Genomic DNA, 72,089 nt, shown 5'->3' with positions numbered 1-72,089 from the left:
AGCCAAAACAGCACAACATATTGCGGCTTAGCATAACGAGCAACTTAACCAATGACAATGAAACCTAAAATGTTTGTAAAATGAGCATTGCTTCTTTTTCTTTGAAGGGCAATATAAAATATTTTGTAAAAGATAATAAATAATTCACCATCATCACCTCCTGCATTTCCCAGAAAGTGGCTATTCACTTTGGCTTAGTGGCATTAAGCTGTATTTGATATGAGCTTGATTAATTATTTGAAGTCATGGGCAAAATCAACTGGGCAGAGCTGAGAAATTTACAATTTTGCCAGGTTACGCTCATCATGTTCCAATATCAAGGTGCTAAGATACTCATGAAATAGCATAAGCTCATGTAGCTGGGAGTTTTACAACATTTTTAATCAGCTGTCTTATCTGTACTCATTATAAGATAGAGGCTGTGTACATACATTGTGCCAAACCAAAAGATCCTGGTTTACAAACCACAAGGTTAGCTCTGCATAGCACTCAAGTGATAGATTAAACCTAGCCGTCCTCCAAATGCTACCGAGATTAACAATCCCTATAATTTGTGATACACATGAGTATCAATGTACCCACTGCTACTCAACCTGTACAAATCTTTTGAAAGAGGTACCTGCAAAAGGGGCACTTTTTGAATCAAGAAAGCAGTTGTGTCTTTTCCATTCTTATGCAGGTGCTTTGTAAACTGCTCTCAACGATCTCTGTGGGCATGTGAAGTGAGGTGGCTATGCACACACAACCATGCAGAAACAAACAGGCCATGTTTATGAAGTACCCACACAAGTGTAGAAAAAGATGCCACTGCCTGTTTTATCAATGGGAAAAGAAGTGCTTATTTTTAAGAAAGATGTGTTCCAAAAGGCAGACGGTGCAACAGAATATAAGGGGAAGAACCCTGTTTCAAGTGTGTAATCAAAAGATAAGATGAAGCGTGAGAGACAATGATAAATCTGATCAATAAACTGATGTAGCAAAACATGGAAAGACCTAGAGAACACCAGTGTTATAGACTAAGATGCACTGACAAACAGGTGGGAAGTTTGCATAATGCCTGCCTGTGTGATCATTGCCAAAAACCAGTGGGATTGGCTCTTCTACAACTACTTTTTCCTCTGCTCTCCCCAGGGGCAGCACAATTCTCCTGAAAAATTTCTAAGGACCGCAGAAGCTTCTAGGTAATACAGCTAACTTGGTTTCCTTGAGACTCATTAATGTAGCTGGGGAAATATGGGTAGGCTGCCCTTTCAGGAAGATGAAGATTCTCTTTGATTTTCCTCTCAGGATGACCTCTGCTCCCAGCAGAGGAATGAAGATTTCTGGGGAAGGGTGGTGGTGGTGGTGGGGAAATCAACAGCATGCCTTACTTTATCCTCTGAGTATGTATGCACGCACTTGGGAACAATGAAAGAACAGAGTGGAAGCAATCATTACTTGGGGGGGGGGGCATATTCAACAGTAGAGTTTTCTTAACTATGTGATGCAGCTGCAGGCTTTGGCCCCCCTAAATATAATCTGTAACCTCTTGCTGCTACCCCAAGGGAGCAGAGAGAAAAGCTGCACACCACAGTCTAGCTCACATTTCAAGAACATCTCTTTTTGTGGTCTCTACATCTATGCTTCAGAAAATAAAGTCAGCTTCATTTTTTTAACAAAGTAAATTTCTAGCCTTCTGTTGAGAGAAAAACATTGTTACACAGCCTCAGAAATTTGACTGTAACAAACTAAAGATTCTGCTTTCTCAATAGCATCCTCTAGCCTTCAGGGTTTTTTGGTTTTTTTTAAGAAAGCAGTGTCAGATCAAGAATGCGTGATTAAGAAGTATATATCTTTGTCATCTTTCCATGGTCCTTTTTATTTCTTCATTGTCCTTGATCTTTGCTGTTTGCTATATTTTCTGATTTATCTTATATGATAGTATATTCTCTCTCTCATTAACTTTTTCAGGACCAATGTTTCTTTCCAGTTATAGTCTACTCCTTCTTCAGATACGTGAAGACTGTTATCAAAAGTTTTATCATTTTCCTTCCGTTTAATTGGTTTTTATTTTAATTTCCTTGTTTTGATTGTTGTGAGCCACCCAGAGTCATTGGGAGTTGGGGGGGCATACAAATTAACAATAAATAAACAAACAAACAAACAAGCAATGAGGAGGGAAACATTGCTTAAGCCCAAACAGTGACGAAGGTATGCATAAACATCTCACATAGACAGCCCCCTAATTTACATGAGTATAAGAAAGGGAGAAGGTAAAGCATAATCAGACTTGCAAGATTCTGTTACTACAGCCAATCTTAAAAGCAGTTTCATCTTAACGTGGAGCTTATTTCTTCGACTGATCTACATCTGGGGGCTGACAGATAATAACAATGGTCATTTGGGAGATTCTGCAGGTGACTAGAGTCAGCATTCAGTTGTGAGGCAGAGCTTCAAGGAGCAGCTAGGGGAGTTGTTTTGTACCAGTCTCCCTGTTCCACAGCATCACCCCTACCTGAGCTACTTGGCCCTGTCACAGGGTTGGTATTGGAGTTCCCCAGTCTTTCGGTTCTGGAGGACTTCAACTTACCTGCTTGGAGGAGGGGAGAAGAAGCTTATGAGTTCATGGCCACTATGACGATCATGGGCTTGTCCCCGGTGTTTATACCATTGAGGGAATGCTCTCTTCAGAGACTATGGGCTCAGGCCTCCTCAGATGACAGTCCTCCTCTATAGTTTACTCTTGGATATCCAGACCACCCCTTCCTTACTACATTTTTAGAGAACTGTAAAAAGCATTTTCAAAAGGGCATTTGGGGACAAATAAGGTCATGCTACCCCAAATGGTGGCACATCAGATGGATTGGTTAAAATGGTACTAATTTCTGTTTTTTAATCTTCTGATATGAATACTGTAGGCTGCTGAAAGTCTTCAGAAGTGAAACAGCATGTAAGTTGTAGGAATAAACAGATGAATGGACTGGTTGACAGGCAGTCCCATGCAGCTGGAAGGCCCAAGGCTGGAAGAAATTAAACTTAGCCTTTGTTTATAGAAAGGGTTGGATGCATGCAGCCCAGGCCTATACTTATTTACTTTACTCAGCAAAATTCCAGATAAGCATCCACAGGACTCTAGTCTCAGCTTTTAGGCAACTGATCTTGTTTTGCAGCCTTGCATGTTTATAGAGAAAGTCAGAAGAGAGAAACTTGTTTCTTGTTCTCAGGATACTATAGGTAGAATGACTAAAGGTTTTGCAATAGGCTTTTAGTTGGTTCAAAAGACATTATTTAAAGACCAGGTATGTTTTGGAGAAGTATTAGCATGCTTTTGTATTCAAGAGATATATACATATTATGATAGAAAGTAATGTTTGCATCCATAATTTAAATCACTTTCCTTGGTAATATAGTTAATTTTTTGTTTATATGCAGACAATAGTTGAAAGAACCCAGAGTAAGTCTATGACCCTTGTTTGTAATGCCAAGCTTCTAAACTCAATGTTAACAAACTTTCAAAAATTAGAAACTCCCATTTAAGAGAAGGGGTATAATTCACCCTAAATCCAGTCCCTTTTCAGGTCTGCACTACCCACAAGGGAGCTGGCAAGACTCTTAGTTAGGCATGTTTATCAGAAAGCAGGTCTTTTGGGAAGATTCACCCAAATCTCAGCTCAATATTGGATTTTTCCTGCTTTAGGAATTGCCAGAAACTTTGTCAGGATTTGGCTGGTCTTGTCCTCTGCTCATGAAGATGAACACCTCAAAAAACAACACCATGCAATGTGTTTCTTCAGAAAAACACATGCCTCAGATTTATTTCCCTCAGGTACACTTATTTCCCTTTTTTGTCCAACTGGGGACTCTCACCTGGAATACCAAAGGGCTGTGTCACTTCTAGTGGAGATTCAGGAGATCTAGTGCAGCTATAAGCACTGTATGGTGGAAAGCAAAGCCATCAGGTTCTTTATGCCAACTTTAGCTCCTCAGTCTGAAAAAAAGCAGGGAAGACATTGTAGCCTAACTTCCATGAACTTGTTAACATGAACATCAAACATCACAATGGTTTCAAACAGCACTGTAAGCTTGTTGGATGCAAAGTGCAAGGCTCTTCCACCTTTAGAATTGTGTAAATGAAGGGGTTTCAGTAGAAATGCCCTCTTTCACATTACTACTGGAAATTCAGAAGCCCTGTCCTGTATTTAAAGTAGTCCCTTCCCTTTGTGTAGAAGGCAGAATTTATATAGGTGTCACTTGTGTAACTGGCATTCTCTCTTCCTCTGGCCCACTTCCTCTGCTATGTTAAAGACCTAGTCTCCTTAACTGCCCTTCCCCCAGTTTCTCAGCCCATTTGTCTCACAGACCATTCATGACTGAACTCTAGTTTGTGCTTCTCATCTTCCTTTTCCTTTAATGAACCGAGGAGTACAGCCTATGGCATGTAGGTTTTTGCCTAACTGGCTGTTTTGTGACATTATGACACTATCAGAAGTTTCCATATGATTGCAGCAAAATCTCCCACTCTAAAACTATACAGATTGTAAAATTAAGAATTCTACAAGAGACCAGACAATGATGTCCCACTACAAATTTACCACTAACATGTATTAACCAACCTAGTGGCATTAGGTACAGACTGTATCTTAGAGAAGATGCATGAACACATGAAGGTTCAAATAAACTTATTTGTGTATTTGTTTGAGACTATGAGATATTAATCTCTCTTCATGTAGCTATTCATAATTATATTTCCTCTAGTATGTTTCAGAAAGAAAAGAAACCTAAATTATAAGCAGCATGAGAGGTTTATTCATTATTACAGATGTATTTAGTAGTATAATCCTTATACTTTGAGATAACTCTTTGAAGCCTAATTAGTACATCTTGAAGCTTGAGTTGTATTTGATTCAATATGTTTGATTCAACCTCATGGACTGAGATATCTTCTCTGTTTCTTTCAAATGATCTCAGAGATTGGAATTTCAAAGCAGTGACCTTATATACATACTTAATATCAAGTTTTGGAAACCTTTATTTTTCAGGCCGATTTTTTCTCACAACAAATAAGCAAGGAGATGTCCATTTAATAGACATCCAATGTTACAAATATGTGAACTACTTCCTTTTTCCGAAAAATTCAGTTCTGCTTTTAACTTCCAGTTAGACTTCTGTCATGTCTTTTCCTCATGACATAGTAATGTTCTGAGATGAAAGGTATTTCTCTGTAGGGGTTTTTACCAAACCTATGTGTAAATCACTACATGAGTACCCTATGACATTAGCGCATATACACACACTTCATTGCATGTAACTTAAGATTGGCTGCTTCCCAGTATGTATGTACAATGGATAAAAAATCCCCATGATGTGACCATCACATATGGCAAACAACACATGAATTATATGTTAATCTTTCTACTGACAACAGGTGGAAGAATGCTATTAATGAGAATGCTAAGCTACTAATCACACTATATGTCATCTCTATTATTCAAGCCTGCCCTATCAACTACTGGACTGAGCTCCCAAATATATTTTCACCTAATGTTGATATTATTATTAAGTAATCTTTTCATTTTGTTTTCAGAAGCATCACATTTTCAAATACTATTTAAGATAGCAGCAACAATCACTCATAGACAGAATTAGAAGTGAAGCTAGCAATTGCTTGACAGGTATTTCTCTCCTTGTCTGCACCATTTATGAGATTATCTCCAACAGCTGCAGAAGCACCTTCAGTCATACCACAAGGATCCTGTCAACCTTGCTTTCTAGGATTCAGCTGTCCATCCTACAGCTCTGGCCAATATTCTTTATTTCTAGAGATATGACCTTGCATGTGGCTGCATTAAAACAGATGTTTCTGGAATAAGGCCCAGCTGACCAAGCGATCCAAATTGCTGTGTGTATATCTTGCTCTGTCCTCAATGTTATTTACCACTCCAGCAATTTTGTGCAGTCGATCCAAGGACTTGCCCACCAGCTGAGATCACAGAACTGGAACCTGTTTATTCTGAATTTAGAAGGAGTGGAAAAAAACCCCTTATCCTTGTCCATCAGACTCTGAGTACAAAGCTAATAGCCCATGATAAAAAAACACAGCTCAAATCCTCTGTAAGGAGGCAGAAAGGCACTATAGTCTTTCTTCCAAGCCAGCACAGATACAGCAAAATCTCAGCAAATCTGCACAAGCACATATACTGCCTGCCCATGTAAACTTGCTGTCTAATTTCTTAACAAGAAGAATTAATGGTTTCCATTATGTCTCATTAAAATCCAAAACAACATGGTTAAAACTTCCATTTTTCCTATACTTGGAGCAGATCTATGGTAAACCTGAAGGGCATGAAGGACCAATTAACTCTAAAATGAAAGTCCAAGTGGATATGCCCAGCTCTTTCCAGTTTAACCTTTGTGAAGTGTGAAATGTAGCAGTAGGGAATATGGGTAAACTTTTAAGAGACATCTTCTTTCTCTGTTTCTGCAGGGATCAGTTCTTTATGTTCCTGGGCAAAACTGCAAAGATAGCTAAACAAATAATCCTCCATAGATACAGAGACACCCCCTCCCCCCAAAGAGGCTACCATGTCATCGTTTATGGGATCTTAGCTGCAGAAGTAGCTTGCTCCACCTACCAGAGATATTGCTATGGAGCTGTTTCTCTCCTTACTTTGCACTAATCATGATAGTAAATGGTCACATTTTCCACTTATGAGTCTGAAATACTTTAGCATGTAGCAAAATGTATGTGGATCCAGAACCAAAGATTTATCCAAAGACAAAATAGGGATAAAGCCTAAGTGATACGGTAGATAATATAAAAAGCTATAGTCAAGAACGCCAGCAATATTGGATTGTTTCAGAAATGGATGTGGGCGGCAAAGGAAGGATAAATAAATAGGACTGGGAGGCAGTTTCAATTTAAACAAATATGCATTGTTTTCCAAACCAGGATTTGCGAAATGGTTGAGAGGTCCATGCATATTTTGGCATATGAATGAGAAATTAATGTGGTGTTTCCTAGAGAACTGGCCATCATGGCCTTAACAGTTCTATGGCTCTTTGCTTCCACCTAGCCCCAATTCCCATTCACACAGGAAAATAAAATATAATTATCAACCAATATAGTGCTTGACATTTTTTTGGTTTTGAAAATCTGTCATGAGCACTTCCCAAGGCCCAAGCAAGAGGTGAAGAGCCACAGATACTTTATCAGGATGCCTAAGTTAAAGTTAAAAAGTTCTAGCACAGTTATTCACACAGTAGAAATAAACTGTTATACCTTCCAACAGAAATAGCTAAAGGACCTTATCCATGGGTTTTCCATCAGAAACAGGTTTATTCTCCATATTTTCTCCTCTTCCATGGCTTACCAAAGTTGTATAGCTTTTCTTCTTATCTTTAGAAAGGGAAATGTTATGTGCAGAAGCTTCTGGCAGATTCCCTGGATCCAGTAAATCAGATAAATAAATAGTGTAAATATTTGCACTAAAATTTAGAGCAGTCAGTAGTCTGCACTTAGACTGTCAGACTGTACAGATTATAAATCAGAAATTATTGGTATCAAATATATGGGTTAAACTTAGAAAAATTAAAGAGAGTAGGTGTTCCAGATTTAACCCAGAGGACATACAGTTATGATAAAGGATTGATACAAGGAACAGATTCAGTACTCTTATGCAAAAGAAAATCTGAGGAGCTATGGGAATAGATAAGAGACACTGTGAAGACTGAAACGGATATAAATATTCCCAAAATTTCAAAGATGAACAGATCCAAGTGGCTTTTAGAACAAGCTATCATGATAGCCAAAGAAAGATGGAAAATAAAAGCATTAGTTGTTCCAAAGTCAAGCAAGAAAGGACAAGGAATGATAATGTCAACAAGTAGAGGAAAATAATAAAGAAAAAAAGAAAAATGAGAAATGCTTTTAGGAGGATCAGAGAAATCACAAGAGCGAAGAGAGGACTATTCAAGAGTAATCATGGAGAAGATCTACTACAGGACAATGAGATTAAAGAAAGAAACCATCACATATGGGATTATAGAAATAATTATACACAAAGAATATATCCATGAATCAAATCTACTGCAAGGTAAGGCAAGACAGGCAATAGATCAGTTGTTAAATAGGATAGCCCTAGGTTCAGGTGAAATACCTTTTCAACTGTTTAAAGTTTCATATTGCTCTATGTCAATAAATATGGAACAAGGCTATCTGGCCTAGAGATTAGACAGGAGTATTGTATGTACGTATAACTGAAGTTGGAAGAGAACGTATAAATTATTAAACCATTGCACTAATTACTTACTCAAGCAAAGTTTTGCTTAAGAACTTACAAGGAAGAATAGAGCCTACATGAAGCGAGTAATGCAAAATGAACAAGGAAGTTTCAGAAAAGGCAGAGGAACATGAGATCAGATAGCTAAAATAAGATGGATAACAGAGACAGCAAGTAAATTTAAAAAGGAGGTTAACCTGCTTTACTGACTATAGCAAAACTTTGATTGTGTAGATCATGTCAGAATGTGAAATATATTAAGGCTAATGGGTATGTCACAACACTTGATTATTCTTCTCAGGAGTCTTTGCAATGAACAAGAAGCTTCTGTAAAAAATAGATTAGGAGAAAGAGTGGTTCAGAATAGGAAAGGGAGTGAGACAAAGATGCCTGTTATCCCTCTATCCATTTAATTTATACAGCAAATATATTATACGAAAGGAAAGACTAGAAGAAATGACAGTGGGAATCAAAATAGGAAGCTGAAATACTAACAACTTAAAATATACAGATGATACCACTTCGTTAGATGAAAATAAAGAAGACTTAGAGGAGCTCATTATGAAACTAAAAAGGAAAATGAAAAATCTGGGTTAATCTGATTTAGAATGGACAGTATGCTGGAGAACTGAAGAGGAGATTAGCCCTAGAGCAGTGACAAACAGGATAATGAAGGATATATAAATATTAGAACAGCAATGTTTGTAATGTATAGCTCTGATAGCTGGGCACTGAGAAAAAGCAAGAGAAATAAGATAAATGCCTTCAAATTACGGATTTGGAGGTAGTTACTTAGAGTGTTATGGACTGAAGGAACCTCTACTCCAACCATACTGTTGGCATGTTGGCAATAAACATTGACTGCTTCCTTGGGATGATAATTAGGAAGCAGAAACTCATATATTTTGAGCCCATGATGCAAGTGAACTGGAAAAAATACTATACTTTGCGAGGTTTAGGTAAGTAGAAGGTGGCAAAGAATGGGTAAGTTGGATGGTGGGATCAAAGAGGTCACTGAAGTGTCTTTGGAAGAGCTATTGTAATAACTTACAATATTATAAGTTATTCATCTATGCAGTCACCAGATCAATTGGATGATCCTCAGGATGTGAATGAGGTAGTAAATGCGCTTTGGATCCAGCATGGGTTTACTCACTGAATCTGTCAGCAGCTCTTTAAGAAAGCTGTGCCTTTTCCTGTGTTTGCACAATAGCCCTGTGATCCCAAGAAAGTACATAGTTAAGTTAAGGAAGCATTCTTTAACCCAGATGCATATTTTCCTAGCCATCACATGGCCACCATACAAACCCAGCAAAAGGTGTGGCTTCTTTATGGAGGTACAAACACATACAGCAAGTATGCCCATGCCAGATCCAGAGCATCTTTCCTGCTTCAGATCACCCCCCATTTCAGATTTAGCTAGCTGAGAGCATGTTCTTCAAAATAAGCTATGTTTAGCAATTTGTATACCAACTCTATAGATAAAATTAGTAAAAGGAAAGGGCATGGTAAAAAGACAGAAAGAGAACCAGGAAGATCAGCATCCTGCAAACAATCCCTTTAGCCTACCCCAACTAGCTGGAATTCCCTTTCCACCTAATTATACCCATTCATTAGCCTCCTTTGAAATGCACAGCTGGGTAACAGCTTAGCATGAGTCAGCTCATTGCCAAGAGGCCTCCTGGCTTCTCAGCCAGCTCTTTCTATCAGTCACCATCAAGGCAATCTGTCATAGCTCAATTCCTAAATCCTCCTGCTAACCACATCCAACAGGACTCTCAGTGATACCTCATTTCAGTTTCTGTGTGTGGGTGCGTGTATCCTTTCTTCTCTCCACTGGAATATTTTAATTCTCTATAATTCATCTAGTTCAGTTCTCCAGAACTGGTAAACAGGCTGTTGGTTAGAGTCTGACTTCAGGCTTGGATCCTTTGGTGACAAATCTGTAAAAGAACACACCCACTGCCAGCCTGCTCTGAAATGGGGGTGGGGGGAACTATAACCAGGAATAGCTTTGCCTTAGATAAAGACATTCACAAGCCCAGAAAAGTGGCTACCCTACATCACATGCACTGGGGTTTCAAGATCAAAAATAAGCAATTCTGTTCAGGTCTCCTTTTAATCCCATGGACCTTGGTATTTTCCCTATAAAGTCCTTTTCCAAAATTTGCTACCATTTTGTCTTGCGTTATTTCCCCTTGCCTTTGTGCAATGAAGCCTTTGGGAAGACTCATAACCATCTGACACTTACACTTGACAAGATAAGCAGCAGCCTTAGGTCACTGCCATCTGGGAACATTAAGTGAGGACCTTGATAGTTGACAAAAATTGAGTCAGATGATTGAAAGAGAAGCAGAGTCTTTAATCAAAACCTGCCCGTCACCTATTAAAAAAAAACCTTGGTAAAGACATCGAGCCTGATCGGAGACACAACAGTCCATTCACTCACCTTGCTAGGAAGATTCTTATTTTTAAAGGGGATTTTGACATGGCTTATACACAGTTAACCACTATCAACAACCAACAAGCCTTGTTTAGGTTCCTCAATATGCATACACTGTTACTTTTTAACTAATAGAGATAATACTTGAAATTAAGGTAATTTGCTTTCTGTTTTTTTGTTTTTAATCAAGTTATATACTTTAACAGTAGAGTCAAGTACAGCGGTATATTCTTTAATATAACTAAAAATGAGGTGGGTTGAAATGATAGCAACAACCTGTAACAAATTGTACTGACTAGAATTAAGCTGGTTGGAGTAATTTCACTTCTGATATTATCTTATCTGTTGTTCTGGCTGCTATGCAAGCAACAGAGGCAAAAGGCTGAATCACATGGCTTATTCTCACATTCTGCTTGCCGTGGTGCAAAGACAGCCCACTTCTGGAAGACATGAATGCATGGCATCATCCTCAACCCGCCTCTAAACCACTGTGAAGGCAATTTCCTCAACCTGTCTTGTCTTGCTCTGTGACAAAAGCAGTGCTTGCCAACTTCTGCTGGAGCAAACAGTGTTGTCTGCTGTTGTCTCTCATATACTTCGTTTTGTTGTAGGCAATACCTCTGCTCCAATTGCTAGCATCTTTTGTGATAAGCACACCTCTTCCCCTCCAGAGTCACTGGTTGATGCCCCTCCATGGCCACTACATCCTGAGCTACTAGACCTTTCCTCTTGCTTCTTTTGAACCAACCCACTGATGAAACAGTACATCTTCCTTCATTTTCATTTTTTAAGCCTCTCCCCTAATGAACTGGTGAAACAGTGAATCTTTCCTTTGTTGTTGTTGTTTCTTTTTTATTTAAATATATTCCATAGACCTAAAATCAGGGAAATGATGGAGGAATAAGAGGTTGGGAATAGCTAATAGAAGAGAAGGGAAAAGAAAGGAAGGTTGCAAGGAAGAAAAAGGATGGGAAATGTAGGGATCATGTGTGTGCATGCATATACACATTCATGCAGACAGGTACATGAAGGAAGCAAATAAGCCCCAAACCTTTTCTTGATAACTGTGTAAAAAGAAAGAAAGAAGAAAAAAACACTGGATGCAACTCCCAGTTTTCCTGAACCAGAATCTAGTAACATTTCTGGCTTGTTCAAGCTCTTTTAATCAAGCTTGCAGAGAAAGTGCTGAAAGAAGGTATCTCTTTGAACTGACTGCAAAGCCTGGGGTGAAATTCACAAGAATTTATCAGCTTCTCCTTCTAGCGCCAATGAAAGCAAGATGAAATGGTGGTGTTTCATTTTTGCTCCATCAATCCATCCATGGACTAATGAAATGATCATTGTGAGCAAGCCCAAGCAACTCCTGGACTACACAGGGGGCTGGCCTGGACGACCTCTAACATCACTTCCAACTATATGGTTCAATGACAGTTGGATGTTGCTTGCTCACATAAATAAAGAACACATGCCCTGAAATACCTGCCTACAGAAAGAAAAGGGATTTGTTTTCTCAGCACAGATGGGAGGGGTAAAGAAGCAAGGGGACCCACCAATCAGGGGCCATCTGGACAGAATACCTGACCAACATCATTGCCAAAGCTTGAAATCCAGAAAGTAGTTTCTTAAACTGACTTCATTTCCAGCCAGTATCAGCAAATGAAACCAGCAACCTAACTCTGCTGCGCAAAATTGCCTGAAGTCTCCTCAGCCATAGTTCCACTCAAGTGATACCACTGCTATGGGGAGAACTTTACAAAGAATGCTGGCATTTCATACCCTATGTGAAACCTGGAGCAGCTCCAAATTTGTCTCACCTCTCTTCAAGCAGATTTGATTAAATCAGTGAATGAAATTCAGTCTTCCTCTAGTTGCATTATCTCATTGTGTTTAAGGATTTCTAGATCTATGGTCTAAATTGTAGACCTTGGAAGGAGAAGCCCACATCCTTGCTTAAGCAAGTAGAGTGTATCAGATATAACTTATCCTATTCATTCTGTTTCACTGGTCAGGCTACTCCCCTTGATGACACTTTCAGAAAGAAGAACTTTCACAACCAAGACTCCAGTTCTGCATGGAGCTCCCAAAGATTTTGGTCACAGCCCCAGAAACTTCCAAAAATTGCCAGAATAAACCAATGGATGAGACTTTATGCTGACATATGTCATCAGAGAAACCCTGTCCTGAATATATAGTTTGGGATGGTTTATTTTGGGCCACACACAACTTCAGTTCCTTATTGGAATATCATTTGAGGAGTTGTTTTTACTAGTTGAAGAGGAATGCTAATGAGATGACAGTTACAGATGCTCAATATGTGTATTTCCACACTTTAGATAATAAGCTTTTGGGGGGAAAAAACACCTCTGTGTTTTATTTGTTACATCTGTTTGATATCGGACAACCAGTGACTAGATCCTGGCGTATAGTGCATCCTATTTCAAGTCGGTCCCCCATCATCATGTCATATAATCTACTGCAATTTGCATTAACCCTTGCTACTATAGACAATAACCATGAATTGGGCAAACTGCAGGCAAAATATCTGGAGGATACCAGGTTGTGAACTCCTGGTGTATTGCCACACGCTACATATTTATGGCATCCTTATATCATGCACTTCTCCAGCAGCAGCCAACAGCATTAGGATACACTGTACTGGATACCCTGGTTGGACAAAGATGGGCAATAAAATAGGGCTTTCTTTTTTTAGAGCTAAAATTATTTCCTGAATTGCATTCTTCTTGTGTTGGCCCCAATAGGTAGACCAGACCAGGAAATCAACTCCATAGGAAGGTGAAAACTAATTTTATTGAGATTGTTTATAATAACAGAATCTTGCAGGTCCAATTGTGCTGTAACTCCTTCCTCTTCTTATAGTTCAGTGAATTAGGGAGGTGCTTCCAAATGTTATCTGAATGTTCTGTACTTAAAAAATGCTTTAACCCCTTTTGCCTAGGCAACAGCACTTGCATATTTCTGTCAAGATCATCTTCCTTACTTTCTATATCTACCCATCGTACAAACCTAAAACCAAAGCAGGAGGATTGCATCCATACTTGACCTCTATGACCAAGGTAATGCAACACCAACAACGCTGTTTTGGAATTACTTCTGATGATATAGAAGACCTAGCACCTGGTGAACCAGGTCTCCCCAATATATAGCAATGTTTCCACTCCTGTGGGGACAATACTAGTTGATTAGTAAACACATCCCACTCCAATCATAGCTTGTTATATGAAATATTCCAAAGACTTCTGTTTCCCTCTTACTGTGGCCACAAAGGTACATGCAATAGAAAAGGAGAGGTATCATGTAATGATTTATTTTTGTAGAATTCTCTTAGTCATCAATGCAGGCTGGTGATGGCTGCGAGCACCCTGAGAACTGTGGGCGGGAGATGCCTTCAAGAGTATTTGTACTGAACAGAAGTATGCTGCTGCTACTACAGAATCCATTCCCCAAGCATAGCCACACAACATCAACATCACACAAGACACAAATAACTCCCTGTTAATATGGAAAAAGAAGGAACTGCAGAGATGGCTTAGCTGAGCTGTCTCCATCCTTCTGTATCTTGCCAATAGAAAAGTCAAGAGGATTTATCACTGCTGACAGGGACACAGGCAAGAGACCAGAAGATTAGGGAAGCACCATAACTTTCCCTTCAGCTTATCTGGCACATGCCATTCATGGAGCAAAAGAGAAAAAACATCAAATTTTGGACACCCAGGGTCTCAACAATACCTAAGAGTGTGAAGGCAGACACTGTAAACTCTCTGCACTAAGGAAAGGCCATGCTGACTTTGCCAAGTGTATATTGGACCATCAGATACTGAGCTGGGCCTGATCTGCTCCAATTTGACGTTATCTCTGTGGCACACTCACTGGTTTTTGCTGCAGGATGAGAGATAACAGCAGCACACAAGAGTGATTTAAGTATATGATGCTACTGTGGCCAGGCCATTGAGCAGCTTCCTGATGACTGGGGAGTCTCTGGAGGGAAGCTGGCAAGGAGTTGGGAAGCCAGAGTAACAGCTTCTTGTTCTCTCCCATTCCTCTGCAAGAGGGCAGAGGAAATGTTACTTTCTTTGTATAACATATGTAATCATAAACCATAAACCTAGCCCAAACCAGGCAAACCACACTATGTTCTGTAAATCAGGCCATCATCCCATTAAGTTAGAATATTATCTGATATATCACTCACTGTGTTAACTCCAGTATAATGACCTTTTTTTGGGGGGGGGGGTGCTGTTGAGTCAGTCTTAACTCCTGGCAACTGCCTGGACCAGTCCCTGCAGTTTTCTTGGCAAGATTTTGGAAGTGGTTTGCCCTTGCCTCCTTCCTAGGGCTGAGAGACAGGGACTGGCCCAAGGTCACCCAGCTGGCTTTTGTGCCTGAAGCAGGACTAGAACTCATGGTCTTCGCGTTTCTAGCCTGATGCCTTAACCACTACACCACACTGGCTCTTATACCGACTTAGCATGGTACATAAACAATTTTTCCTAAAGGAAATCAGAAAGCGTTCCAATTTCAATCTGCCTTAGGCCAGCAAGAAGTGAGGAAGCTGGAGGTCACATTTGACATGGGGTGGGGGGGCTGAAAACCCAGACAATGATGTAAAGTGAGTATGGTTTCATTACACAGGTGGATGAAGGAAGGATTACTTGGTTTTTGGCAAGGAACATTTGTAAAGCAGTGCTAGTATTACTTTACTTCCAAATGGGTAGAATGCACATTGCTGAAATTTGGTGGCACAGTTAAAGAGAGCTTTGGGGACTGTGAAATGCCAGTTCAGAAGCTATAGATTGCCCAACTCTGATTTGAACCTTAGATTAGAATGTGTGTTTTGGAAACAATGATGACTGTAAAATGTTACAAGTTTTGCTTTATAAATTAGTATTCATTTTTATAGCCTGCAATCCTATACTTACGAGTTACACCTTATATGACTTACTTATAACTGTCTGTGTCATACCATTTAGATAAGGAATGGGTGACTATCTTTAGAGATAGCAGAAAACAAATTACTGCTTAACTGCACACTTGATAAAGTTGAAGAAAGAGTTAGTTTAATACAGCAATGCCAAAAAATATTGTTCAAATAAAAGTTGAACAGTGCAGCAGTACCATAGCAGATGGTAGCTCTACACACGCCTCCCATTTCAGTCAATGTTTATGTATAATACAACTTGTAGAGTGCTACCCCTCATGTTGACCATTCGGTAGGTACTGCTAAAATATCAAGATTCTCTTTTACAGTGTTTAGGTCTATTTATATGTGAAAAATGTAAGCAGGAACATGATAAAATGATGCATGGAATAGACAAAATGAAGAGGGAAATGTTCTCCTTTTCTCAAATAACAGGATCCAGAGTAAGACTTTGACATTGAATAATGGAAGATCCATGACAAATAAAAAGGAAATACAGTAAATACATTTTTAACAGACTTCTGTTTAGCAGAGTTTGTATAAAACAGCACATTTTTCATTCAGATTCCACCCTGATTTAGCAGACAGCATCTGTTACATTAAAGATTTATCCATTAAATTGAGGCTTTGTCCATTAAATTAGGATTTTGCTATAAATGACACCATTTGCATCAATGACATAAATTGATGCTAATGATGTAAATTCAAATTTAATGGACAGATTTAATGGACGCTCCCCTTTCCCCTCACCCCCCATGGTCCATTAAATAAGGCTTACAGTTCTTGTTTCCCCATTCTGTGGTTAGATGTAACAATGGCCAGTTTGCATAGCTTTAGAAAAAGCTGGATGATTGATAAGGATGAGGCCATTATCCACAGTTGCTAATCATAATACCACTCTACCATTTCCAGGATTAAAAGCAGCATCCTTTCATAGAAATGCTGTGGAATACAAGCAGGAGGCAGGGCTTTCCCATTCCTTCCCTGCTCGTTGGCTTTCAATGAGCACTTGGTTGGCCACTGCTGAAACAGAATGGTGGGCATGATAGGTTTTTCATATGATCTGTTAGCACACCTCTTTATTCATTAAGTCAATGTAAATGATTCCTCATCACTTTCCAAAATATTTCTCTTCCAACAAAAATATTTAATGCCTCATATTTTACAAAATGCATTTGAAAGAAATCAATATGGAAACCCACAAATACGATTGTGATGCCCAATTTAGCCAAGTCAATAAAAAGGAATCCGATTACTGGTGGGAAGCAAGAAACACCTCTATCAAAAGAATAAGCCACCCTCCTACTCTAGTATACTTTTGCTCATTTAATAATGTGTATATTTCCACCTCCAAATCTATTTCTTCCTTTCCCTTTTGAATCTTATTTTTCTTTAACATTTGGCAGAGATTTATCTGTTTTGACACTTCTATGCAGTAATTAGTAACAACAATGGCAGCATTTGCTTGGTCCTCCAAGATTAACAAGTCTTCAATATAAAATAGATTTTCTATTGTTAAAAATGCAAACTCTTGCTCACTTCAGTTACCTTCACATTCTTATAGAGCAAGAGGTCTATCAAAGCTGAGAAATGAGGGATGAGCACCAAATAACCAAGATAACTTTCTCCTTTCATTCCTATGAGGTTTCATTGTAACTGGGATTTAAATTAAGATCAACTGGACTTGCAAAATCAGTGCAGTTTATTTGTGTTCACTTGGAAAAAGATTTTCTTGCTTATATTCCCCAAGACAAGTTCAGATCAAACTGTAACTCAACTCAAACATATCAAGGCAAAAATTGAAGAACATTTTGGTTTTGATCTTCCTTTAGGGAGGCATCAGAGAACCTGTCCTGCTCTTGCATTTACAGCCAATGCCATAACTTGCAAAACTAGTTATGACAAGGTTGCATTTGTATTGCCTGTCTTATGTCCCGCTGTGTATGGAGAGAACCTCTCATTTTTCTAAACAAGCCCCTTGAATTTCCCTTGCTGCAGCTTGTACAGAAAGGAAAAAGTGTCTTCATACCCTAAATAAGGGGAGGGCTACAGCTCAAATGCTCTATTTACAGGAAACCCCACAAAAAGAGGCAGTTCCACTTTCTAGCAGGAACATGAAAAATAGAGTGGTCTGTTCCTGGAACATTCCATTTGTTCCCCAGAACAGGCTGATCCAAACATTCTGGGCACATGAGTCTATTTATTCATTTAACTCATCTTAACCAATACTGGGTGGCAGGTCGTAAAAGTAAAAACACAATGAAAACAACATCGATTTAAAAATCCAGTCGAGGCATCCTAAAAAACTTTCTAATAGCCTGAGACCAAAAATTCTCGAACAACATAAACCAACCAAAGCACATACACATACTGGGCCCCATTAACTTCTTGGCTTCAGTGCCTGGGGGGAAAGCCAGGCATTTAAGGCCTTCTGGAAGGCTAGCAGAGTTGGAGCTGTCCAAATCTCAGTGGGGAAATTATTCAATAAAGCAGGTGCCACAAGAGAGAAGACGTACTACCTGGGTCTTGCCATATGACAATGCTTCACAGAAGGGACCTGCAGCATGCCCACCATACTGGATCTGATGGTACAGACAAAACCACCGGAGACAGGCAATCCGACAAGTAACCTAGTCTATTACCATGCAGGTCTTTAAAGCTGACAGCCAGCACCTTGAATTGCACCAGAATCTACTGGAAGCCAGTGCAGGTCATGTACCAGTAGTGTTACACTAGTGTACCATGGTACATCCAAAACTTCATGTGCCACCATATTCTGGACCAGCTGAAGTTTCTGAATACTGTTCAAAGGCAGCCCCTTGTGGAATGCATTGTGACAGTACAAATGGGAAGTGACCAAGGCATGAGTGACAGCGAGTAGAGCCTCCTGATCTAGGAATGGGCACAACTTGCTGTACAAAGTCTCTCTTGGCCATGGCTGCCACCTGCTTGAGTTGCACAAGATGAATTTGTGCAAAGGCTTTCCTGGCCCTGGGTATGATCTGATTGTGTCTCCCATCCAGACTTAACAATGGGAGACTTCCAGACCTGGGGGGAGGAGGCTAAAACCCATAGCCACTCAGTCTTGTCAGGATTTGAGTTGAAGCATTCCAGAGCATATTTCAGAAATGTATCTTCTGGAACAAGAAATAGCAGCCCACTTTCAGAAATGGATATTCCATCTACAGATGCTTTGATCTAGCTATCTAGGGAGAAGGAAAAGAAGAGTTCCAGGCGTTGTTTTGAACATAGTAGCTTTTAAGCTACTTTCAAACATAGTTATTTTCAAGCCACATAGCTGTTTTCAATATGCCTTACCACCATGGCTGGTAAATTGAATTCCAGCTCCCCTTGCAACAGTTTAATTTACTGTGGTATAGGTTTCCATGCACCTGAGCCCACATGCACATGTTTATCTGAGGAAGTTGATCAGATCCATGAAAGCTTATTCCATATTATTCACTAATGAAGCTGTTAGTCTTTAAGATGCGCAGGATTCTTTATTATACCTCCCAGTAAGAAAATAATACAGCTGTTCTAACTAGAAGGAACTTCATTGTTGCCCCACATGAGTGAACAGTGAACTGCTTTCATAAAGATGCAGCATTTTTAAATACCTTATTTATTAAAGAACAGATATTGCATTTACTTTGCTCTCTAGAGTTTGGTGTTCTTTTCAGAATGAATCAACTAGGCTTGCAATTAGTTGTCATCAAAACACAGCATACATCACAAATTTTTCAAGGGAGAGTATACTATAAATGGTAGCCATTTATTTATAGTAGAGAAAGCTTTTAAAAAAATATATTCTGGGGCATCATTGAAAATTCTTTTGATGTTTCTGTGACTACATCCACTTGTGCCTAAACAATTAGTTTTGACTCAACATATTGAAATCAGGAACTGTGATTTGCACAAGGTTAGTGAAATATATGAATGTAAGTCATTGTGGCTTAGTCAACAAACCGCTGTTAAAATAAAACATTGCTTGGCTGTGTGTGAACCTAATCTATATTTAGGGCTAGGGTTCAATTTCTCCCTTCTTTGACCCAAACCGAAGCCTGTTTATCCATTTATGCATAGCCATTCCTCCTCTACCTCTTCCACCCGAAACCAACCCAGTTTGGCCAAGAGACATGCACAGGTAGAAGTGATAGTAGCTTCAGAGCTTCATCCATTACAGATGGCAGTTAATCTGCTGCAGTCCTCTTCTGTATAAGCACAATAAATATTCCAAGCAGCAAGCTTGCTTTAAATCACTTCCATTCAGGCTCACTGCTGAGGGCCTCAAAGGTCAATTTGCCATAGTTAAAACAACAAAAAAACAACATTTGGGTCGAATCCAGAAGGTTTTATTGTTTTCCAAGCTTCTAAATGCACAATAGAAATGAGGTTGGTTAAGCAATACACTCAAAGATTGGGATTTTTTTTTAGGCTCTGAAAGTGCATTAGCTAATCAAGTAAGAATAAGTAATGAGAATGCTTATTTTCCTCATCAATAGCAGAGTAGAGGTCTAAGCCCCTGATCCTGATAAAAGGAGAATATTGCAGTACACTGAAAAGCTGTAGGCCTTGGACTTTCTAACGTAGCACATGTTAAGAACACACAAGGCTATGAATTACAATTACTTGAAAGAGCAGTTTTAAATCCCCACTCACCCCCCCAATTCTGAGCATCCCAAAAGGTACTTGAGAATAATCCTTAACATAAAACACCCACAAACAGCCAATGTGCTATTATAAACCCCATAGGGACTGTAGCAGAAAAAGAAAAAGCACTTTTAGAAATCCCTTTAAAACAGGAGCTTGAAAGACTAGAAAAGCATAGGCTATTTATGAACGTTTTCTACCAGTGATCCTTCTTTCAAGTACCATCATTTGCCTGATGGCTTCAGCTTCAGATCAATGGGCCTTATGTCTCCACAGCTATTAGTTCCAACAGCTGATGGGCTGTCCTTGATGAAGGGAAAGGGAGATATTCCTATGATGGTCCAGGGCCAAAGTTCACTTGGACTGCAAACAGCCCCTAAAAGCCATCTCCAATTAAAAATACTCTGGTCAAGCAGCCATCAGAGTACTAAACTCACCATGAAGTCAACTGTAATAGTAATGCTAACAACAACAATAATAGTTTTTGCATAAAGTTGCAGTCCTCTTCCTTTTTCCCTCGTAAAATAATAATAATAATAATAATAATAATAATAATAATAATAATAAAAAAAAATATTGGATGTCTTCCTGTTGGATAGCTAGTACTCAATGATAAAGTAAGTGTTTGGGGGGTATGCCAGATCTCTGCATCGGCAGGAAGAAGGCAGTGAAAAAAATGTTTCACTTAACTACCAGTGCAGATGTATGGAAGAATTAAAAGACAAGACACGCTGTTACAACAGATCACATGCGTTTACAACTCTGGCCAGCAGCACATACCAGTCAATAGCCAAGTTCCATTACTGAGTGTTTTACTTCTTCAAGAAAGCCTCTATTCTCAACAGATGATTAATAAATCTCATGACCTTAATGTGAAATCTACAAAACTATCATCATGTGTCCAAACTGCATTCGCAGCAAAGAACCCAGATTACTGCATCACAGAAGAGCCATAGAAGGGTTTAAAAAGGCCCTTCGAATGGCAACATAATGGCCATTCAGTCAGCCTGAACAATATTTATAGGCATGGATGTGGGTTCTTATACAACTAAAAGAGATGAGAAGAACCATTCCCTTGATTTTTTTTTTTTTTTTAACCATCTCATGACATATGTCTTTTCTTCTTCCTTGGCAAGACGCAGTGGAGTTTATAATAAGAAAAGGAAGTGATTTTTCACACAATTGTCCTGAGAATTGTCCTCAAAGATTAGATAAATATATGGTAGCTATATCCATCAACAGTTAATTTGCCAAAATAACTGCTAGAAAGAGAGGTAGAAAGACAACTTTGTCTCCAGGCAATTCCCAAACCTCCGAATGCTGGAAACAAGAATAATGGATTTGCCTTTTTTGGGGGGGGGTATGAGTATTTATAAAATACCCCTTCTTCAACCATGAACAACTGATCCAAAATAGCCTAGCAGAATAACTGCACAGTTCTCAGATGTCTTTTGATGGGGGCATAAACTATTTCCCCAAACTCCTCCTGAGGCTTTTACTGTGAAATTCTTTTACGTTTTTATATTGTCTTGGTTCTTGCAAACTTTATTTGTATTAGTTAACAAATTACATACCTGTCTGCGATGTAAGATAGGGCAGATTATCATAGTTCTAAGAGAATTAACAACAAACCAGAAGGTGAAAATTAAGGTTGAATTCACACATACATGCTGACAATGACTTGCATGTGAACATCAAAGCCTTAATTTTCAAATGATCTCCCACATTGATGGGAATCATCAATGGCTGAGAAGCAAGGCAAATATGAAAAATTAAATGATGTGTGTGAACCAACTATAACAGAACATGAAAAGAAAGGCTGATAACATTTCTGTGGATAATCCCACTCACTCAAGGAAATGTGCAGGTTCTTGTGCAATAATTAAACCTGCAGTGCATGTTGTTCAGCATTCACTATTGTTGTGGGAAAAATGCCCATTTAAGTAAGGAAGCAAACCATTTGCAGAAGTACAGGGATCACTCCTTGCCAATGAAATGCAGAAGAGCCCCAAAGCCCACAAAATTACAGGTAGTCCTTGATTTACAACAGTTGGGACTGGAACTTCGGTTGCTAAGCAATGTGGTCATTAAGAGAGTTGCACCTGATTTTACCACCTGTTTTACTGTGGTTATTAAGCAAATCACTGTGCTCATTAAGCGAATCAAATGGTCGTTAAGCAAATCTGTTTAACTTTGCTTGTCGGATGCCCCTTGGGAAGGTCCCAAATGGCAATCACATGACCTTGGGATGCAACTGTCATAAATACATGCTGGTTGCCAAGTGCCTGAATTTTGATCATGAGACTAAGGGGATGCTGCAACAGTCATAAATGTGAAAAATGTTACTTTTTTCAGCCTGTCATAACTTTGAACAGTCATTAAACCAATGGTCGTAAGTCAAGGACTAGCTATATACATAATATACCCTCTGAAATAACACATAGAACTTAGAAAAGCAGTGTAAATTATAACATGACCTTTACTTCAGAAATGTAGGGTCTGATAATAACATGGGGTGACCTTACTATGGGCTGATCCAGCACCTCTATATTCTTCTCTTCTCTTCTCAGGAAATTCCAAGCCCACCCTTTTCTACTGATTCTAGCACCTTCTAACATTTATTATACCCATATATTGATTCCCTTCACACCACAGAAAAGACAGCAACCTGGTTTTTGTTATCTATCTCCTTCCCCTCTGGGTCATCAGGCAGCTTCAGTTTGCCTGCTCTGTCTAATATGCACTTCAGCATCTGTACATAAGGATAGAATATTATCTGTCCGCCTCACTACTGAGGTAACAATCACTTGGAAAGTGGCTAAGATGGAAAAGAAGAGATCCTTAGGAGAGGCAGAAGTATGAAAGGAACTGACATTCATTTTGAAAGTATCTTTGATCTGAATATTTAGGTCACCATAGCCCAACCTAGTATTGATTAGGTATATTGAGGCTATAGCTTCCAGTATTTCCAGCTATCATTGCCTTTGACCATGCTGACTGGGAATGATAGAAGTTGTAGTCACACTCTCCTAAAAATCAGGACAATACATCTCCATACTGTTATTTTGAGAGTGTGCAATTGGAGCAACCACTGTGGGAATATGTTCTTGATTGGATGCCCCCTTACCCCAATTATCTGTTTCCCTTTTTAACACAACCCCTGACCCAATCCATTTTTACCTGGAAGTAAAAAAGATTGTGTTCAATGAGGTTCCCATTAGGTGCACATAAGACTTGAACAGTCTGTTTTTCCAAGTTGGCCCAGACCCAACATTCCAAGTAGTTTTAAAAAATTATTTTTTCATTAATTATAGAAAAACTTTTGAGGAAGCTTCCTCCCATGTAAAGATTGAGCTGGATCACAAATGTGTTGCAAATAATATTCTGTATAGTGACTAGGCTCAAGCATCATTCTAATTGATTGGGTTTGCACAAAATTCTGTATCTAGCTTTGCCAGGAATAAAGTTTAACAATCTGACTAGATTTTTTAGGTGGCTTGCGGACACTGACCTTCTGACTGAAAGACAGAACAAAATGAGAATAGATAAGTTAACTATAACTAAAAGATATAGTTACACTGCCCACATCAGCATTCCATCCATTGCTGTAGCATACAGTTAGACAAAAAGCAAGAGACAGAGAATAAACAAAAATCCAACTATACATTTTAAAATGAGGAATCACATAACCACAACTTTATTCCCGCAAAGCATACTTAGTGATACTACTGGACATGTGTCATAAAAGAAATAACTAGCGGTGAAGGCAGCAGGCTAGAAAGCAGGAGACGGTGAGTTCTGGTCCCGCCTTAGGCACGAAAGCTGGCTGGGCAACCTTGGGCCAGTCCCTCTCTCTCAGCCCAACTCACCTCACAGGGTTGTTGTTGTGGGGAAAATAGGAGGAGGAAGGAGTCTTAGGTATGTTCACTGCCTTGAGTTGTTTATAAAAATAATAAAAGGCGGGATAAAAAAATCTAAAAAAAAAATCGCAAGCTGGTTCTAATGCTCCCCCCCCCCCATTTTAAACATTGGCTGTTTTTTCAGGAGGAGCAGCTGTACCACATGAAGAGTGGGAAAAAGAGGCTCTTGACCAACTCCAGGCAAGTTATGGTGCGTCTCTTAATGAACTGATATTTCACTTAGCAAAATCTCTTAATATTCTCTTAATGGAGGTTGAGGATAGGGGACAATAGCTGTGCTTGTGGATCGTAGCATCCATAATTGCTTCAACCAGTATTTATATCTGTCTCAGTTGGCAACATCTGTTCATTCTTCAGCCATGAGCAACGAATTATCCTTTTCAAGAAGAAAAACAACACAGAAACTAAAACAGCAAGGTGAAGCAGCTAGGGGAAGGAAAGTAAGAATAATCTTGCAAAATGGCAAGAAGAACAAGCACATTCTTTCTTACGAAACATCTATTCAGCATTACTTCCACATAACCTAAAGCTTTTCAGTGTGTCCACTGCCCATCTAGCCAGAATTTAAGACAAGGGAAGAAACGGTCTGAGACCATGATTCACATCTTTATTTATGCAAGCTCATTTCAAGGCCAAACAAGACATCATTCAGAAAATTAGCACCTGCACAAATGTTTTTTTTTTAAAAAGAAAACTGCAGGTGTGAGAAATGCAACATGAAAAAGGAGTACAGCTGGCTTTTGTAATCACAGGTCCAGTGCTGTTATTTGCATGGGGAAAAAATTATCAGTTTGCTCCAAGAGACATAGCAGAGACTAGGCCCTGCTCCATATCAAAATCTAAAACCAGGCTCGGGGGAGGAGAATACACTTACTCAACTTACTTTTTATTAAGAAGATCCATAAACTAAGCTTGAATAACAAAGAATTCTGAGTTAGATAATAGATCAACATTTTTACACACTTTTATGGTGTACAAGCCACTTCACCACATAAAGTGTTACTTTGGCTTATGCGTACTGTGCATGTATTTAAAACCATAGCAGTAATGGGAATGAAAACCATGAGATTAGAATGTAATAAAATACCAGAGGCAAAGACAGTGATTATTACTTTATTGACAGTGCCTATCCACAAAAGGGATCTTGCACTGGTGAGCTAATTAGTACATACCTTACGATTAAAAAAAAATAATATTCCTTTCAAGTCGCAGGATACAAAACCAAACCCTTTGGGGACTGTTGCATCACTAGCAACTTAGCACCAGGAGGAAGACACGTCTTAAAGCCAAGTTCTCAGTAGGAAACTTGAACAGGCAACAATAATCACTGAAGTACCAAGAAGGCACTTTTCCTTTCACACTTCTGGCACCGCACAGAGGAAAAGAATGGCAAGGTTCTCCAGTAATCAATATGAATTCCGGCTTCAGAGACAGTTATTAATATTCCTTATTAAAAACTGTTCTTGGACCAAAGGATAACACAATGACCTCTCCAAATCTTTGGCAAATGCTCTCCAAAGGCATCAGCAGAGGTGAGGGAGATTCCCACCCACCCTTACCTCAAGAGAGTGAGGCAATCTGACCTCCATTCCCCATTTTTATTCTCTATTTAGGCATCAGAAAGTGAACAGGCTCATACATTCTATGTCTCCATTCCATACACACGCAAATCTCACACACACACACACACACACACACACACACACATATCTCCACCTGTCTCTCAAGGTGACATCTTAGAACACAGGGATGTATTCATTAGCCCCCTCCCACTCATTCTCTTATTATTAGATCTTAAACTCTTCTCTTCACCATCTGTCACTCACCAGTCATATTTTAAAGAGGGGAATGACAGCTTCGCTTTGATCAGCTTGCAGAAGCCCCATCAGTGTCAAGCATCAGGAAATGAGGGGAATTCATAATTCTGACTTGGGATGGCCCCTTGACCCCTGGTGCTCCCCAAGGGATTGTTACTGTGCTTCGAAGTGGCAGTTGAAGCCAACTGATGCTCAGTCCTCTTTCTCGGGCTGGCTGTAGTTCATCTCTCTCTCTTTTTTTTTTTTTGAAAGGAAAGCCAATTTTTGAATTAACTTCAACACTGCATATTGGTCTGTTAGTGAGACCATTTGTGCAGTACTTCCTTCCCTAGCAAGCTGGACACTAGGCTTTCATGATCTATACGTAGAAAATTATACTCTTTCCTGCTGCAGGCAAACAATGCTCTTCATGCTAACTTGACAGTCACAGATGCTTCTATCACTGCTGTCTTCCATGCCACAAGCCAATAAGGTGGCATATACAATATATATTGCCAAAACATGCTACAGGCAGAGAGAGAAAAGGGAAAGAGAAAATGACTTAAATAAATGACCAGGTGGTCCAAAGCTATACGTTTTATTCTATTCCTTCCACTCATTTTGTTCAGGTTGAGAACTGTATTGACTTTTGAATGCTAAGAGAGGCATCCTTCAAAGGTGGGTGGGGTCATGGAAAAAAGTGAAAAGGAGCAGCATAACACTGGCATGGCATACTCTGTGATTCTTTCAAATGCCCATAACCCCATCCCTGGAAACCCAAAAATCATCTTTGCTGTTCTACTCCCTTCTCATACCATACAGTATCAACTTTACTTACACCAGCAAAAATCCCTACCTCCTATAAACATTCTTCTCCCGACTACAAAGACAATGTTTTCTACCATATCTCTAAAATAAACTGATTTCTTGACTTTAAAATAGATAAATTACAAAGGCCTATCTATGCTTTGGCATCTTTAGAACAAATCAACTCTCACAGATCTTGGTTGTCTTACTGGTTAAATAAGTGATCCAGAGTATCTGCTGATGGATACTCAGAAGCGCAGTTACAAGTCATTAAGTAGGAAATCAGGGGCAAGCCAAAGGAAGGAAGGACCTCTCTCAACTCAGACTAGAGAAGTGGTTGCAGTAGGATCTCTCTCTCTCTCTTTCTCTCTCTCTCTCAGAAAATGCAGATTGTGTACGGGGTAGAGAGATCATGGAGTCTCCAATTTCTCCTTCTCTGTTTAACTCGGAACAGCTGCAATGAGACATTGGGACCACTGTAGTTTGCTCCTGAGCACCCAGCAGCTGAGCAGAGGAAAGACAGAAGTACAGAACAGCACAGCAACACCTCCACTTCCTCTCTTGTGAGTCCAGTAGCTAGAAGGGAAGAGAGATGTATAGGTAGTAGATGTGTTTGAAATCTCATAAAAATTCCATTTGAGTGCAAAACTGCTGGCTGGAGGCCAAAATGGACTGTTCAGAGCATTCTGTAGGTGCATTGTGCTCAAAACAGCTCTGTTTGACCTCAAAACCCAAAACACACAAAACATCCCATTTTGCACTTGGAATAAAAGAATCACACTGAAAATTGAGACATTTCATAAATTCCCATGCTTGAAATGTTTCAGAACAAATGCTTTATTTATCCCTAATGGGTAGATAGTTGTTTTCTGGCTAACTGGTTTGCTCATTCCAATCTGAAAATATAATCTCTGCTGGATTGTAGTGGTATGGTCTGGGGGCATGCATGCTATGGGGACTGCAGAGTTTATGGCATCATGAGTAGGCAATGGGCTATAGTTTGCTTTAGAGCAAAGCTTCCAGCATCCAGCCACATACCATCAAATTTACACTGCCGGTTTATTTTGAATATCCAGCATAACAATTGGATGATGAAGGTCTGCATTTTGCTATTATGTACATTTCTGGAGGTCACACCACATCTACAGAACCATATCTACAGTACAGTACTGTTCATACATGCTAGGAGTGCCCAGTTACAGAATATGGAGTTTTCTCTTAATTTGAGGGATTTGGGCAAAATGGTTAAAAAAAAAATGGCATGAACAGAAGTCACTGAGAAATTATGTAGAATTTGCTTTAAAAAACACTTATTAATTCACCTCTTGATTCTTAAAGGAATCATCCAGTTTCTGAGCCACTGAGCCAATTTCTCCATAGTTAAAACTGGTATATTGTATATGTGTACATATTTCTGACGAACCCCATGTACATACAACTATGAGTAGATAATCAGACTACAGTTCAGTTTGGAGCAAGGGTCTCTCATTTCACAACTTACATTAATTCCTTCTGAACATGAATCAGATTGCTTGGAAATGGTAAAATTCCAAAGGTAAGAAAGGTTGAACTGCAGATTTATGGCCTACATATGAAGAGGAGAAGGAAAACCTTTAGCAAAATCTATTTAAGAACTCACTGGGAAAGAAGGAGCAGATTGATGGATTGAAGAATGAATGGGAGTTGCCACTTTGGTAGCACTTGAGGAATGAACAATGAAAAATCTGTTTTGGGCAGAAATGAAGAACAAATAGCCAGGACTCAAATAAGCAGATGCCACTTCACATGTTCAGAAAACTTAGTCCAAGAGCAGCAAGTTAATCAGATTCGGAAAGCAAATGATCAGGGTGAAAAAGAGGGAGCCAAAGGTGCAGGCAGGAAATAGAAAAGAATGATGGCAGAGATGGGAAAGGTGGCAAATGCTTCAGAGTGATTGCTGCATACTTGATTTTAGTCAACAGAACAGAGGAAGCTGCACTGAGCAAGGTTAATTGAAGACTGGGTGTATTTCAAAACTGAAGCTGATCCTCCAACTAGTTCCACTCCTCCTGGAGTTTAATATTAAACGTCCTTCAACCTGCTCTTTGTTATCCATCTCTGCTCAGCTGTACTCTGTTCAATACTAAAAACTACGTAATTCTAGAGATTACTTGGAAGTCTTTTTCAAGGGGGAGCTTTTCCAACATGTACGGTCTAATAGTCTGCTTCTCCTGCAGGGTCATTCCTCACAGCAAAGTTATTTCAAAGGAAGGTAAGGAGCTGTCACACACACATACTGTGTTTCTAGATGCAGTATAATGTTTTTCTTAGTATAAATGGTGAATGGATTTAGCATGTCTGATATATGCAGGCTTCATGAGTGGTTAGTTCACAGGCTGATTTTTCTAGGCCAAACTATAGACCAGGAACTAGCTGGAGCAATATGGCTTGTACAATACCAAAAATTCAAACATACCTTCATATTTAATAGAACTTTTCGGTGTAAGTACTCACATATAAACAGCTCTTTTAACATATTACAGTGAAGTATCTAATCCTTGGGGAAACAGCTGGTTCCCTCCCAGAATGTTTCTTTTTCTTCTTTTCTGCATTGCCTTGAGGCCAGCCTTCTACAAAATCATAAACATCTTTAAGCCTAAATACATCTGCCTTCTGTCAGAGGAATAATCTTACCCACACAATCTAAGAAATATATCATCTGACCAGCATGGGTTGATTCTAAACAGGAACAGCCTTAAGCATTTTGGCACCCCAGTTACAAAAAATAGGAAACTGCTCTCCCACTATCAGGGTTTCTTCAACAATTAGGCCAGATAACCTTCCTCCACTGTCCTGCTGGGCCTTTAATTTGCTCAGCAGTAAGGCAAGAAACATTATGAGTTGTCCAAGTCTTTACTCTGTTTATATGATCATTCCAGTTCTTCACAGTTTAAAATATTTGTGGAGCATTTAAAATGAAATGACATGAAGTTTTTTTCCCCCCTCCAAGGGAAGAACTGTTTAATTTTTTTTGACCAGCTGTTTTTGGATGCAGGATAACTCATAACTCAGTTGTTTGTTCATGATCATTTATTTGTTTTGTGCTGTTTCCTTGAGCTCCCAGTTCCCACAAATCACTCTCTCGATTAGGTTAGATGAATAAACATTGACCAAAAAAGGACAAAAGGCACTAACTTGTGTAAAATTGGTATACATTAAGTTATATAGATAAATGCACAACTGGAAAATTATTGTAATTTAGTCTTAACAGAAAATGAGCTAACACATTTCCTACCCCGCTCACCTCCAAAACTTTTAAATTATTTTGTACCTCACACTAAGTAAACCAAATGAGTTCTCTTAATTAATTTATCCCCATGATTATGAAGATCTTGCTTCAAAATCAATTTCAATAAATTACCTGCATTCAGTTCAATCATTCACAATATTATCTTATTTAAATCAAGTTAAATTAATGATAAATAGCTGTAGAATTGCAAATTCTTGCTGATAGAGGTAGCAAAGAGATTCTGACTGAGAGAAAGAGAAAAAGTAGACAGACGCATAGCCAGTTTTTTTCCCTAAGCTAATTAAGTCAGCCAAATAGAAGGATCCCAGAGTTACAACTATTTCTTTTTCTTTTGTATAATTGTCCTTGGAAAGGAAATAGAAAAATTAATCCCCTCTCTGTCCAGAGACATCTGAAATTTTCATTCTCACCATCTAGCAGCAACTCAGCTGCAGTGGCATCTTACTTATGGTTCACTTTATGTGTTTAAGAAACAAACAAACAAATAAATCAGCAGTTACCTCATTCCAGCTTTTTGTTCAGTACCAGAAAAATCAGAACTGGAAGCCTCCTCAAGCAGTCTTCAAAATGCTGACAGCCCAGTAGAAAAGAGGGCACCTGGCATAACTACCCCCAACTGAATGTGGAGCTCGTGCACAAATCAACATAGACACTGAATGAGCAAGAATACATTACTAGAGCTTGTATTCTTTGCATGGGATTTTTCAGTATTGCTGTCTTTTCAGGCCACATCTAAACTCTCTTTGATCAAAAGTCAATCCATTCTTCAGACCAACACTAATAAATAACTTAAGCACCTACCTGCTGTCAATCTACACAAGGTGCCCAGCCAGATCCTTTGCTTATTTTTATTTTTAAATGATGGAAAACAAGTTTATTAGGAGAGGCCAGGAGAGGTCCAAACTCTGATATCATTTGTATTCCAGTTAGATAAAGTTACATTTTCTCACTTTTGGCATGCGCTTAAATCTTTTTACTTTTCTAATAACTGTAACGGTTTTGAGTATCAGTGACCACCTTTTGTGACACAGTTTCCCCATAAAACAAAATGCAATAGAAAAGCAATTGCAAGTGCTACTGCAATGGCTGTGGAAACTCTTCTATGTTTCTCTCAACGTCTGCTCTTTACACACCACACGTCTACAAGTGACAAGGGAAGAAACCTGTGCCAAATGCCCGGCAAACCAAAATTACCCTTCCCTAACAAAGCGCCACACAGAGTCACCCCTCTTTATCACAAGTATTAATTCATATTCCCTTGCTAAGTTCCATGTTGAAAGTACAGCTAGTGACTGACTGGCTGAAAGCAGTCATGAGAAAAGACCACCTGCCCTCTTTTACCATTTCCCTCTCTTCAGCACTATGTGCAGTCGAAGAAAAAGCTTGACACTCCATACTTGACCATATTAATAAATAGGCTGGTAGAAGAGGAAGGAATATCTGTTAGATCCTCCCTCTGCCTGCACATGGAGCCCAAGAACCAGAATTTACTTAAAACAAGAACAGCCTAGTTGCCACAAAAAGGAATTAGTGGTGATTGGAAGAAAACAGACAATGGAAAAAAAAATCTTAAAACCTAAGTTAGCTGTTAGATATCAGTAATGCATATCTGGTCTGTCTCATCAGAGAACTGCATGATGGTACAATGTTACATCAGTGTCAGTCTGAACCAAAGTACTTTTTTCCATTTCAAGTGGCTGCATGAGTAAGAATGTGTATGTGTACGTGACCAGAAATCTCAGATACCTATCAACATGGCCCACAGATTCTGCTGGTACTGCCCTTGAGATCCTCAGTTTCAGTTTTGTAAAAGTTACTCTTTTTCACAAGTTGTTGTAATGTGGAAGGAGATTTTATATATAACAGAAGAGTAAAAATACCAAGCTCATCTATTCCTCTAAAAACTGGCATGTTTTATGTCAACCCATGTTTACCCAGAGAACGATGTTTTTAGCTTTAGATGTAGCAACACAGGAATACATGGTAAATGTACTCTAAAGAACACTGGATAATATAAAATGGATTCTTAGTTATTTTTCATAGAATTGAAGCTTTGGTGTAAGACCAGTAAAGATACCTCTTCACTATAAGAGGATGGATATATAATGTATAGATAAGATCTCCAATCACAATAATAGAGAATGTACTAAACAAAATCCAAAGCCAGAGGACAATAAAACCTTTTCAGCAATAAGTTGAACACCAACCCAATTTAGAAGGGGTAGTGCTTCCCAAGAAAATGCTCAGACTTCTTTGAGCTATACTTACATTCACCATGTAGCAAAAAGTCTACTAGAATTAAGTTGTGTGAAAAGAAATGTGTGCAACATTCTCCACAGTAGAATCTCAGTGAACAAACTAACTTTTCCAGCTGGCAGCATCTGTGAAAACACTTATGCAGTGTGCCTGTTCAGATATATATACTGTATTTATTTCCTATCATATGGAAAAGAATACATAAATGAGTGAGTGATCTGGATCCTCACTAAATGGGAAGCCTATTAAATATTTCCCAAATTTTAGCAGAATATTTGTTTACTGTCTATTTATTTATACTTTCTCATTATAACATCTCACCTTTTTTCTAGACTCAAGGCAGTAAATATGGGGAGGGGAAGCGTTCCTCATGGTATTCTCATAGCAACAGCTCTGTGAGATAGGTTGCTTTATAAAATAGTGACAAGCCCAAAGTCAATCAATATGCTCCATGATAGAATCAAGACTTGTATCTGCATTTCCTTACTCCCAGTGTAACTCCTTTACCATTACACTGACTGTCTAACATAAAATGGAGCAACCACATTTAGACTGCAGAATTCTGGACAACCACTAGATGATTTTATTTTGCAAACTATGTATGGCTCTTGTCAATGATTTCCAACCTAATTTGAGCTACTTACTTATTCATGCTATCCATAGTTCAAAGGTGCTGTCCTCCATCCATCAATTAAACAACAAGCCAAGAGGGGAAACTGGGCAGTAATGCAAGTTCCAGTGAGATTAACAATTATACGGAAATAAGCCCACCCAACGGAATTAAACATAACTCAAGACAGCTCCCTGTGACTTTCAAAATGCTCTTTCCTTCTCTTGCTTCTCTTATCCCACCAACTTGCAAAATAGATGATCATTCAAACTTAGGGTTTGAACTATTGAAACAATTCAACAAAAATTAAATCTAATTCATTTATACTCTCACCACAAAGTAGATAATGTGCGGATGGTGTTTCTTTTCTCCCCCACTCTTCTCCTTCCCTTGGCATTATCTAGGACTATTATTGGAAATTAATCACAGAGAAAGGCAATGAATGTGATCTATCGTTCTTTAAAAGTGCACTGTAGTGATTATATAAAAATCTATTAAGAGGACAGAAAATTTAAGAGCAATGTTGTTTTCAAAGGGAAATTCAGGCTTGGCCTTTGATGCCAGGAGAGATGAAGAGAAGTAGGGAAAGAGAAAGAATCAATTCTTTAAACAGATTGAAATGAAGGCCCACAGAGCACAAAGTTATAGTAAGCTGGTTTATCAGCTGGAGGTCACCCTATAAGAAAGCCATCCCACTGTTTGCAATCTCTCCAGGGCAACATCCTGTATATCAGCAAAAATTGCAAGCATAAAACTCACCGACAGATTTATAGACATAGCAGCCTAATAGCAATGGGAGGAAAAGGGGACTTTTAATCCCAACAGGACTCTGATCCTGGTATCCATCTCACCATCTCACCAGGTAAGTAACTTTCCTTCTTTGCCTCCCTTACCACATCTGCAAAATCATGGAAACACTTGGAATTATTAGGACAAACTCTGTGGAATTAATCCTGTATCAAAATTCAGTGGTTTCTGAAATGTCCATAACAGGTTCAGATTCATTCTGATTAGCCAGACTGCATCAAAAGTATAAAATCACATTCCGGAATTACATTTCAAATTATTAATGTATTCACAAAGAGTCACAAAAAGCCTATCATAGATTCCTACCTTTTCCGGGATCAGCAGAAGAAATTGGTCTGATTCGCCTTCAATAAAAAGGCACATGTTAAGTGTATAGCAATAACAACAAAAAAAATCATATGCCAAATGCAGAAAGGGTTCTCCCGCAAAAAGTCTGTAGAAGCAAGTAGTTTGCAAATAGGCTGCCACTTTTTTTTACTATATTTCAGAATTTGCTAAGAACATTTGATGAATTGCTTTGAATAATTCTTCTGTGCTGATATTTATACCTTCTTATTAGGACAAACCAACAATGTGTCTGAGTGTGAAGAGAATTGTATTAAATGAAATAAGATCTTACGTTAAGGATGGGGTGGTGCTATTCTGCTTTCCCAGACTTCATACTTGACAATAGTATGTGGACAGTATTACAGCCTTACCAGAGTAACAAGGGTAACAAAATTCACAATTCACTCTCTGCTATTTTTGGGACCAAGATTTCCCCATACAGGGACCATAGAGATGTTGCTCCTCATACTGGGCAGGTCACTAGTGATCAGAATGTTCTCAGCAATAGGGGCAGAATTATGCACTATTGATGATTATAAGAATTTCACAGAGGAGACTTCAGGATATTCTCAGATCACTGTTAAACATGGCCCTGATTTGCCTGGGACTTTATGCCACTACAATGTAATTACAGAAAAGTATGACAAGTTCTTCCACACACTTTAAAAAATATGCTGCAAAGCTAGCTGAATTGAAAACAGATCAAATCTTACAATTTTTAATCCTCTTCAATTCCATAATTCTTCTCATTGAACAGAAACAGAGGGTCAAGCTAGGATATCATGGCATTAACATCACTTATTTGTCTTTACTCTGGATACCGAAGTTGGTGACTTGTCAAGGACACAGATAAAGGGGGAAAAAAGGCATAGACACTAATAATTTGAGATGGCCAGTGTATTCCATGAATCCTCTGGTTTCACTTCACCTTCCTTTCTCATGCCTAAAGGGATGTTGGAGCAAGCACTCTAGTTCTAAATCAAGAGCAAGATGGACATTTGGCCTGCTTCTGTCTGTCCTGATCCCAAAGGAATATATTAAAATAACAAGACCCAACTTGTCTCATGTTAAAGAAGGAAGAACACAATTAACTAGGATTCATCACCCCTGTTCTCTCTCAAGTCCAGTCACTGCAGAAAACAGATGAAAAGATTTTCAAGGACAGGACTTGGAGTTTCAGATCTTAGTTCAAAATTGGAAAAATCACCAGGGATTATTTCAGAGAAGATTCCCCACAATCAAGGAGTATGCTTCTATGGAGACCCATCCCTGCATGTGGCTCTTACAGCAAAGAAATCTATTTCCTCCACAGGGCCATGGAAGAAGACCTTAATTAATCACCGTCATTTTTTTCTATTTCTTGAATATTACCCCGACTCTCTCCAAATTCCTCGCCATGCTCCCCTGATTGGCTCTTTTAAGGAACAAGACAGCTGGTACAGCCAGGCCCTGGAGGACTTATCCAGCTCCATTTAAAGCCTGCGATAAAACCTTCACCAAGGCAGATTCTACCATAAATCCTCATTCGTGATAGAACCATCTCTGGGCTAGCTTGACACTTTAACGAGATCATCAATTCCAGAGCAGCCCAAGTACGTTTTGGCCTGGGGATAAAGGGAGGATGCTTCATTCAGAATGATAAGGAAAGGGTGCTGAAGTCAAGCTTTCAAGAAAACTGGTTGTACCCCTCTATAATGAAAGTTTTAAAAGGCCACAGCATGACTTTGGAGAGGAGACAGTGCAGAGGAGCTCTCTAAGTAGATGGCTCTGCCCCTTTGCTGGACCTTTCGCATGTTCCACGAATACAGAAAGACCAGCATAACTTAATTCGGCAGAATCCCAACTTCATTACCCAGACCAAATCTCTCTCTGAATATATTTACTTCTTAATCCAAAGCTTTAATTCTATGTTATTTCACCTTAATAAAAGTTGAACTTGCCCCTGCATATACTACCCCCCCCCCTTTCATCAGTTAATCTGGTATACTTATCCAGGCTATGGAATCACAAAGAAGCCAAGTAAAATTAGCAAATAAAATTAACCCATCATATTAGGCGAAGAGATATATGAGTGGAGTTATGCAAATGAACTGCAGAAGAAGGAAGGAGGAAACATAGGAGGGATAATAACAGGACAATCGCTAGAAAGGATTGATTAGATCCTTGACTAGGTGATATTCAAATCCCAAAGTTTAACCAACTATTTGGTGTGGGACTAGAGATGACTGGAACTAGAGCACTGAGTTAGCAGTAAGAATAGTCATTTCCTCAGTGTGTGTATGTGTGTGTGTACGCACGCATGCTCTTGAATCCTGATACTATCCTCTAAGAGTATGCCCCCCTCCCTCATTTTTGTGTTGTTTGCAAATTTGATAATCATATTTTCTAAGACCTCATCCATGACATTTATACAGTTGTTGAACAGCATATAGCCCAATACTAAATCTGGAGTAGCCATTCAACCCTTCCTTCCAGCCTGATGCAGAACCATTGCTGAACATGATTGTTCAACCAGCTCTGAATTCCTCTACTGGTAGCATAGCCCAGCCCAACTTTTTCACCTTTCCTACCAGGATCTCACGGGAGAGTCTGTTGAATGTTTTGCTGACAGGTGCTCCCATGGTCAAGCAAATTGGTTACTTTATCAAAAAAAAAAAAAAAAAAAGGAGATCAGGTTCACCTGGTACAACTTATTTTTGATAAACCTATGTTGGCTCCTTCCAAGCAATGGGTTATTCTATTAATGCTCACAAGCTGATTAATAATCTGCTCTAGAATTTTGTCTAGCATTAGTGGCAAGCTGATTGGCCTGTTTTTTCCCCAAGATCCTCTTTTTTCCACTTATTGAAGATAAAAAAAACATTTGCCCTTCTCCAGTCCTCTGGTACTATGCCTGTCCTCCATGATTTCTCATCACACAAAGGGGCTCCAATATAACATCTGAAAGTTCATTAATGACTCTGGGATGTAATTGGCTTGGTCCTTGAGAGATAAAATTGTCCGTGGTAGGCAAGTGTTCCCTAGCCATTTCTTTATTCACCCTAGGGTCCTATCCCTTCTTTTCGCAAATTGTTCAGCTTAGATCCATTTGAACACAGTTCCCATTTTGGAAGACAGTCAAAACAAAGTAGTTGAGCTCTGCCCCATCCCTACTACATATTATCATCCCATAGGCTTCTGCCAGCAATGGGTCCCCCCCTCCTTTTTCTTCAGTAGATGGATGCTATTCCATTGTTGGATGGAAATTATTGGATATAATCCCATATTTACAAGTGCTCAGTTTTATGTTAACTTACACACAATGTAATGGGTGCCTCTTTCCTCCCCTCCCAGCCTGGCTAATGGAAAAGGGGAGGGGAAGCATTTTGCTCTCCCTTTCCATCAGACGGAGCCTTTCAAGCAGCTTTTTCAGAAGGCTTTTTAAAAACCTAGATATAAAAAACCGCTTTTGAACTCAGCAGCCCCTTTGTTTAGTCCCACACCAGAATTTAATTGAGAAGGGATGTCCTTGAACAAATGCAGAAACATCCTCAGTGTACTCCTTGGGAAGTCAAATTCGAAAGGGAGGGAGGGAGGGAGGGAGGGAGGGAGGGAGGGCGAGCTATAGCACCCAGTATACTTCCTTTCTTCCTTTCTGTTAATTTTTGTTTTTCCCATCATGGCTACTGTGAAACAGGCCAGGGCCTATTAGTGTACGAACAAAATATTCTGTTATGTGTATAAATAAGTAAGGCAACAAAACTGGAAGTAAACAAGTGTGCCAGAGTAAGCTGCCAAAGGGAGGGGGAGCAAAAAGGTGACAACCAGACACACTCTCAGAAGGATCAAAAGAACAAACTGCAAGATTTTCCTCCATTTCACCTGGGTCTCCAGTTTCAACTCCTTTATGCCTTATATCAAAATGAATTCTTGTTTCTGTTCAAGAGTATAAAGAGTCCAGTGGGGGTGGGGTGGGTAGAATTGCTGAAGTATAAACAATATATATTCCCACTCCGGGCACAAGAAAGCCCAATGTCTATGGAACAAGAACGGCATCTACTTCAGCCTTCTTGATCACTCTCCCAATTGTTATAACAGCCTCCCAGAGAAATTGATGGCACATGTTGTTTTTCATGGAGGAAAGAAAGAAGTACAAAGAAAACAAGCAATATAGCGTTTCCCCACATTCCTTCTAATTCCACCCCCTCCTAGGAAGTGACCTTTCTGAAACTAACATGCATGGAAATCCCATTGGACTTTATTTATTTATTCATTACATAAAATTATATATCTCCCTATCACAGGTCTCCAGGCAGTTCACAAACAATAAAGCACACAGTATAATAAATCAACTCAATTAAATCTCCTAAAACTCAGAGTACCACTAACAAAATTTTACAACAAAATTAGATATTATAAAAATCAAGTTATTAAGAATCCAACAAAAAGGTAGCCCATAGAACACCACTTAGGTTCCAAACCTCCAGAGAGACAAAGCCATTTTTACTGCCTTTGTCAAGATGAACCATGTGGGGGCCAATCAGATTTGGGGACCAAAATGTTCCATAACAATGGAGCAGCTACTATTTCAGCATACGGGTCAGAATAATACCTTCCCAAATGTTGACAGCAGAGTGTGGTGAAGAGAATCTGAAAGGAATTGGGCAGAATAGGAAAGGAGATGCATGCCTATGCTTTTCCAACTCAAGGCGCCATATGAAAAGGCAAAGATCCTTCTCTGGTTCCTGCAATATCATGTCTGGTCCCTTGTTCTCTCAAAGATACAAGCGTGATGCATCATCCCTTTTCTCCACACCCCCTGAGGCTTATGTGCACTAATAGACAAGGAGATTTATGTTTCCTACATCCATACTTTCCCTTTATACAGAGGTTAGTATGCCCATTCCTCTTTCCTCAAAAGAGACCGGTTTTCTAGAAGGTTATAAAACTTGCATTCAATCGGCCCTCAGAGAAAGAGAAAGCAGTTGCTTGGTTATCACCCTGCCTCCAGGAGCATCAATCACAGGGAAAAATAGCGAGACAATGACCCAAGAAATGAGGGTTTCATAATTGCTGGCAGCCAGACTGTAAGCAAAGTTTTTGTTTTATCCTTCTTCCTTTGCTTCCTGTCTTCATATTCCTGTACTCACTCCTCATGAATGAAAACCTTCAACAGGTATTTGCAGGACCTCTTTTATATGCATTACTTATTAAAAAAAAACACACAGGTCCCAACTGTGTTTTTTCCATGTATTAGTATTTAACACATTCTGTTATATATCTATCTACTCTTATCACTTGCTTGTTTTATTTGAGTATGAATAGATGAAATATGAAAGATGTATTGTCGAAGGCTTTCACGGCCGGCATACGATGGCTGGTGTGGGTCTTCCGGGCTGTGTGGCAGTGTTCTGGAAGTTTTGTTTCCTAACGTTTCGCCAGCATCTGTGACCGGCATCTTCAGAGAGCAGGAGCACAGACAGGAGCAGTTCTCTCTGTGCCCAGGATGAGGTGACCCTTTTGTGGGTATTTATAGAGATCTGAGGGGGGCAGGATCTGTGCTCCTGCTCTCTGAAGATGCCGGTCACAGATGCTGACGAAACGTTAGGAAACAAAACTTCCAGACCACGGCCACACAGCCCGGAAGACCCACACCAGCCATCAAAATATGAAAGACTTTCTAATTAATCATGTTTAGCTTCCAAGAATGTAGGGAGATGCCTAAGAACAGGAATCTGTACCGTGAACTTGAAAGTGCAATTACGTTCCCTAATGCAGCTTTCAGCATAAGCACACAAACTCATACACACAAACTCATACACACAAACTCATAATGCACCCATTTCTAATCTACAAAATAAATGTTACTCTAAGATCTGGTGTCTACTGCTTTTGAAAAATTCTATCTTGATTAGTGATACCTGTGAGCAAGATGTAGAAGATTGGCATGGTACAGGCATATTTGACAGGCATATTTGATGCAATCTTACCAATTCCTTTAAAAAATGAAAAAAACAGCATGAAAGGTTCTGGCATGCAATTCAACCAGCAAAAAACAAAATGTGGAATAAAGAAAAAACAACTATTCATCCAGGCAACCTGACAGAAGTTGAAATTATGGGATGGTGGACCATAAAAACCTGTTTGAGAAATAGAGGAAGGCTTTCCCACAAGTTCTGATTTAGATTTTATCAACTAATATTTGTTTTTTCCAAATTATGTATTGTTCAACGTCTCAAATTGGAAAAAGACAAAAGGACTGATGAGGACTTGGACTGAAGTGCCCTCCACACCTTACTATTCCTACACAAAATACAATGCATGCTTTGCGTGGATGGCTTTAGGGAGAAGATCCTATTCAATGACGACACCCTGACATTGAGATGTTTTCCCCAGGGAAGGTTATTTGGTGTCTACCTTTCAGTGCCAAGCAATTATTTAATTTCCTCATTCCTTTCTTCAGTAAATAATTGTAATACTCCTTGGATTTATTCTATTCTATTGACTGTTTTTATATTTTGGAATTTTAATTCTCTTTAATGCTACTGTGTAATACAGTATACACAATACTTGAATACTCATGTAATATAAATACAAATAGTACAATACTACAGGAACTCAGAGATGTTTGCAACTGGAGCAGCCTAGAGTCCAGAGAGATAGAGAGATAGAGAGATAGATAGAGAGATAGATAGATAGCACCAGTGTAATACTAATACAGTAATTTGTATTATTTTAACTTTTTGAAAACTGCCTTGGGAATAAAGCCCTTTCAAAAAATCATTGGAATTTACTTACAGATTATAGCCCTATCTCTATGCACTGTACTAGCTCAGAAAGTAATTATATTCATTTCATTGTGTTTGCCTTTGTAACAACTCCTAGATTCTGGTGTAGCTCAACAGTATCACTACAGCCATCTGGTAAGTTGGCATTCTCCTGAGAAAGCTGAATAGTTCTATTCTTGCCATTTATTCCTCAGTAGGCAGCCACAATTCACACAATGATGTGTTCAGTCAAAGCTGATCAATTCTATTATAATTTAAGTGTAAAATTGTTATTGTGATCCTTTAATTTGCTAATTATATTGGTGACATCAGAAATGGAGGGCATTGCACTATTGGCAACTGACAGTCTTTCTAGTAAAACACTACTTTGATCTCAGATCTCCCTAAGATGTTTCCAGATGTCCCTGCCTTTTTTTGTTCTACTTATTTATTTAATTATTTAAACAATTTATAGAGCTGCCCATTCCATAGCAACGACTCTGGGTGGCGTACAAAGATTAAAACCATCATAAGAACCCATGATGCCCCAGTTCAATAATAACCCCAAACAAAAGCCACATACCAACAGAGTGCACCTAATTGCCTGGCCCAAAAGGCTGGAGGAACAGCCAGCTCTTCAGAGCTTACAAAAGGCTAACAGGGTCTGGGCCATCTGGATCTCTGGGAGGAAGTTGCCCCACAGGGTAGGCACAGCCATAGAGAAGACACAAATCTGGAGTCCAACAAGATGGCACTGTTTGATGGATGGGACCCAGAGCATGCCCCTTCTGCTAGACCTGGTAGTAGCAGGCAGTCCCACAAATAGCCTGGTCCTATGCCATGTAGGGCTTTACAGGTGGTAACTAGTACCGAACTAGATCCAGAAGCCCACTGGGAGCCAGTGCAGCTCATTAAGCACTTGTGTTATATCAAGAGACACTACAAAAACTGCCCACTTCAGCTGCAGCTTCCGAACACTCTTCAAGGGCAGCCTCGCATACAAAGCACTATAGTAATCCAAGCAGGAGGTGACTAAGGCGTGAGTCACTGGGAGCAATTTCAGTTTTAGATAGTGTTGATATTGATCATTCAGTTCATGCGTTTGCTAATATTCAACTAACATCAAAATATTAGATCTGCAAGTATATTTTGTGTTTGCCAGTATGCTGTTATCACTAATAATATTTTTGTTCATTTAAGAAAATAACCCTTTCTACCCATTTTTAACACTCTGCCACTATATTTGCACACTGTACTCATTATACTTCAAAATATTTTTCTTACAGTTTATTCTTTTAATCGAACAGATTCATGAGGAACTTAAGACTGCAAGCAGAGAAAGGTATTCACTCATACAGTGGGGCAAAAAAGTATTTAGTCAGCCACCAATTGTGCAAGTTCTCCCACTTAAAAAGATGAGAGAGGCCTATAATTTGCATCATAGGTATACCTCAACTGTGAGAGACAAAATGGGGAAAAAAATCCAGAAAATCACATTGTCTGATTTTTAAAGAATTTATTTGCAAATCATGGTGGAAAATAAGTATTTGGTCACCTACAAACAAGCAAGATGTCTGGCTCTCACAGACCTGTAACTACTTCTTTAAGAGGCTCCTCTGTCCTCCACTCGTTACCTGTAGTAATGGCACCTGTTTGACCTTGTTATCAGTATAAAAGACACCTGTCCACAACCTCAAACAGTCACACTCTAAACTCCACTATGGCCAAGACCAAAGAGCTGTTGAAGGACACCAGAAACAAAATTGTAGGCCTGCACCAGGCTGGGAAGACTGAATCTGCAATAGGCAAGCAGCTTGGTGTGAAGAAATCAACTGTGGGAGCAATAATTAGAAAATGGAAGACATAAAAGACCACTGATAATCTCCCTCGATCTGGGGCTCCATGCAAGATCTCACCCCGTGGGGTCAAAATGATCACAAGAACGGTGAGCAAAAATCCCAGAACCACACGGGGGGACCTAGTGAATGACCTGCAGAGAGCTGGGACCAAAGTAACAAAGGCTACCATCAGTAACACACTACGCCGCCAGGGACTCAAATCCTGCAGTGCCACACGTGTCCCCCTGCTTAAGCCAGCACATGTCCGGGCCGGTCTGAAGTTTGCTAGAGAGCATTTGGATGATCCAGAAGAGGATTGGGAGAATGTCATATGGTCAGATGAAACCAAAGTAGAACGTTTTAGTCTAAACTCAACTCGTCGTGTTTGGAGGAGAGAGAATGCTGAGTTGCATCCAAAGAACACCATACCTACTGTGAAGCATGGGGGTGGAAACATCATGCTTTGGGGCTGTTTTTCTGCAAAGGGACCAGGACGACTGATCCGTGTAAAGGAAAGAATGAATGGGGCCATGTATTGTGAGATTTTGAGTGAACACCTCCTTCCATCAGCAAGGGCATTGAAGATGAAACGTGGCTGGGTCTTTCAGCATGACAATGATCCCAAACACACCGCCTGGGCAACGAAGGAGTGGCTTCGTAAGAAGCATTTCAAGGTCCTGGAGTGGCCTAGACAGTCTCCAGATCTCAACCCCATGGAAAACCTTTGGAGGGAGTTGAAAGTCTGTGTTGCCCAGCGACAGCCCCAAAACATCACTGCTCTAGAGGAGATCTGCATGGAGGAATGGGCCAAAATACCAGCAACAGTGTGTGAAAACCTTGTGAAGACTTACAGAAAACGTTTGACCTCTGTCATTGCCAACAAAGGATATATAACAAAGTATTGAGATGAACTTTTGATATTGCCCGAATACTTATTTTCCACCATGATTTGCAAATAAATTCTTTACAAATCAGACAATGTGATTTTCTGGATTTTTTCCCCCATTTTGTCTCTCATAGTTGAGGTATACCTATGATGAAAATTACAGGCCTCTCTCATCTTTTTAAGTGGGAGAACTTGCACAATTGGTGGATGACTAAATACTTTTTTGCCCCACTATAATACAGATTAATGTATTTGTGTGTTACATTATATGTAATGTTTATGTATAAAACTAGGCTTAGTGTCATTTTCCATTAAACCATTTCAAGCCTCATGGGTTGGGTCTCAAATATCTGGAGGAAGCATAAGATCAAGAGATTTCTAGAACACAGTTGCCTCATGCTGTATCATTCCTGTTTAAACAGATATTCTTTAACACAATTCTATTTTACTATTTTTTCCCCCTCATATTAGATTTGTGCAGTGTGGAATATCTATTTATTATTGGGATATAAAAGTGTTAAGTCTTCTGGGGAGGTAGTCTGCTGAATATCTATTTTTCTCTATTTCTCCCCAATTTCTGCTTCAGCTGCACTGGTACCTAAGGAGCCACCCAAAGATGAACCATTTAACTGAGGAGACAGAAACTGTGACTGACATGAAAGGAAACAACAGCAGGATATTTCCACATCAAAGGCTTCAGCTGTGTTTAGGACACCACCTGCAGTTCTCCCATTCTCAGCTCTGCTTGTGTATAGCAGATTGAGGAAATGCCCTCTTAATACAGGAGATTGCAGTTACAAAGCTGCCAGCCCATAACCGCTTCTACCCTAAGGAAGTTGCCATAGTTCTGTATAATGGGACATTTTTATTTATAGCAAACTAGCAATGCAATGTGTGACAAGAGTGTAGGATCACTGTTTACTGAACAAGAGCAGAATAAGCAGCTGTGAGGGTATATTTGCTGTAATTTCTAGAAGGATATTCACTAGACAACCAAAGCCTCATAGCAACATTTTAATCAAAGCATTAAATCTTGATCATATGGAATAACATGGAACGGTATCTCTGTTACATAGATAAAGAACTAGTTCATAAGTGAAGAAAAAAAATGTATCATAGACTGTATATCCAGGGTAGCACTGTCTTTTCATTCTAAACAGTACAGGTACTCCTCATTTAACAACCACAGTTGGGACAGACAACTTGGTCATTAAGCAAAGTGGTCGCTAAGTGAAACCACGACTGTGCTTAGGACCTTACTTCAGCTTTCCTTTACTTAACAGACCTCTGAAGGTTGTAAATGCAAGGATTGGTCGTAAAGTTACTTTTTTACCACTGTCATAACTACATATGGTTGCTAAACGAGGTGGTCGCTAAATGAGGATTCCTGTAATCTTTTTCTATGCCTTATACTTGGTTAATCCATAGTTCTTCAAGTATTGATACATTCAATCTTTTTCATACCTTTAAAGCATATTACTCTTCCCAAAACCATATTAACAAACTTATACATATTAAACCAAAATCCCATACCTTTATGTATGAGTCTCCTCCATCATTTTAGATTTCTAGTATAATAGACAGTCAACTATTTTTAAATGTTATCTGACATGGGCAACATGAAAACAACCAATAAGTTAATTGATATTATGTATTTGTGTGCACACCAATTTCTTCAAAATTTGGTTTCATCTGTTAATAATAATATACTTTAAGTATTTTTGAAAAGATAGGACAACTTTTTCATGTAATAATTTATGGTGTTAGCAGAGCATGATTACATATTGTTAATTGATCTAATGAACCAAGGATCAATATGCTATAAAGTAATGAAGTTAGGAACAAGTAAGATATATGGTTGAAAAACAAGGGTATTGTTGCTGTGAAGGACTTAAAAATCACCATAAATCCACCAAGTTAAACTCCAACATATACGTTTGTAGCACCTTTTGTATACAAGAGTTAAACACTGTGATCTAAACAAAAGATCTAGAACTTGATTAAAATCAAGCCATAATCATCTGATACACACACACACATACACACACACACAATTAAAACAAAAAATGAAAAAACTAACTCTATTGGGACTTCCAGAAGAAATGTACTGAAAATACAAAATAGGAACACCTCCCTAAGCCAAGTTGACCAGTCTTCTAAAAAATTAATAACAATATTATGCAACGAGATTATTGTATGCCCAAAGATGGAAAAATACAGCAATACCTACAATGGAGGAATGGTTGGTGAAGATGATGGAACTCACTGAGATGGCCAAATTAACTTCTTTGATTAGCGAAAAGACAATATCTACATTTATCGCTGACTGGAAATCCCTTATGGACTTCTTGTGGAAAACAGAAAAAAAATGAACTTATGATTTATGGTTTGATGATTAAACAGGATAGGTTATAGAAAGAAGAGAGACATGTTGTACTTTTAAAGAAAGAGGTAAATTTATAATTGTACTTATAACTGATATAAGGAAAATCAAAAGCCACTTCTTTGTATCTTTTTTCCTTTTCTATTTTTTAACTTTTTTCCCTTTCTTGCACTTTTAGCTTTCTCTATGATTTACTTTAGATTAGCTTGTGTTAGTTTTATCTTAATTTTTTAAACTTTTAATAAAATTATTAAAAAATTAATAACAATATCAAAGAGGCCATTTTTTCTTTACTTCAAGTGATCCCAGACAAGTAATTTTTTTCCACAGACTTTTTTCCATACAGAGTACTATAGACTGACTTTGATCAACACCGTAAGGAATGTTTAAAAACTGTAAATTATCTCTGTGAAGTAGATTCTGTAAATGGGTCAGTTCAACTTGAATATATTTATTTCAACACCATTTCAACATATTTGGCACACTGTTCATCAGAATTCTCGAGCTGAGTGAGGTTTTTGTCATATGAGTTAATTACTCCTGCCATTCTCTGATCTCTGCTTCATCTCCAAAAAATTCTGTTTTATCTCATCTACCTTATCTAAATGAATTTGGTCTTTCTAAGTGACTGCAATTCCTGATAGTTTTTACAGAGATAAGCAACTACACATTTGTTTCTTGTTGTCTTCCTTTTGCTGCAACATTCTCTTGTGGGTGAGAAATAAGTTAATAATTTCCCCCCATTCTTCAGCTCCAAGTAGTTACAAGCTCCCCATCAGATGAAGAGATGAAGGGTGATTCCTGCTTTCTCTGACTTCTTGTGTTCAGGCCCATAATTTACCCGGCAATAATTTAAATTAAGACAAAACAGGTTTTCTGCTTACCAATTAAAAATAACACAGTAAGTAAGGAGATAGCCCTTAAACTGGCAAGGACCAAGATTGTGAATTTAGCATATTGCCATTATCAACTGGGAAGTCCTAAATATCCTCCTTTTATTGCATCTGTCCAACTACACTGTTGCTCTTACCTTGTAGATGTGAGAAGGATAAAAACTCAGTGGAAAGCCATACCAAATCCTCCATAACAATCTTGGTACTTTCTTATATATGCACATATGTTATACAATTGGTGGCTTTTTATACAGTATATGCACATCTTTTGCATGCAGACTTGGCCAACTCTAACCATTTCTTGAGAGGAACTATGCCACTTGTCTCTCTGGGAGAAAAACAGAGGCTCAAGGAACTGTAAAGACAGGAGTTTTAAAGGGCAAATAGTGGGGATTATAACCATAAACTGCTTGAATGAGAGACATGCCAATCAAGGAATGAAGAGAGTTGTTATATGCAAATTCTGCAAATGACAACAAATCAGACCAATTGTCCTGTTGCTAGGAAATGTAACAATGCATTTTTTTTCCAGCATAGTGTTAGTCTTCTCTAATTACCCATCCGATTGTGGGTGATGTGGTGATGACAAATGACTATGAATATTCAGCAAGTGGAACAGGGCTTTCCAATACCTAGCATAAATTTAGCCCCAAGTCAAGACTGCATGATTGACCCCAAAACAGTCTAGAAATGAAAGCCCCTTCCGTGGAATAAAATCAGCCACTTCCATATATGGAAAACTGCTAATAAAATCCAAGGAAATTTTGTCCCACGATCCTGCAGGAGAGAGGAGCAGCTGGAGCAAACTGGCCAGCTTAGCAATGACAGCCTTAGCTTATCAGCAGACATGACAGGATGATACATACTGTAGTCTTTGATACCCACCCTCACCTTTGGACACTAGACGTCTATGAGTAAAAGATGCACCATTTTGAACCTATGCCCTACAATTTAATTGCAAAGCAAAGTTGCAGTATATATTCTCTGAGGGGGAAAGGAGCATATAAATGATTGAAGTTGTCCTTTAGTCACAGGGAAAGGAGATCAGTTAGTGGATCTACCTGGAGGTCATCCATTGTCAGCCCTTCAAGGTAGACCAGACTAGGATGCCAGAGTTATTAATGCTAATACCACTTTATTATAAGTTTACAGTAACAGAATCTTGCAAGTCTGAATGCACTTCTCCCCTCTCTTCCTTTATCCCCCTAAGAACTAGGGAGGATCATGTCTAAGACACTTACTCAAATTACATTTCTGTCATGGGCTGAGATTTCTTTTCTCTGGACCATTGCCTTGGTTGCACCTCTTCCTCCTGTTCCTCAAGGTTATTCCTACTTCCCATTACATCCATCCATGCCCTGATATAGGGGTCTTCTTGCTATAAGCGAATCCACTGCTGGCTTCCTTGCCTCTAGCCTCTCTGGAGTGTCTGTTCTAGGGAGAAGAAGCAAAGTTCAGGGTTGGGGGAATACAGGAAATGTCAAATTCAGGGTTGCATGATACGGCCTCTGATAGTTTATTTTGTGAGCTAGGAATGTAGGTAACAAAAAAATTGAAGTGGGAGAAAAATTGTGCCCACCTGAACTGACACTGAGTGAACTGAACTGCCTTCTGTAGGTGCTCTAAATTCTTGTGATCTATCTGCATCTGTACTGGATGGGTTGCTTCCTCTAACATATGTCTCCATTGCTGAAATACTGCTTTTATTGCCAGCAACTCTTTATTGAAGATATTCTTCCAGGGGGATGCCTTGATCTAACATCTTTCTCCTAACCTAACATCTGAGAGAGGGAGCTCCCATACCTTGTATGCCTTTTTGGCAAGGAAAAAAACAAGATACAGTGATACCTCGGGATACGAACGCCTCTGCTTGCGAATTTTTCGGGTTACGACCAGCTCTGGCCCCAAAATTTTACCTCGGTTTGCGAACTCCGCCTCGGGGTACGAGCCATTTTCCGCCCGTGCCACGTGGTCTGCGGCCATTTTCTGCCCGTGCCACGTGGTCCGCGGCCATTTTTCCGCCCGTGCCACGTGGTCCGCGGCTGTTTTTCCGGCCCTGCCGCGTGGTCCGCGGCCGTTTTCGCGCCGCGCCGGGCCGTTTTCGCGCCGCGCCGCGCTGCACCCGGCCATTTTCGCGCCGCACCACGCCGCGCCCGGCCGCTTTCCGTGTGGTCCGTGGACGCCAGAACGGATTAACGGTAATTACATTGAACCTTATGGGAAATTGCCTCGGGTTGCGACCAAATTCGGGCGGAGGGCGGAACGGATTAACCGGATTTACATTGAACCCTATGGGGAAATTTGCCTCGGGGTGCGACCAAATTCAGAGGGCGGAACGGATTAACCGGATTTACATTGAACCCTATGGGGAAATTTCCTTCGGGTTACGACCAACTCGGGATACGCCCAGAGTCACGGAACGGATTAAGTTCGTATCCCGAGGTACCACTGTAATAGCAAACACATTCTGTAGTGCTACCTCTTCCTTGCCCTGTATCATGGAGGCATTTGGCTAGGGAATTCAGCTTCTCCTTCCTTTCCTACTTTATGGGGAGGTAGACCAATCTCATAAGAAATAAATTGAATCCAACATTATTTTAAAAAGAAGAACAGAGAATGTAAAAAATCTGTTTTAACTTGAAGTATTTACATGTAAAACAGTCAGTTGCAGAAGAAATGAAAACAGTGCTGCTCAAATCACAGGCATCATCTTAGAAGAACCTCCAATAGAAAAATATACAGGAAAAAAGAAGGATATCAACAGATCTGAAAAGATGCTAATCTGCTTCTATTTAGAAGCAGCTGTGAGGTAGAGAGGAAACAATCTGCACAAAACTCATGAGGACTGAGCTTGTACGGAGGCAATCCCTGAGACAATAAATTAGGCTTAAACACATAGGAAAAGAAATAAAACTTAGTGTCGTTCTTAGGTAAATTTTCCTGTTCCTGCACAGAATAGAAAGCCCTTGGAATAGATGTCATATTTCTGAGAATTTGTGCAGGATGAGGATTCTGGGGGCAAACTCCAACTTTAATAAGATTCTGCAGGATAATCTTAAGGCTCTGTTTCTCTCCTCCCACTCCTAGCACGTCTCCTCCTCCTAGAGAACTGCCTACAATTTCCAAAAGAACAAAAGCTTTTCCACTGGAAAGGGAGCGTTATAGAGGCTCTCCCCCTTTGGCTATATGCTAAAGCAAGCTGAGATTCTGCTCGACCCAGAGGGATGCGTATTCTCTGTCTGGGAAGCAGCTGTCAATGTTGTGAATGCCGGATGGCATCAGAACATACACCTTCGTCTGATTAGTTTACTACCGTAAGTTACAAGGAAAGTTGACACACCTTCTTCAGTCCAAAATTGTAACTCACAAGAAAAGAAATAGGGCAAGCACACTTCAGGTTTTAGATATGGCAAGGTAGATTAGCTGGATAATAAATTAGAGCTGTGTAGTTGGCAGGGGCATACTTTTTTAAAGAGAGATTCTTTTGACTGGAAGCTCACAAGGTAGTATAAACATAATGAAAAGTTACAAAGATGATAAATTAGAATAAATGTGACAGAAACTCAAAGTGCTAGATTTGCATTTAGGGAAGAGCTGAATTGGAGATTTAATCCATACAAGTCACACTGGAGTATACCCATCAAACAATAGACTACGTGCAAAAGATTCCAATACACTACAGGGTAATATTTTTCTGTGAATACTTGTTGTAAAAGTAAGATGAAGATACGGAGAATATGGAGGGAGATTGACTATAAACTTCACATCAACCCTGGTTCTACATCATTGATCATTGTCAATCTGAAAGAGTGAAAAACACGAAAATATTCAGTGACATTGGTTTGCTAAAAGGAACCAAAAAGTGCACATACAGTTTCTAGCCCTAAGATATTAATTGGCTGTGAACAGATACAGGCTTAGCTGGTGCATATCCAAAGTGGAGTCTGAAAAGCAACGCAATCAGATTTAAGCATAAGCAACCTTGCCAACCTGCCAGTCTAACAAACAAAGAAGAACTTGGACAAGCAACATGAATTTTACATGTGAGAGGGTTGGTTTTGCAATGCATTTTATGTACATCAGTGCCTAGAAATACCGTGGTAGTAAAAATGGATATTCAAGTATTTAGTCCACATGCTATCTCACCAATACTCTGGAACAGATAAATATATTCATATATACAGAGGCTAATATTCCTTGACCCTAGACTTCTATGATGGAAACTTAATTACTTCATACATGGATTTGTTGCTCTGCAGAACATGCATGTATGCACAACTGGGAGCCCTCTAATTTGCAGAACACTCAGGCATAACAAAATCAGACAGACTGTTATAGTAGTTCTTAAAAACTTCCTCTACATAACATCTGACACAGACCATGACAGAGACTGCCTTCTAGGTTGCATGGTGATTAAATTGATTCAGTGTAACTCCACTCATAATCTCCACCCTAACTAAGCCAATGAGAAAATCGCTTTCTTGAATTAAAAATAATCAGATATGAAAATACCACTTTAAATTAATATTCAGAGTCCTTCTCCGATCCCTTCACCTTCTGAGATTAAGCAGCTGGTAACCAAAGAAGAGGGTGTCTTGATTTTGAAACAACTTCCCGCCGAAATACACTTATAACACCACACCAGACAAAATCCATCTTGTTCTCATTCTTTTAAATGGTGCCTCAGATAAAAGATTCTTCTGTCTTCTGCTTTTATATATTTTATTATCTTTGTTTTTATACCTTATTTATTGTATTATTGTGAGCTGTCTTGAGATCAGCCAAGGAGAAAGGTGGGGTCTAAACTCTTAAAAAATAAACATACAGTTCACACTGTATGAACTGAACCAAAAACGTGTGGTTTGAGGTCTTCTAAGACTGAATATGTTAATGCATCTATGATGATGCTGGATTTTTGCTGGAAAAGCAGAAACCATTTAAAATATAATCTGGCCAAGAGAAAACCTCTTAACTCTTGGACATAAATATGCTACACCAAATATTCCATTTACAGTTGATGCTATTTCTGATTCTACAAAAGTAAAGTATGACTGTTAGATATATAATCTGCAATGCTGGCCATAACGCTACTTCAGGAGGGGAGAGGAGTTAAATAAATTCTGCTATCTTAGACAACAGTTGTGGCAAATAGCAAATGAAGCCTCGGAACAGACGGCCAGAAAGACTGCTGAGCTTTTAATAACAGTGTGAGTTCAGTATCCATGGAATAAGTGTATTAGTAGAGAAAGCATAGCATATGGATATCTCTCCATGGATCGCCTATGTTGTTTGTACATCTGTCTCTCGCCCTCTGTGGGGAGAGCTTCATAGGCACTACTTCTGCTTTCACAGAAGGAAAAAATATGTCATTACAAGGTACACAGATACCAGTCCTGCATTGTCCAAAGAAGAAAAACAGAAAATATCCTTCTAAGATTTGAAATGAAAATCAAGTTAGTGGTGGGATTTGCAGCATGTGTCAAATCTGCTCTGAAATTCGGACTTCCGGGTGAGGTATGGCAAACTGAAGACAGTTCTGCAAAAGCAGAGCCGACGACCACAGCAAAGACCAAGGAAGTGGTGTGTAGACCGGTCCCATGGAAACTCTCCAGATAAAGAGAGGATGGGAGATCATCTATGTGTGCTCCAGATGGCTACTCCTCATGAGGAGACCATAGAACAGCAATTTTCTGTGGGTTTGAGTGCCAGGAGACAATGGGATTAGCTGACTTTTAAAGGACACTAAATTTGCAAACCTTACTTTCTAATCACTATTGGAAATTGCCCATTAACTATTTCTAAACTATTAGAGACCTTCAGAATGACAAGTTTGAAAATGCCGGGCAAGTCTACCTTTAATTCTAAATGAAAGAAAATTTTAATCATAAGCTTAAGAATTTAAAGAATCTGAAATAAACAGCAAAAGGCTAAATAAGATTTTGATCCTAGAAAATTATAAATGGATTAAGGGTCCAGATAAAACTGGAATATTGAAACTTTTACAATAAGATTTTGGAATTAATTATAAAGTACAAACAACTTCTCGTGAGAAATAGATTTTGTTTTGGTTTTTACAAGACATAACATAAAGAATGTCATGATTTCAAAAACTGGACACTAGAGGGAACTAAAGATTTTAGCTAGAGGAAAGATATACAGGCCTGCAAGATGGTGCAAAAATGTTATGGCAGTAAAAATACTGAAGGAGACTTTTGAAGAATGGAATTAGAAAATAGTAGCCACAATATCAACAATGTCAGTAGTGATGTCTGCTTCTATGGATAGACTATGTCCAAAAGATGTTATTGAAGAAATGTCAGATGTAGAACAAATTTTTCTGACACAATAGCAATGGTTATCAAAAGTGGATTTACATCTGACAGGTCAAGAGAATGATTTAGGAAAGGACATACAAAAGAAATTGGCTGAGGTTTTAAAATTTAAAAGGGGAATACATATGATAAACCAAGAGAGTGACCTGGATGATTTTTTCCTACTGGAATTACAAAAGAGGTGTGTAAAGGCCTTGAAGAACTCTGTGTGATAGGAGAAAGAAGAAATGAAGAGAAATCAAATCCTACAACAATATTTGAACAAACTTAAGATTAACACTGTTAGAAGTAAAAGGAAGGAATATAAAGTTGGTTTATTTGGTCAAGGTTAAAACAAGGTATATTGTTACTTCTGGCAACCCTTTATGGACTTTTTGCTGACTCCAGGACTGAAAAGATTATACTTTATGGAATTGTTTATAGATAAAAGATGGGAATGCAATGAAGAAATAAATGTTTGTAACTTTAGAGAGGGTGAAGAGTTACTAAATTTGTTTATACTTGTGAAGAAGGTTGGAAGTCACTTCTATATTTCTTTTCTCTTTCTTTATTATAGTCTTCTTTTTCTTCTCTTTTTCTTTAAGTTCAGTTTGTATTAAATTTTACTATTATAATCAAAATTCTTAATAAAAATTACACACATATACACACACATATAGAGAACAGAACAGAAACTATATTGAGTTAGTCATCTGACCATATCAAAAGTATAAAACCAATACAAGTATACAAGTAAATATTTAAAAAACAGTAGAACAAATTCATAATAAGTTATCACCCCTATCGTTAACCCCAATCTGATCTAAATAGTCTGTCTTCTTCAAAATCGCCTTTGATATGTACAGTCTTACTAGTGATATGCAGGTTTGTCCTCTGCAAAAAGACAATTTTTCCTGGGTACCCCAGTATTTTTTAGTTTTTAAGTAGGAATCTAAGTAAACAGTCCTTTCTATTGAATATAGTTTGCAGTCAAAGAGGATATGTGCAATGTCTTCAACAGCTGGTGCACCACAGATACACAGTCTTTCTTCAAATGGAACTCCATGGAACCTTCCATATCTTACCATGGAGTCTAGTTTTTCAAAACGAGCTCTTGAAAAATGAGCTCTTCTAAGATGTTGGGGTATATAAGCTGTTAAATACTTTTCTAGCTGGGAGGCTGATTTGTTCTGATCCAGTCACTTCAAGAACTTAACATGTTTAAGGGATGCAATATCCTCTTGGGCAGCCATATCCATGACCCTTTGTTTGAAGCTTTTCTTGGCCTTCTGATCTGATTGGACTGGGAATTGGATGAAGAAGCCATATTGTGATATGGCATTTGAGAGTTGGACAACCCAAGCATGAGAAGGCATATTATTCAACTGCTCTTCAAAACAAAGCTTGGGTAGTCTATGTGGGTCCATAGATAAGATCTTCAACCAATAATTGAATACTTTAATTGCTAAATTGCTTTGTATAGGGGTATACCCAGCTCTGCCCTTACTGCTGGAGTTGGAGTAGATTTGTCTACCCCCAAGATGCATTTCAAGAAAGTGGGCTGTATTGGTTCCAATAAGGGACTTTTATATATCCCCATAGTTCTGCGCCATATGTAATCATTGGGACTATTTTGTTGTTATATGCCTTTATGACTGGAATTGGAGAACCTGGGTAGCTGTGGCCAGTGAGCTGCCTTGTGTCGTTGGCACAGGCTGTAGCCCTTAAAGATATATAAATCTTCACTGAAATTCATTGCCTCCAAGTAGTGTACAATTAAAATGTATGAGGGACCTGTTTGGGACCAAGCAAAGAGTTACATGTCATCTCTCTTACAATTTCACCTTTGAGATATCCCCAATGGTTGCTGCCATTTTGGTCCTATGCTATCCATAGAGCAATTAAGAACTGTCCTTGGGAATTAAAAAAAACTTTCCAGTTTATTTATTTATTCAATTTATATGGCTGTCCATCTCAAACATATGGCTCTGGGCAGTTAACAGAAAAAAAAAAAAAGATAAAAACATATTCACACACGTTCAAGCGTATCTCTCTACTAATATGAATTAGAAGATTTCTTCTTCAAAAGTGAACACCAAAATAATAAGCAGGATTCTTCTCATCACCATATTCTGTGAATTTAGGTAAAGTTTCATTACACCAATCTCCCCTAGTTTCTATAATCTACTACAGGAACTGAAAATAATTAGGTATATCCCACAATGTTTTTCACCTTGTTTACTTCTGACCAAAAAATAAAAAACTGGAAGTTCCAATCACAGAACTCTCTTTTTTATACTAATTTTCTATTAGTTTTTTTCTTTAAAAGATGAAACCATCCTTGGGCTTGAGAAGGTATTTTCAGATTCTTATAAGGAGTGTCCACTTTCTACACTTGCATAAAATAATGGAAATGGAACAATGCATGCTCATCATTGCTAAAAGTAAGGCTTATTTATTTATTTATCAAATTTGTCACTGCCCATCTTGTTAAAAAGTGACTCTTGCTTTGCAAGAGTTTTTACTTAATTTCAGAACCATTTTTCCCCACACAGATGAAACACCGCCATCTATTTATTATGCTTGAGGCACAGCTCAGGTGAGCAGAAACAGATGTCATGTGGGGGAATTATCTATCCCCACAGAGTCCAGCAGCAGCTACAAAAGGCCTATTCCTTCCTGAGCAGGTAAGCAGAGGCTTCTATTAAAGTTAATATTTCCTTCTGTTCTTGAGAACAGGAGAAATACTAACAAGCTCTACCAACCGGCAAGTCTCATTAATCTCATAAAAAAGAAAACTCTGCCCTGTCTCTTAAGGGTGTAACAGGATTTTTAAAAATCATAAAGTTTTTCACTTACTTTCAAAAAAAGCGGTTTGTAGGCTTTCAAATAATTAATCCTCACAAGTACTCCAGTGGTTAAGCAAAGCAAATATTAACCTCATTTCATTCAGTGCCAAAAAAACAAAGAGATGATAAGCAGAGGGAGCATGTCTGGGGACCCAATTATGCTTGTCAGAGCTAGCACAAGACCTTTGGAAAGGCAGGGAGGCCAAAGAGAAAGCAGCTTGCTTTTTCAAGACACACTCGGAAGGTGGCATGTGCATTTGGCTCCAGACAAACAAAGACAAAAGGAACTCACTTCTGGAGCAGAGAGGTACATTTAGTGAATACAGGTCCAAAAGACTAGAGTTTAAGATTTTTCAGGCCCTTGTAAGAATTCATGCAGCTCAGGGCATTTGGAGTGGTGGGTGGATCCCTCCCCAAACTCCCATGGCAATTTGATCCATCCCATACCCTTTCTCATTCAAGATGCCTTCTAAGCTTTTCACAGGAGAATGAATTAATCTGATTCATTGGCTGGAATGCATTTTCTCAGTTTGGCAGTGTGACCCTAGAAATCTCAGCATTACTCATGACTGTCCAACTAACACAATATATAAAATTCTTTTTTAAAAAGCAAGAATGAAGTAATGAAATCTCTACAGCTTACTAAAGACATCTCTCTAAAACCCACTCCACATCATTACCTAAATAACCCTCACTTAATTATGACTCCATCAATGCTTGTTTTATACATGCATTGTTGAGAGTATTTAACATTTTCACAGGCAATGTTAAGACAGCATTTTTCAGAATTCTGATTTACCTTGTAATGAGCAACATACAGGAACGCAATACTTGAAGGTGTGCCCTTTTGGCTCTTTTTACCATTGGGCACAGACAATACACCTGGATGGCTCCCTCTATCATTATATGTGAACCAGAAAATCTGCCTTTTTTCTCTCTAAACAAGCCAGATTCAAAAGCCAAGAACAAGCCCACCAGAATCCCTGTTTTGCACTTAATAATAAACCACAGGTTTGTCTTGGTTAACTAAGCCTGCTATCAGGACAAATCAAATGGGAACTATCCATGTTCATTAATACCCTGCTTAATTTTAGATAAGCCAAAATTCTGAAAAGTTCTGAATTTTGGCTAACCTTTGTATGCAAACATGATCAATGTGTTTGAAATATATTTAAATCTTGGGTTGCTAAGAAATAGAGGAGCTAGTATTTCTCTGGACATATCTTCCATTTATACCATGGGGAATTCTAACAATGATTACTTATTTTCCAAGGCACCAATACTTTCCAGCTCAAGCTATACTAATCATTCCAGAGATGTTTTACACAATACAATTAGAACTACTGAATACATGCAAACAAGGTCCTTCTCATTATTCTTCTGATATATGGGGCTGCACAGAGATACTTCTGTATAAACCAAGCCATCCATGGAAAGTTTGCAGTAACCCTAGCTATTTTTTCTGTTGCCACTGTATGCCGTGGTCATTACAGGCTAGATTCCTACACATCTTTCAATAAATGAGAGAGATTGCCACACGTAAACTAAACCTTTGGAGAAATGATAAAATTATTTAGTTCCAGGATTACCATATCTGGGCTGCAAACATTCAGATGGCCACTAGATGTCAGCAAAGAGATAGGGTTTCCTGAATGTCCTTGCTGCCCTCTGGGGGTTATACAGACCTTTGCAGCTCAGTTCTCATAGCCCTATTCAGTTTCTCAAACCATGTAATATGGAAAAAAGTAACCGTAGTATACACTTGCAAATCATTTTAAATTTGTTCTGTCCTACAGAACTTTTATGTAACAAGCAGGAGATGAATATGGAGAAGCGCTGTTTAAGCTTGCACACACAATCTCACACAACCATATACCACTATTATGTTGGTATTTTATGCACGTGTATGTGTATATATTATATTCTTATTCACATCCCACATATACTCCAGGTCAAAGAGCATTCAATGATAATCAATTTACCTTTCGGTTTCTCATCAAGCAAACAGAATACCATTGGTTTGGTTGTTCTTACAAAGCATTTACTAGCCTGTTCTCTTGGAGAGCCACAGCCAAGACATTAGCATTACAACCCACACTGATCTTTGTCAATTACACAACAGTATTTGAGCTCTAACCAGCTTTAAATTGAATCAGGGTGGAATCATCAGTACAAAAAGAACCCGCATGCTTGCTTTTCAATTCCAGCACTGGGAAAGGAAGAGGAAAAAAAAAAAGTTATACACTTCATAATGGCCTTCTCCCCCATAATGAACAGGGAAAATAAATTAGATTCCCTAGCTAAGGGTATATTTATGCAATTTCATTATGTGCCCATGAGCAAGCCTGGTTTTCACCAAGATAAAAATTGAGCTCTCAGCAACATGTGCACTAAATAAATGGAGTGAGTTAACAATTTAACAAGCAGCATGAAAATAGAGGCCAGGAACAATGTCGAAACCAGAGGGGGGAGAATTACATGCATAAACACATGTACATACTTACATGTATATGCGTGTGTGTGTGTATATACAGTATGTGTGTGTGTATATATATATAAACACACATACACAGAGAGAGACATTTTAGAAGACTTTGGCTCCTTAAGTGACGCTACTACTCTACTGCCAAATATAGCTGCTACTTCTGTTGGTAACAAAAGTGCTGCTTCTAAGAAACGTTAGCAGAAGAGCAGGGTTGGAGCAGATTCAGAAAGAAGCCCAACATGAAGCTTTTTAGCTTTCTCTTCCACATTGCTTGCAAGCCACAGCATATTGTGACATCCCTTCAACTTCCTTATCATACTCATCCCAGAACGGAGGGCTGATGCTCTTTCCTCTATTTCAAAACTGAAGAAAGCATGGAATCCACTTATTCTGATCCTGTTGGTTTCCTTGATTGGGTAAATTCCCAGCTTAGAAATTGCTCTCAAAAGAGCTGAAAATGTAAGGTTCCAAGATACAGAGCAGTGTTTCTAAATCTCAGCAACTTTAAGATATGTGGACTTCAGCTCTCAGAATTCCCTGGCCACTGATAGAGGGGCTTCATATATTACAGATAAGAGGCTAGATTTAAATACAATGGATTCATTTTTGATAATATTAGTATATTTTTTACTGGATTTGGTGTTTGCTTATTTCTTAGAGATGCATCTAGGTTCCTCTTTTCAGAAGAAACTAACCATTGCCTTGCCAAGCTAGGCCCTTTGGATCATTGCTTCAAAATAAAATTTCAATTTCGACAGCATGTAAACATATGCAAGCATGCATATATGCACGCACACACACACACTAGCATATGTTACATCTTTGGGAGTAACATTTGCAGCTACTCACTCTCTTGCAATATTCAGTTCATATGCAAAATAAAATATTTAAAACAAGTGTCAAGCATTTTTGGCTTTACTGTCTATGACAAGTAAATAAACACATATATGCTGACATTTAATTGGCTCTGAATTTGCAAGTCCCGCAAATTAGTTTCAAATATTTTAGGATGGCTTTTATTCCTATGTCTCACATGCTTATGATCATAAGCTTAGCACTGTTTTACTCAGGATCATGTAGATTCACAGGAGCATCACTACATATAGCAAAGAAGGTTTTTGTTTTTTGTTTTAATGGGAAGTGGAAAAGAACAATAGCAATCAGAGCAATGGAAATTAAGATTTTTCCCCCTTCAGATATATGATATTTGGAGCTGCTTTATCCTTGAGACTTCATATTGGAAGTAAGTGTGCCTTCTCAGCTGTGTTACTGTAGAATCCTTTGAAATGAAGTCCCAGTTGAATGTTGGAATGTTCCCTACAAAGAAAGCTGCCTTCATGATGTCAACAAGTACTTCCAGAAAACAATTCCATTAAACTTCTCTCCTCTCAGTGCTGGTTGGTGGTTTGGGTGTATTAGGGATGTTTTAAGCATTTTGAATCTGAACTGTTTTGAAAGTGAGGTGCCCCATTTCAAGTTGGAAACAAGCATTTTGACCATTTTGGAAGTCTTGTGAGCTTGAAACACTCTTTCAAACCTGAAATGGAGCATTTTGAATGTGAAATGCTTTGCACACCCCTAGTATGTGTGTATGCATTTTGTTTCATGTGGCAAGTGATTAAAAATGTGATTCGGTTTAATAGATTTGCCACCTAGTTCTACCCTCTCATTCTTACCAACTTGCACAATGGTTTAGGACTGTCTTTCCATGAGAGAAGATATACAGCTTCTAGTTTTGAAGATATGACAATGTCAACTGCATACAGTATATTCATTTTTCCTTGCAGTTTCTTGGCTTACCTCAGCTTTCTAAGACAAGCGCTTCCCACCCTGCTCTAGTTGCTCCTCGTTCTCTCCAAGGTAAAAAGCAAAGCAAGCAAAAGGAATTGTGTGATTGGACTTTGGATCCATCTCCTGAATAGTAGGAGATACGGAGACAGCTGGATTCCTGACAGGAACTGGCTGAATAACTCACCTGGTTTTCCTTCATACTCCAGGAAGCAAAGTGATGACTGGGACATGGATTAAAGTTCAGAGCAAGGTGGGCAAAATATTTTAATCACTGATGGAGAGAAGTACAAAAAGAAAGAAAAGTGCAGGGAAAAAAACCTTCATTAGCTCTTGCTTGTTCCAGGTTTGTGAGGGTCATAGTAAAAGAATGCCACAATATCCATGGGTGCAAGGTTAAACCAACCACCTTTTTTATCAGAAGCAGACAAATTTCTGGACTAATTAAACTGTATGTGAGTACATTGTCTCTTATTGTCAATGATTAGAGCTTGCATTACAAATGACCCAGATAGACCTTTCAAACGTTGGTATAGAAATCCATTAAATGAATTTAATGAATGGTAATGCAGGCTGAGAAAGCAGTTTGTTCCAGCTTTAAGGAATTGTGATTCAGGTTGCATTTCTGAACACACTGACTTGCAAATGTCCCACTGAACTCTGGAGGGCTTAATTTCTGAATAGAAGATTGTACTATAATTCTTTCTTTTGGCATTTGGAGCCACGTCTAATAGGATCTGATCTTCAGTGTTAAACTGCTCTGCCTAGTCCTTCCTTTGGGCAGCAGGGCCCAATAGTACATAGTCCCACCCTGTCCCACCTGGTGTTCCCCCTTAGGAAACTGAAAGTTCCTTAGCTGAGAAGTTGTTTCTCGGGGACAGACACTGGATCCCACTGATGGGAACAATCCTGCCTAGCTAGGGTTGCACTTCTAACGGAACACAAGCTCTGAGAGGAGTTTTGTTTCATCAACACTTCATGCTATTTTTCTCAAACATTCCATACAAAGTCTGGAGCAAAACCATATTTCCTTGAGGAAGATGTTTTAAAACAGAAAGGGGTAGGAGAGAGGTAGGTCACAGAAAGAGGAAAATAAGGTTTGGTGGGGGGAAAAAAAGCAGTGCCTTGCCTCTGGTTGTTGTATATTATATGCTGTATAAAAGATTCCCCATCTCTCTCCTGATTTTATTAAAGTAATGAAGACATTGGGGAATGACTTTGTTACATACATAACCTGCATGCCAGGCTACAGACTCACCATCCACATCCCCACAAGTGAGAAATGGCTCTTTGTCACATGCAAAAGGGGGAAAAACTGGCCTTTTTAAAACCAAAAACAACTCTGTGGGGCAAGACTAAAAAAAGAGGGGCCTACCATCATTCCACACAGCCTCTAATGGAGTTTAGAATAGCCCAAAAGCTGGAGAAATCCAGGAAAATTAAACCAGAGGACCATTTGCTTCAAGATTATAGAGTATACAGTAAATTACTATACAGTAAATGTATAGCCAGGAATTGGCACTAGGTTTTTTCTATTTTCTATGTTATGCTAAATCTAATTTTCTTTATCTCTCTAAACAAGTTACGGAATTGGATATTTAATTTCATTCCTGTTTTACCCTATGTCCAGGAAGATAGAGAGACAAGTATGTATATTAGTATCTTCTTCACTGGTCTTTTTTTCAGAGATTTGGGGCACAGAGTTGGTCTGTCAAGAACATTGCATTTTATTTTAGCTTTTTCTTTCTTAACTAATTTGCAAGCTGTGATACTATAGTGATCTGGGCAGCTCTGTATTTAGTCTCTTCAACAGTGAAAGTCTTCATTTTAATACCAACCTTATTTCCCCCTCCCCCTTTTTTTTTTTTACATTTTCTTCTTATCTCTCTCTTAATAAAGTTTTATTGTATTCATCTCCTGTGAGATTATTTATCTCCCGGGGGAAGAAAGAGCTGAATTCTCTAGTAACCACACTTCCGTGTTCGAGGAGGTGGCACTATAGAAATGATTTTAACATTTGTATTTTGATTCTTCAGTTACCAGAAAGGCAGCACAGGGTGTGAGAACCTTCTCTCACACACACACACCCCTGAGTTTGGAAGTGGATAGCAGGTGAGGTACCCCCTGGAAGACAGGTGGTGGCAACAGGAATCACCAAGCAGCTATCCCAAAGCAGGAAGCAAAATCAGTGCATGGAGACCTCAAAGGCTTCTGGGACAGGAGGCTTGGGACCCCCAGGCTTCCACCCCCTCATCCTTAGCTATCACTACATTGACCATGAAGATACTGAAGTGAATCGTTTCTGCCTTTTGGGATTGACTATCAACCGTAAAGGAATCAGTAGTCAAGAAATATACCGCAAATCAGCACTTGGTAGAGTAGCAATGAAGGCTTTGGAAAATATATTTAGATACAATGTTGTATCTATACTTACAAAGGTAAGAATCATGCAAGCAGTGGTTTTCCTTGTGACACTCTATGAAACAAAAGTTAGACTTTGAAGAAGGATCAATAGAAAGAGTACTGATGTTTTTGAATGTTGGTGTTGGAGAAGACTTCTAAGAATTCTGTGGACAGCCAAGAAAACAAATGGATCATAAAACAAATCAGTCCAGAGTTCTCAGTCAAGCTACACATGATCAGACTCCAATTATCATGTTTTGGACACATTATGCAAACACCTAGCTCTCTGGAGAAATCTATAATGCTGGGAAGAGTAGAAGGAAAGAAGAGAAGAGAAAAAGAGGACAACCAGCAGCAAGGTGATAGACTCAACTACAGTGGTGATGAGTGGTCTCAGGGGTGCTGTTAGTATATAAGGCACCCTTGTGCATAAAAACATTTTTTTAATATTCCAGCCATGTGCATGTGCACTTGCACACTGTTAAAAAATTTTTAAATAATCCAGCCATGTGCATATGGACTCTCACACTGTTAAAAACTTTTTTTTTTTTTTTTACATTGCAACTGGTGACTTCTCCATGCAGTGCCCTTGTGTGGTGCACAATTTATATACTGGGTTGCAATGGCCTGGAGTATACTGTTGGAAGATTTGAAGGACCAGGTTGGGCAAGCTATCTATGTGATCACTACAGTCTAGCTTGAAATTTACTCAGGCTGAAGTACTGTAACCCCAAGGAGAATGATCCAGGGGCTATAGGATACATCAGCTTCTGCCTCTCTCACCCGATGGCAGAGAAAGAGATCTATCATGAAAAAGCCACCCCATCTCCAATCCTTCTTCACAACACCTAAAAAAAAAAAAATGCATTATTTATTGTTAAACATCAGAGCTCTGATATCAGGATAAATGAAAAGAGCAGATTGGGAGCAAAGTTTGGGTGGGTTCAAAAAAGCTTTGGATCCAAAAGATTTAAAACTCTTCTGGTCCTCAACCATACTTCCCAAAGTAAATATAATGGATATAAAAGAGTTTTATATCAGCCTAGCAGTTGGTGTATAAGCCTTTGTTTTAATTCAGAAGATAATCATTCAAACTCACTGCCCTCTCTACAGGAAAATGCCACTCTTCTTTCATTTCCAGCTGAGTTAGATTTGTAACAGGGAGCCTAAAACAAATCCATCTTAGATTTGTAACAGGGAGCCTAAAACAAAGATCCAACGAAGAAGTCTTTCTCTCTCTTAGGATCAAATTAGATGTTAAGCTATATATAACATGCAGCCAACACAAACGCACACACTTTCTCTCTCTCTTACTTTAAAGAAGGCTGTTGGGCTCTAAATGAGATTGGTATCACCAAGGATGCTTGAACTCTTTCTACTCCAGCAGCTTAAAAAAAATTTTTTTCAAACTAATAACAGAAAAGGAATATACAGGAGATATAACTTCAACATTAATAGTCAGGATAATGCTTTTTTAAAAAGAGAAAGGAAAAAAAGGAGAAGGGGAATCCCCAGAAAATTATGTTATAAACAGAACTTCAAAACAAAAATTGACCATACTGCTTGAAAGTCCTCTTCCTTACCCCTCTGACAACCCCTCCCATTCTAAAGTGGCCAACATGCATCAACAATCCATGCCATAAATCAGGTGTCAATTCGATCCAGTGTTGTATGAGCATTCTTTTAACAAGTATGATAGGTTCCATTACTAGAGTTATAGTCAAGAAGAGCATTTGCACTGTTGGTAATCTAGAGTCATACGAACAATCCTATTGATTTCAGCCTGAAATGTGGCAGCAATAGGACAAATCCAAACCATATGTTAATATTCCCAAATTGCATCTCTCATGTTTATTAGGTATTAGCTTAAGTGCCTTTTTTTGTATTAACCTCAAATTACGATCACAGGAAAGCAATTTTGTGTTATTTAAAACAACTTTCTACTGATTCACAAGGACAGGGCATTCAAAGTCATTATTATAGGGGTTGCATAAATAAGCAATATTACTTTCATCAGCTTCTTGTGGGAGTAGGGGAAAGTGTTTTTGGGTAAGGAGCCACAGTTCCTCTAAAACCTCCAACCACTGTAGAGCTTGAATATTGCCCTATTCCTGCACACGGAGCTTTAAAAAGCAATTGAGGAGAGGCAGCTAGAAGAATGTGTCACTGGCATCGATTGAAGCTTTTCCCCTTTTAACCTCTGTAAGGGAGAAATCAGGAAGCCAGTGGCTGAGATGGGAAAGGGAAAACTAAATTCCTGCACAGAATGTTCTGATCAGGATTAGACCCATGCATGATTAAGAGTAAAAAAAAGAAGAAGAAAGTCTGCCTGGCTGACTGCCTTCCCACTTACTGCACCCTTCTCCCTTCCAACCAATTTCACCAAAGCCAGAGGAAAATTCTTAATTCCTCCCTCTAAGAAATGCTGTTTAATCAACACTCCCATTATCTAATTCGCCTGCAAGTTAAATCCATGGTTTAGCTTTTTCATGTGGCCTTTTTCAGCCTTTTGTGATTATCTGATAGATGGCATGCTTCCTTACCTTACTAATCTCACTGACTTCCACCAATAAGATATTAAAATTGGCTATGTACATGTCTCATGAACACATCATGTTGCTCCTGCAAACATTGGTTTAACATGACATATTGAAGAAGATTCTATATTTCCACACAGCCCATGTAGTGACAATGGAAATCTCATGCTGCTGAAAAGCATTTTAGGAGGATTAGCTACGTGCTCTGGGTTGCACTGTCTTGAGGGCTCCAATAATCCTGCTGAAAACAAATGAGTTTATATACTACCCTCTTTCCCAGCCCTATACTACATTCAGGTGCAGTGTGTGTGCATCAAGCAACTCATGTTGCCGTTAGTCAACAATGCCATCTCAGCAGGTGGGGAGGTGTTATCAGTGTGCTATTCACAAAGGAAAGGCAAGGTGGAAATAAGGTATCAGCTAGGTCAGTCACTGTCTTTTAGGTGATTAGCTTGCAGAAGGCACTGGGGAGATTCATCAAATGAATAGAGAATGTTGTCTATGTTTATTTGTCATCCATTATTAGGCAAAGAAACCAAACTTATATCTCCAGGTTCAGCAATGTTAGTAAATCAGTTTATAGAACCTGGAAGTGAATATTTCATTATTCCGCCAAACTGGTATTAGAGATTTTAGGCTTCCTCGTTCATCCCAGAAATTTGTACATCTTTTGTAGACGGCTACTTAACGTGTACAACCAACATGCACATAAGAAACAATCTCTGCTCCCTGCTGCATGAACACAGGAAATCAATGTGCAACAGTGATAAATGTAGTAACATACATTTCAGTCTGTAGCAGCCGAAATGATCAGTCCTTAAGAGTTTGACTGTACAAGATTCTATTTTAATGCTCTGGTGAGGACACAATACTTGCATTGTTGCACCTAATTCGTCTTTGCTGACCAGGTATGGTTCTACAGTTAGTCCTTGTTTAGCAGTCACAACTGGGACCACCAATTTGGTTGTTAAGCAAAGCAACTGCTAAGTGAAACCGTGACTGTGCTTATGATCTCACTTCAGCTTTCCTTTGCTTTATGGACCTGCAAAGATCATAAATGCAGGAATTGGTCACAAAGTTGCTTTTCCATCACTGTTGTAACTGCGAGCAGTCACTGTATGAGGTAGTCACTAAAAAAAGACTACCTGTAGAGCTATCAGTAAAAAGACATTATGTAACTAGTCTGTTTCTTCCTCCTCAACTGAGATTTTGTGGAAAGAATAGTAGAAAAACAGATAATTGAGATGAGACAGATTTACATTTCCAGATCTTCATCTAGAACCATCTTAGGTCTTAATGGAGTTTAGTCATCCTTTTCAACAACTGAAGTCTCCATTGATAGGAACTTGGATCAGTCAAAGGATTCAAATCCACCAGACCCTGTGGTTGAACTGAAAATGAATGAAACAATTGCTTTCATTGTAAAGAAACTGGCAGAGTGCGAAACAGCCCTTAAATCCAATTCCTTCAAGCAAGGTGACAGGGAACAGCAGAAAAAAAGTTTCTTTAATAATCCCATAAGGTTTATAGTTTATGCTTAAAATAAGAAGGAAGAATACATTTACTAGGGAAAGTATCAGATCAGCAGCTGAGGCATTACTATTTGTCGACCAGATTGCAAGCTCTGCATGCAGGTAGAGCTGCCTGTTTAAAGATGAAAAAATTCTAAGTGGCCTTGGGAGATATAAAAACAACCCTGTAATTCAGCACTTGGCTGACCACTTGTGGCAAATAACAATTGGCTACAGGAGACCAAGTGCCCATTTTCATGATAATGACTGCAGGTGGAGAGGACCAAGTTGTCTGCCTAGACTACAGAGACCTGCTCTGGAAAAGCATTATGGGGGAGGCTGCATGATGTGCTGCTGCTTTCTCCTTTCCCTTGTAGCATGAAGAATTAGATGGGAAGTTGTCTCTGTGTGTGTGTTTAAAAGGTAATTATGCCCTTCAGCTTGACTCCTGGTGAATACAAGCAGCTTTCTTGGCAATGCTACAGAAGTGGCTTAGCACTCCCTACTTCTAAGATGCTTTTTGACTTCCCAGACTAGGCAAAGCCTTGTGATTTTCTTACAGTCTCTCATCCATATACATTCTAAGCCAGATCCATATAATGTAGCTCTTGCTGGACTGTAGAAGCTAACCAGTGGGGGATTATATTCATTAATATAATTCCTTATACTATATTCATATAAACACAAATCACTCCCCATATATCAGAGAAACCCTTCCTCAGTCAAGGAAAAGGGGTTTCTCCTGGCATGCTATTTTTACCTGTACAAAATCCATTTCCAGTATGTTTTAACTGTGTACTTCTATCCAAAACCAAACACTCTGTCTATTTATATAATGCCCTAAGTACAGAACTGAGAGAGCTGCTGATGGTTGAAAGAGCAGCACGGAGGAGGAGCATCAGCAGCAGAAAGAAGAAAGTGGGTGAAGGAGGAATTGAAAGCTGTTCTGGCATTCTATAGAGCTGAATATCAGGGGACAAAGAACCAGCAGGAGGGGATGGAGGAAGAAGGGACTGAGTGACTGTGAAAAATCAGGAAGGAAGGGCACTTGCAGCTGATTTAATCACCAGCATCTGAACAAATACCACAAGAGTACATTAATCATCAGAGTTTTTCTTTTGTACTGTGTGCATGTGTGTGTGTGTTTATGTGCGTGTATGTATGTGTATATAAAAACTTGGTTCTGAGCTTCATTTCACCAGTCATATCAGGTCATTTCTTTAAAAAAATAAGTATCGCATTCTTGGAAAGATTTCTATCATTAATATAAGAAAACAATTAGCAGCCCAATTCCTAGAAAACCTTTGGTTTGGTGCCAAATGGGATGGAAAGGACATTTGTAAAGTAAATGGATAAGTTTGTCTATCAAACCTCCCGCACTGGAACATCTTAGTAGTAGGTGGTTAGCTTTAAAATCTGTCATTTTTGTATGTATGTATGTATGTATGTATGTATGTATGTATGTATGTTTGTCTTTCATTCCATGGATAAAAAAAAACACAAATCCCTGGAAAAATAAAATTTTCCCTTCTTAAAATTCTACATAACATTATGAAATCCACCATGTCTTCTCCCTGGAAATTAGTCTACTGTATTGTATCTTTAACACAGCCAGACAGTTTTCTTCCTGTACAGACACTAGCTGAAAGAAGGTTGCTGGATACTATAGACTTTTACAAGCCTGAAGGAATAAGCCAGGCATTCTTCTTTCTGGTCCCCACCCCATACGTTCCTTTCCAGGGAAAGTAGTAGTAGCTCCACTCAATAGTTAATTAGAGTGAACTGCTGCTTTTAAGCAGTCAAAGCTCATTTTACCACTGAGACACAAGAATGATCTAATCAGACACAGGGTCCGATAACAATAACAAAAATCTGTAAAGATGGTAACAGTTGTTTCTGTGTGAGAGATGGGCTGTGTTAGCAACCTACATTCCTAAAAGGAAGGCTCTTGGAAGTCACATCAGGTGACCCTTTGGATAAAGAAACAAAGAGATTACTTTGCAGCTCAAGGACACCCACGGATACGCCAATCAAATGCTAGTCAAAAATGAGAAGGCAACAACTTGTTTTTGGCTTAATCCATCCTAATGTGGGATTCCAGAAGCAAACAGTACATACACCCCACTACCAAAACTATGCCATCTTTGCATGCATTTTGGAATGATCAGCTAAGGGCAGGGGATACTATCAGATTCCTAAAACTATTCTGAAATTGTGCTCGTGCATCATGAATCCCAGTATGTGTTTTCCAGCTTTTGCATATAATACATCAGCTTAATTGGAATCCATCTCCAGGTGATATTACAGCAGTCATTAGATTTGAAAATTATTGTATGTTCATGAAAGCTAGACTCATAAATGGCCATTATCCAAGGGACAACTGTAAACAGTTAAATTATAGCTGAACGTTTTACAGCTGAAAACAATGCTCAGTAAAGATCTGCTTATTTTTCCTTAATAAAACAGTAGGAAAAAAAAACATATTGGAATGAAATGCATAAGACTTATCTACATGATTTTGGGGTGATTTTCTTCTGTGCGGAAATTATTTTCATGCGTGTAAAATAGTTGGGGTTTCTTTATAGCCTCCTCTGATGTTTCCTGTCCAAGACACTGTGAGATATATGAAAATAGGCAGGATAAATTACTTACAAGAACTTTTAAGCCAACGTTATCTATCAACAGGTATCCAAAAATGCAGCCCTCATTCTGCTCTTCCTTCCGGAAGCACCATATTTCCAATGAAAATGGCTTTTCTTCTCCTCTTCCCATTTTTTTATCCTTATAACTCTGTAATTTAGACATTAGATTAACTCAGACACAGTGACGGGGCAAATATCATGCAGTGAGTTTCTCTAGTCCTAGTCTAATATACTAAACACTATATCACACCATTTTTCATGACTGTTCTAATACGGAAAGCAGGATATACAGCCCATCTTCCATAAAATATGGAGCAGCTCAGAATCTGCTCCTTGTAATCTGCATCTTGTAAGCCACTGCCTTGTAAACATCCCTTAATTATTATTTCCATACTGTATATTATTTACTGCAGGAAACAAAAGTGAGCATCAGATACCATGATGTCATGCCCAGGATGAATTTTGAACATAGTCTTTTAAGATGATGTCTTCTCCCCAGACTCACATTCTGTTACATTCCAAAGAAAAAAACATTTATAGCATTCCAAAAATTGTTGCTGCTACTGAAGGCAAGAGCTATTCCCAGGATAAATGAAACTGACCCTACAAGAGGATGCTTTGATTTTACTTTGTGATTGGAATATACTGCTTATCCACATGCTCGGAACGAACTTCCCCAGAATTTTGTTTTAATTTACAAATCAGCCTTTGAAGTCTCAAGGAGGCTTTAAAGCATAACACATACAAAACCATTAAATATTATCAGTTTAAAAATAAAAAATATTTCCAAGATGAAAACTATCCTAGGACATTTGAACTCTGAAAACAAAGAAGTTATATGCATTACATAGACTGTCACCAAGTAATGCACAAATAAAGTAAATGCTCCTACTGTATCTTGTAGTCCATTACACATATGCCAATAATGTTACAATAGTTGTAACTTTCATAGAACTTCATAACCCCTCTTTGGGGTTTTGGGGTAACTTTGAAAGAACATCATAACCCCTCTTCTACTAAGCGCACTTGGGAGAACGGATAATTTTTACACCTGCCTTTTATTCTCAGACTCAAACTGTGAAACCAACTACACTGTAGCCAAATTTATTGTTGCAGCAGTTAAAACAAGGCAACAACTAACATCAAACATAACTTGACCATCCTTTCTCTTTCCTTTCCTTTCAACTGCTTGATTTTATCTGGTTGTATCTATCCCTGATCTCTGATTGTAAATAATTTGATTTACACATATGCCTGAAGCCTGCCCTTTGCACACCTGAGGATCTTTGCGTACCTGAAGATCACAGTCTGCTGTGCCTGAAGGTGTGCAAGCATACGCCAAAGTGAATAAAGCACTCTGTTATACAACTTGCAGTAGAACAGCCCTTCCCACCGCACTGCCCTCCATATACTGCATGTGGACTTCAACTCCTGGAAGATTCCCAGATGGGAGAACTACTTAGATGATCCAGGTAATTTTTTTATAGTGGTGAAGATAGAAGTACAACTGTGTAGGAAGAACTTTGGTTTCTCCACAGTGTGTATGTATAATGTAATACTGGATTTGGCTCTCAGTTCCAGAAGCCAAGAGAAAGGTTTTCACTTTATGTGTATCTACATGGGCCTCACTCTCCACTCTTCTAAAATATTTTCATCTGATCCATCTGAGGTAGTAGAAGTGCTTAATAAGTGCCTGACTGTGATAATGGACTGGATGAGGGCAATAAGATGAAACCCAAACTGGACAAAAGATAGAGTGAGCATTCAATCTGTTATGGAGGAAGCTGCACTATCCTTAAAGAATCAGAATCACAGATTGGGTGTTTTTGTATTAATCTTGGTTATTAGAGGCACAAGTACCCTTTGCAACATGAAATACCTTTCACTAGCTTAGCTGAGTGTGCCACTCATGCCCTACTTCAATAGAGTTAGGCCAGCTTCAGTAATCCACTTAGATAAATGCAGTGCCTTATATCTGGGCTACCTTGAAAATGTTGTAGAACATTCAGAGAGTACAAAGCATGGTAGCAAGAGTATTGACTTGAGTGGGGCATAGAGACGATATTATGTCAGTTCTAGATGATCTGCACTGATTTCTAGTTAATTTACCGTCCAATTCTAGGTGCTAGTATCAATCTATGAAACCTTCGCAGCTTGGGAACACGGTATCTGAAAAAATACCTCATAGAATATGTTCTGACATTACACGTGATATTCATTTAAGCCGCACTGAGTTCCCAGGGAAAAGGTAGGATATAAATGCAGTGAATTAATTAATAAAGTAAAATGTTTTAAGATCATTATCAGAGTGCCTGCTTAGCCCACCCATGTTGTGAAGCAGTAAGCAGCTGCCTGGGAGTGGGCTTTTTCAATGGTAATCTGCCCTCAGGTTTTGCATGTTCCTCCAGTAAGGTATATCTGACATGTCCTTTCATCTATCAGGTACCAGGCAAAGGTTACTACCTTTTTAAAATCAATCTATTTCCTTCGTTTTCCACTGTTATATGTTCATCAGTGTTTCTGTTTTCCCAAAAAACCAAATTATAATTTTAGAATATTACAAGCTGCCCTGTGAAAACTTCTGCTTTGAAGGACTGGCACACACATGGTTTAAACAAAGGCAGAATGATATACAGTACACTAGATTAAGCAGTGCTTTTTGTTCTGTTGATTTTTTAAAAAATTCTTGATAATTCTGAAAATTCAACACAAGTTGAA

This window comes from Python bivittatus, unplaced genomic scaffold, assembly GCF_059951505.1.
Source record: "Python bivittatus isolate LINGU-HERP-01145 unplaced genomic scaffold, Pbiv_v1 ctg000220_np1212, whole genome shotgun sequence".
NCBI classification, from domain to species: domain Eukaryota; kingdom Metazoa; phylum Chordata; class Lepidosauria; order Squamata; family Pythonidae; genus Python; species Python bivittatus.
This window is presented reverse-complemented; position numbering follows the sequence as displayed.